The sequence below is a fragment of the Vipera berus genome, assembly GCF_964194415.1.
Source record: "Vipera berus genome assembly, chromosome: 2".
Taxonomy (NCBI): Eukaryota; Metazoa; Chordata; class Lepidosauria; order Squamata; family Viperidae; genus Vipera; species Vipera berus.
The window spans coordinates 191,869,515-191,936,693 of NC_138203.1; the positions used below are offsets into that span (position 1 = coordinate 191,869,515).

A 67,179-nucleotide genomic window follows, 5' to 3' on the forward strand; every position below is an offset into this window, starting at 1 on the left:
GCATGCAGTAGATATAGTGTAACTTGAATTCAAAAGAGCATGAAGTCTCACATCAGATTCTAGCAGAGAGACCGATAAAGTAAGTGATGAGCAATGCTATAATCAGTTGGATACAGAGCTGGCTAAACAATCATGAACAACCAATGAGGAACCACTAGAGGTCTTTTGTATGTTTAATCTGGAGAAAACAAAACCATGGAGAGACAAGATAGCACAGCTCAAGTACCTGAAAGAGTGTCCTGTAGAAAATGGGGCAGAACTGTTTAGGGCAGAGATCCCCAACCTTTTAGGCACCAGGGACCGGTTCTGTGGAGAGAAGTTTTTCCATGGACCGAAGAGTACATGGTTTTTTGTGCTGCCTGCATCTTATGAATGGGGCTTTGCTTGTTTGTGCGGACCAGTTGCTGGCATGTCGCGGACCGGTATTGGTCCATGGCCTGTGGGGTGGGGACCCCTGGTTTAGGGCATAGCTCATTTCTTACTTTATCACTCTCTTTGTTAGAATCTGATGTGAGACTTCATGCTTTGCTGAAGTCAAGTTAAAACTGCTCCACACGACAGGAGAAGAAACAATATTACATTTCTAATATTCATGAACCAGCTTTACCTGGTTTCTGAATTAGCCTACCTTCTGGGTTCATATAATGTATTCAACCATAAGTAAAACTATTAGTCCTGACTTTATATAACAAACTAGACATAAAAGCTATTCAAAATCTTAAAAGATGATGCAGTAAAAGTGCTACACTCAATTTGCCAGCAAATTTGGAAAACTCAACAGTGGCCACAGGATTGGAAAAGATCAGTTTACATTCCAATTCCAAAGAAAGGCAGTGCCAAAGAATGTTCAAACTATCACACCATTGCACTCATTTCTCATGCTAGTAAAGTTATGCTTAAAATCCTACAAGCTAGACTCCAGCAGTATGTGGATCGAGAACTACCAGAAGTACAGGCAGGAGTTTGAAGAGGCAGAGGAACTAGAGTTCAAATTGCCAATATATGCTGGATCATGGAGAAAGCTAGAGAGTTCCAGAAAAACATCTACTTCTGCTTCATTGACTATGCCAAAGCCTTTGATTGTGTGGATCATAACAAACTGTGGCTAGTTCTTAAAGAGATGGGAGTACCAGACCATCTTATTTGTCTCTTGAGAAACCTATATGTGGGCCAAGAAGCAACAGTGAGAACTAGACATGGAACCACTGATTGGTTCAAAATTGGGAAAGGAGTCCGGCAAGGCTGTATACTGTTGTCCTGCCTATTTAACTTATATGCAGAGCACACCATGAGAATGGCAGGGCTAGATGAATCAAAAGTTGGAATTAAGATTGCCGGAAGAAATATCAACAACCTAAGATATGCAGATGATACCACTCTAATGGCAGAAAGTGAAGAAGAACTAAAGAGCCTCTTGTTGCGGGTGAAGAAGGAGAGTGCAAAACTTGGGTTGAAACTTAACATTAAGAAAACCAAGATCATGGCATCTGGCCCTCTCAATTCCTGGCAAATAGATGGGGAAGAAATGGAGGTAGTGACAGATTTTATTTTCCTGGGCTCCAAGATCACCGCAGATGGGGACTATAGCCAAGAAATTAAAAAACGCTTGCTCCTGGGGAGGAAAGCCATGGCAAATCTAGACAGCAAACTAAAAAGCAGAGACATCACCCTGTCAACAAAAGTGCATATAGTCAAGGCTATGGTCTTCCCAGGTGCAATGTATGGCAGTGAAAGCTGGACCATAAGAAAGGCTGAGCGCCAAAGAATTGAGGCCTTTGAACTATGGTGCTGAAGAACACTCCTACGAGTCCCTTGGACTGCAAGGCGATCAAACCGGTTAGTCCTAGAGGAGATCAACCCTGACTGCTCTTTAGAAGGACAGATCCTGAAGCTAAAATTCAAATACTTTGGCCACCTAATGAGAAGGAAGGATTCACTGGAGAAGAGCCTAATGCTGGGAAAGGTTGAGGGCAATAGAAGAAGGGGACGACAGAGAATGAGGTGGCTGGATGGAGTCACCGAAGCAGTAGGCGTGAGCTTAAATGGACTCCAGAAGATGGTAGAAGACAGGAAGGCCTGGAGGAACGATATCCATAGGGTTGCAATGGGTCGGACACGACTTCGCAGCTAACAACAACAAGCCATAAAACGCATGCATACACATGCATACAACTGGACTCTAATTTTTTTCTTTGAAGACATTTCACTTCTCATCCAAGAAGCTTCTTCAGCTCTGACTGAATGGTGGGAAATGGAAGGATTTATACTCCTTGCAGATAGCCGGTCATTTGCACTCTTTTACACAGTCGTTGATGCCACCTGGAGTTTTATCTGTGTCATCAGGGTCACCTGAATAGTGCAAATGACTGTGGAGCCTTCTTGGAACTGCTGAAAGGTTTGTATTGTACACTGAAGATAAATGATGTTGTATCCCTTCCCCTCTGTTGAGAGAGGGCTGTTCAGTTTTGATGTAGATGGCCTCTTTGACCCCTCTTTAAAACCAACCACTCTCTAAAAGAATGCAAATGAGCAGCTGTCTGTCTCCACCATCCACTCAGTGCTGAAGAAGCTTCTTGGATGAGAAGCAAAATGTCTTCAAAGAAAAAACAAGAAAGTCGACTTGCCTCATGAAAAAGCACCTTTGGGACACCAGCCAGAATGCAATCAAAGGCTGTGTTTCTATGTTGTAGGTTTCTTAAATCTATGTTTCCTCATCAAACCACAATTACTTGGTTCATACAAAACACTAGGCCATAAACCATAATTTATCATTCACATGGCTAAACGTATAAGAATGAAAAGTGAACACAACAAACCAATGTTATACATTAGTTTGATGTGCAAATCCAGATTATAGAAGAAAGTTTGGAATGGCTAACATGTCATAATTCATGTCTCCAGTAACAAACATTAAGCCCAACCCACATTATAAAACTGTGTTCCATCTCAAGGGTAGGCAGACTTTCTTTTCTGTTGAAGTCCATATATCCTTAGTGTAATCTATAAGGTACTTACACAGCAAAATAGGCTTAATCCATCCATAGAGCTAAGAGCAGATGCAAACACATTATTTTGTTGTCTTCTTTATTTCTCCTTGCAAAATCTTTTTTTTCCTCTTCCTCATTCTCTTTTCAACACCCGTTTTCTAAGCAGCAGGCTGGGGAGCAGAAAGAAACTGATTTTCTCTAGAGAGAAAGAGATCTGACCTTATCTCTTAGAGAAAGTTTTTGAAGTTAGGCTTATGGTTGACTAAGGATGCAGGTTACCTATCCTTCTTCTGTCTGATCCACTACTATAGATTTTGTGAAATATAAAAGCCAGGGTACGCTATACAACTTTGTAAAGAAAGCTGTCTCAAGGACAAAATACAGGCCATTGATCTAAGTGGAATTGTGAAGGTAAGCTATTGACTGTCACACAAAACGCTTTCTTTGAAAAATAGTAGTGACACTTTGTTTCTTGTAGACATACTCACAGTACATCACTGGGCTGCTATTATTTTTCTCTTCATAGCAAGTTTCTTTGTGGAAAGAAAAGAAAGTGACAAAACAAATGACCAAGTGCACACAATAACAGCTGATAAATGCAAGTTGATTATGATTGAACCTTTTCTAAAAAAATTGTGAATAATGTAAAGTATCTGCACAATGGAAATACCATTCAAAAGCATCCCTGCTTTATCCCTATGGAAGACAGAAAACATTTGGTTTTGGTTTTGGTTTTTTACAGGGACCTATTTCTAAAGAGAATGCAGTGAATTGCCAATTTTTGTTGGTTGAGGCATTGAAATTTGACAAGGCAGGAAGCAGTGAGAATGGTTAAATCCTATTTCTAGATTGAACCTGCATTGTGAAACCATCTTATTTCCAAAGGCTCCTTAACTCTTGACTGTTATTTGCAGAGATTCTGGTAAAGCAGGGGTCATCAAACTTTCTGGGTGGGCGGCTTGGTGGGAAAGGGAGGGGCAGGCACCTTTATGCATGCATGTGCACACATGCAAATGTGGCTGTGTGCGTGTGTGCACTAACAGAAACAGTGAATGATCTCTGGCAGGCTCGGGACAGGGGTTGCTCCTCTGTCCTAGTCCTATTAGACCTCTCAGCGGCTTTTGATACCATCGACCATGGTAACTTACTGTGGCGTCTTCGGGGGTTGGGAGTGGGAAGCACCGCCTTACAGTGGTTCTCCTCCTACCTCCTGGGACGTTCGCAGTCGGTGTTGGCAGGAGGGCAGAGGTCGGCCTCGAGGCCTCTCGTTTGTGGAGTTCCTCAGGGGTCGGTCCTCTCGCCTCTCCTGTTCAACATCTATATGAAGCCGCTGGGTGAGATCATTCGTGGTTTTGGGGTTGGGTATCATCAATATGCTGATGATACCCAGCTTTTTATTTCTACCCCAAACCACCCCAGTGATGCCCTCGATGTGATGTCCCATTGCCTGGAGGCGGTCTGGGTCTGGATGGGGAGGAACAGGCTTCGGCTCAACCCTGACAAGACTGAGTGGCTGTGTGTGCCGGCGTCTCGGTAAATTCAGAATATTCCATCGTTAATTATGGGGGGTGAGATATTACCCCCCATAGATAGGGCTTGCAACTTGGGTGTCCTCCTAGATTCACAGCTCTCCTTGGAAGATCATATAGGAGCTGTGACTAGGGGGGCCTTCGACCAGGTTCACCTGGTGCGCCAGTTGCGGCCCTATCTAGACCAGGATGCCTTGCGCACAGTCACTCATGCACTCGTGACCTCCCGTTTGGACTACTGCAATGCTCTCTACATGGGGCTGCCCTTGAGGACTACTCGGAGGCTCCAGCTGGTGCAGAATGCAGCCGCGCGAGTGGTGGTGGGGGCTTCCCGATACTCCCATGTAACACCTCTACTCCGCGAGCTGCATTGGCTTCCAGTTGCCCTCCGGGTAAGATTCAAGGTGCTGGTTATCACCTATAAAGCCCTAAATGGCATGGGTCCGGGTTACTTATGGGAGCACCTGCTGCCGGCATCAACTTCCCTTCGTCCAGTGCGCTCCCATAGAGAGGGCCTCCTTAGGGTGCTGTCGGTCAAAGAGTGTCGACTGGCAGCCCCCAGGGGGAGGGCGTTCTCTGTGGGTGCGCCAGACCTTTGGAACCGTCTACCGGTTGAGCTCCGGATGGCTCCCGACCTTCGCTTCTTCCGACGGGACCTAAAAACACATTTATTTGAACAAGCTGGCCTGGTCTGATGGGTTTAGGGGTATTTTATAGTTTTGTATTAATTTTATTGAATAGGGCTGTAGTATTTAATATTTTTAATTTTTGTACATTGTATTTTATTGCATTGCCCTGTACACCGCCCTGAGTCCTTCGGGAGAAGGGCGGTATATAAATTAAATTAAATAAATAAATAAATTAAATAAACAGGGCTGTGAGCATGCACACTCTTGCAAATGGGGCTCTCCCAGTGCCAGTGCATGGTTCGTGGCTTGGCTAGCGCCAACGTGAGGTTCACAACTCAGCTAGCGCCAATGCAAGGACAGGGAGTGAGCACGCACACACGCACGCATGCACTGGCCAGCCACTCACGCAGCCTGATGTCCAAGAGGCCACAGCCTGGTAGTGGACCATGGCCCATAGTCTGTGTACCTCTGTGTTAAAGAACAAATAGGCATGCTATCATAACCCAGTTTTGGCAAACTTTGATTTTTTTCTGTATTATTAATGGATGGAGCTTATCACATATTCCATTTTCCTCTTACATTTCTCATATTGTTTTTTCTGGAAACTGAGAATTAAAGTGGTTCCTGCTAGATTTGAGATAAGTTTCATTTCAGGATATTAGATGATTATTTCCCTAACTTAATTTATAACGGTAAGTTAATAATACTTGTTTACTTTGGGTTATGGAATTACTGAAAATGTATTAGAGAACTCTTACAGAAAAACATTCACAACTTGGTCATATAATTTTGGAAAGCTATAGAATGTTGTGCCCAAACAAAAGGGTTGTAGGATGTTGTGCAACCCCTTTTTGTAGTTTATTGTTTAGCAGGATAGGTGAATACAACCAACTCTTTAAAAAAACAACCAGGCTTTTCCATGAAATGTGTGATCATAGCTAGTATAGCATTACTATATACCACACAAGCATTTTTAGATCAAAGATGCTCAACCTTTGCAAGTTAGGCCTGAGTTTCTATAACAGGGTTTGGACATACCTGATAGCTAGTGGTTTAATAATAATGAACATTATCTCAAGTGGATACAACCATGTTACAAGTATGGGTGGATCCAGGGATCTGGGGAATAGTTTTGGGGAATAGTTGGGAGTTCACGATGGTTTGTTTTTTTAATTTAAACTCCCCTTTAACAACCCTGTAGTCTCTATTTTTGAGGTAGAGTCAGGGCTTTTTAAGAACTTGTGCTATAATTTCTCTGAAATAATATGTAGGCAATGGGCATAACTATTTTTTATTTGAAATGACAGATTTGAAATGAGTTTTTTTTACAGATACCAAGGAGATGAAAGTAGAGAACAAATGAGAAATAGAACAATCTAATTTGTGAAATCTAGACAGGAAATAGAATTATTTTTCTTTTCCTGCAGAAGTAAGAGTTTAATTTGCCACAATCAACAAAAATGATCAACTTCTGTGTAAAACCCTTTTATCAGCATAAAAATGAGGATGTTTCTTGTTTTCTTTAATTTCAAACTGTCGGGTGGCTGAATCTTTTAAATTTTATTCTGTTTTTCAAACAATCCTTGTTCTGTTAAGTATTGAGATCAGAAAGAGTCTCGTATTGAGTTCTCTTTATTATATTTCCTTGTGCTCAGACACTGATTTGTTTGTCCCAAGTTTGAAGGGAATAAAAAGATTTGGCATAAGTAACTGCTGCCATCTACTGACTATAGAAACATTGGATATTTTTTTTCATCCATCTATGTAAATGTTCAATGTTTTTGTGCTAGCCAGGAAGAAGGAAGGCAAAAAGAAATAATAACTTACTAAGTAAATGTGATGTTAGCCCTTCCCTTCAGTAACAGGAAAAATCTAGTAAAATCAGTAAATTTAGTAATACTGGAATGATATGGTCAGGGGGTAGGACTAGAAGACTCCAAGGTCATATGGATATATGCAGTGCTTTTTTTGTAAAAGAAAAAGGTGCCGGAACTCACACATGTCATACAACCCGCCTTGCCTACCCTACAAGGTTCCATCCCAAAAAAGGTGCCGGAACTCCGTTCTGAGCGTTCTATGCAGTGTGTATTGGAGATGGTTACCCTTTGAGAGCTGTATGCAACAAAATTTCATTTTAATGTATGCTGATTAATGTACATTTACAGTGAAAATAAAGTTGTTATTCTATTCTATCTTGTATTTTAGATGATGGGTATCAAATGATGCTGTAGATCTTTAGCCCAGGTTGATTTGTGCCTTGAAATAACAAGATCTGAGACACAGGCTGCTATTGTATTGGAAATAAAATTGCCAGGAATTAAGGCAGCAACTCTGCTGCAGTTTTTCAATCTGAACATTTCAAGATAAAAAGCTTCTCCCCACTCCCCCATCATGTATTGTATATTTGTAATCATAATCTTTGCTGTTCTTTGTTCCAAAGGAAATGATGTGCTGAAGGCAAGGCTGCCCTGAACTTCCTGTCACTCAAAAAATAAGAAGCAAGGCAAATAATAATTGCTTTATTAGTTCGCTCTCCGCAACAGTTTGTAGAGAACTTTGACCTATTTTATAATTTATAAACCTTTTAAAATGGTCATAACAATAATTTAATTGAACTGTATCTCAGAATGGGTAGCTGGCAACACCCCTCCCCCAAATGTTCTTTGAAATGCCTTGTTAGTTCTTTGCAAAAATTGAGAAGTGAAATTGAAAGTGTTTTTCTCTTTTTGTTCATTCGCTGTGCAAAGGAGAAAACAACAACTTGCGAAGGATCTTTAGCATGTGCTCCTCCAAGTTTCCCAGAGCTGCCCCCCACTTCCAACTCGTGTATCTTGCCTATTGTGTAACAATGGGCCTTTTGAGTGTTTGCCAACAGATCTCAGAAAGGAGACTGCAATGACGGGTTATTAAGTGATTTTAATGAGGTTTGTTAGTGCTCTGTGCTTTATCAGAATTCCTGTTGAGGTTTTTGAAGGGAGGAGTTGTCTGTATCTAGATACAAAGTAGTAAAGCAATTTGTTTCCTGCATTTAATATATATTTACAGTCTGCTTATATTATTATTCTTTTAGTGCTGAGAAGAATTAGTTTTTTTTCCTCTAGTCTGTAAGCACGAGGATGCATTATACTGAGTACGATCCTCAGTAGTTTAGGCTATTTTTTCCAGTGTATGAGAGATAACTTTTTGCAATACATGAGAAATAACTTTAGAACTTGAAATCAATGAAGAACTCTTGAAAATCTCAACTAGCTGTATGGCTAGATAAACCTATTATTGGAAATAGATGCAAGGCACCACTTCAAGTAAGTAAAAGATTACATTTAAGAATATATCCTTTCAAGCATTATTGTACATTTGATATTATTTCCTTTATTCTTTATATTATTGCATTACTATGTTAGTATTATTCCCTTTTTCTTATTTTATGTTAAAGATAATGTTAAAGCTAGCTGCTGTGTCTTAGAGGATTCCAAGACTAATTGAGAGAGACAAAAACGTGATACGGGTATTTAAGTATTTTCTTTTTAAACAGAAGTTCTTTAGATATTAAAATCAGTAAAAGTGCATTATTTGTAGATCTCAAAAAACAAGGTGCTAGATTTAGTTTTAAGCAATATGTTTCTCAGATTATGAAAAATTTAAGACAGAAATGCTTACTGATTTTATTCAAACTTTTGTTTCATTTCCCACTTTGATTTTTACAGATATTAGATTGGACTAACATCTTAAAAGCATGCTGCTTAAGGCTTTTGTTCAGAGGCTCTATTTTGCCCTCTTTGCAATCTGTGCCATAACCTACCTATACTTGTAAACCCAGAGTATGTATACTTTTTTCATGCAAACGACACACTTCGGCTTTGAATAAACTAGGATAAAAATTAAATCTATTTCATTTATTTCATATTTAAATGATAGTTAATAGCAGAGCTGTATAACCTGGAGCCTGAAACTACAAAAGTTTTGCATATGGCTTACGCAGCAGAGGGTCACAAACGGAAGCCTGCTGCTTCTCTTCTTGGATCTTTACCCTTCCATGCTTTCTACCTTAATTCCGGAGTGTAAACATTCCCCATGTAAAAGAATTATGATGAGTATCACTTCTTAAAATCTTCTTAAGATTTCTGTTTCCCAGAACAAAGCATTTAAATAAATAGCTCCCATTTCCCCTACTCATAGTATAAAAATAACTCTGCAGCAACAGGGGCTAAAGAATTTGAATAAATACAAGAAAGTGTATGAAATGGAATAAGATAGCTATAGAGAACCAGTTTGTTGTAGTGGTTGAGGCACTAGGCTAAAAACTGGGAGTCTATGCATTGTAGTCCCACCTAAGATACAAGGGTGACATGGGCCAACCTTTTTCTCTCAGTCCTAGAAGCAGGCAATACAATAGCAATAATAGCAGTATTAGTTGTTGTAGTTGCCATTTCATAGTGCTTTATAGCACTCTCTGAGCAGTTTACAACATCAGCATATTGCCCCCCAACAATCTGGGTGCTCATTTTACTGACCTTGGAAGGATGGAAGGCTGAGTCAACCTTGAGCCAGTCAGGATCAAACGTCTGGCAGTGGGCAGAGTTAACCTGCAATGCTGCATTCTAACCACTGCATCACCATGGCTCATAGTAAACTCCTTCTCAAAAAACTTGCTAAGAAAATTGCAGGGACTAATCCAGGCACTCAACAGGAGCCAACACTGAATTGAAGGCATGCACGTACATGTGCATGGACACACACTGCTGAATTATGTTAAAGAAAGCCTAGATCTTCATAGCATACTCATTAATGGAGGAACATCAAGGTTCTGTTTCAACATCTTCCTAAATGATCTAGATGAGGGAATAGAAGGAGAGTTATCAAATTTGCAGATGGCACCAAGTTGGGGGGGAACTGATAACACTTTGGAGGGTAGACTCAAGATTCAGAAGGATTTTGACAGACTGCAGCATTGGGCCCTAGCTAAAAAAAAATGCAGTTCAGATGGGAAAATTAAGGTCCTGAACCTAAGCAGGAAAATCAAATGCATAGGTATAGAACAGGCAATATGTGGCTCAACAGTACTAACTGTGAGAGAGATCTAGGTACCTTAGTAGACCACCACTTAAGTATGAGCCAGTAGTGTGTTGCAACTGCCAAAAAAGCCAATGCAGTCCTAGGCTGCATCAGCAGAGGGATAGCATTAAGGTCACAAGAAGTAATAGTACCACTTTATGCTGCACTAGTGAAGCCATACTTGGAATACTGCATCCAATTCTGTTCACCACAATACAAAAAAAGAGGCTAAGACCCCAGAAAGAGTGCAGAGAAGAGCAACTAAGGTGATAAAGGGTCTGCAGAATAAAACATATGAAGAACAATTGAGGGAACAAGGTATTCTAGTCTAACAAAGAGAAGATTTAGGGGTGATATGATAGCTGTCTTCTGGTACACGAGTGGCTGCTTCAGAGAGGTTGGAGTCAACTTATTTTCCAAAGCTCCTGAAAATAGGACAAGAAGCCATGATTAGAAACTTGTTAAAGAGAGATCTGGAACTAAGGAAAAGCCTTTTGACAGAGATAACAATTAACTAATGGAACAGCTTGCCTTTCAGAGTTGTGGGTTCATCATCGCTGAAAGTTTTCAAGAAAGGATTGGACAGCCATTTGTCTGAGATGGTATATAAGGTCTCCTGCTACGGGCAGGAAGTTGAACAAGAAGACCTCCAAGGTCCCTTCCAGCTCTACGATTCTATGATTCTAAAATCATTAATCATTAAATTAAGGAATAGAAGCAGAAAATATGAGCAAAGGTTTAACTAGACTACTGAACAAAAGCAATACTTTCCTAAGCTTCTCCCTATATTTTTCCTGCCAACTTTACTCTCCTGAGTTGCAGTCTGGTCAAGAAATCCACTCTTCATTCATGCCAGTCTCAGACCTGACTAGGAAGGAAGAAACTTCCATCTGCACCTTCTAATATGAGCTTTCTAGGGCTCAAGGCAAATGTTTAACATGCTTTTTTTCCTGTAGTAAGAAAGACCACCTCACTCCCATAGTTCCTTACTTGTTACATTTCATTTTCTTGAATTCTTTTTTCCATTGCCCAAATGCAGGCTGCCCTACTCCAGTTTAGGATTGCCAACTCTTGTTGCAAGGCTTCTCTTTCAAAACTTCCTCCAGTTCTCCCAATGCTAACTGCAATCTTTGCGTTGGTACTTAGAACTGACATTGTAGTTCAGTTGTGGAATTTGTGCTTTGCATGCAGAGGTTTCCAGGTTCAACCTCTGAGATCTCCAGATAGGAATGGAAAAAAATTCTGCCTGAAGCGTCCCTGTTGATGGGATGATTTCAACCCGAGATAAATTTTATGTTCCATCAAGTAGCATTGGAGCTACAAAGAAAATAGTACCACAGCAATCTGGGTAATTATAAGTAGAGCAAAGAGCATATAATGCTTATATTTAGTAACAATTTAGCCTCATGGAACATAATGCTCCTGAGTTCCCACTTCTATCAAAGTCACCATGAATAGCTCTTGGTGTTTAATGTCTTTGAGAGATTCACCTGTTACAGAAGTGACATCCAGTCTCCAAAAGACTATCACCAGTTAACTGAGGCTTTGAGTTTCCCTGGCATAGTTATCTGGATGACAACCAAGTCTTAAGAAAACCCTGTAACATCCTGCTATGCAGGTTGATGCGTGCGCTCTACCTGCATCGGATGGGCATTGATTATCCTGCATTATTTATGGATTTCAAGGTACAGTACTTAGCACTATTGAAGATGCAAGAGAGGGGGATATTTCTAGCAAGGCTTAATAGCAAAACAAAGTAACCAAAGAGTGAAAATAGCAACTGCAAGGTGAAGAGCAAATGAAGGTGAATCCACTTGGTAGATGCCATTTGTGCAATGGGAAAGCAACCTTTTCAGAAGCAGTTCCCTGTCTTCCAGATGCTCTTTCCTTTACGGAGCTAGAAGGAGGATTTCTAATCTGGAGAAGTGCCATATTGACCTGTTGTGCCATCTATGGAATGAAGAGGACACAGGAGAAAGTAGCATGGAAAGAACTGGAATCCGTTCAATTGCTTGAAGGAAAGGAATGGGCATTCGGGCTCCCACTGATGGCAAGGCTGTATGGGGTTTGATTCCCTTTGTGCTTGCAAAGGTATCGCAGGCTACTATCCTTTGAAGAGGTGCAATTTTTGGCAAGTGTTTTTGGATTTCCAATGAAGAGAGACCTGCAACGTTGGAGCTACCTGTTCTGCAGTTGAATTCTGAGAATAAGAATCAGTCATTTGAGCTGCATGACCACATCTGCATGGTGATAATGAGTGATAACTAGACATGGTTCCGTTTTGGCATTGAATATGCCGAAACCGCAGGAAAATATAACTTTTTAGCCTCTTCTGAAAAAAATTAATTAAAACCAGACCATCATTTCACCTTTCAGGGAGAAACCAGGAAAATTCAAGGTAAGATTCCAAAACATCTTGAAAGCAGGTGCTATGATTATTTTGAAATCCTGCTACACAATAAGAGGAATAAGAATGAATAAGATGGGGTTGGTGCAAATATAGAATAAGTGGTGAGTTTTCCTTTTGAAGTTTTGTTCACTCAGGTGAACAGATTGGGAAGTATTTGGAACCATTGTGGTCACTGAAGCTTTCCTCACTACATCTGATAGCAAAGTCTCCCAATTCATAGAGCTAAGTGACATATCTCGTGTCCTTTTATTTTTGCAATATCTCGGTACAGCTTGGGGCTTTTGTCTTGTGTGACTTTGAATTATGCTTCAGGAATCTCTCTGTGAATATATGTGTAGGTGCAGGATGCTATTAATGTTATTTTGAGGATGACTGCACGATTACATTTCACTGCAACTGGTTATTTTAAGCAAAAACCTTTTCAAGTCAAACTCAGTTCTTGGTGATATAGATGGATATCTATATAGTTTTTTCAGCATGACTCAGAACAAAAGCCTTTTTTTTACTATCCCAATATAGTCTGTATTCTGGTATTTTCTGATCACTTCTTGTCCAAGTACTAATCAAGCTTAGCTTTTAGTCATCATAGAGATACAAGATCTTAACTCTTTCCCTGCTGCCAGCTTTAGTGCAAACTATATGGAAAATCCCAAGGAGATATTTATTTCTGAATTTCCTCCTAGCGGTGGGGAGGAATTAAACATGATCAGTCAATCCCAGTTGTTTTTTTCTTTCTATTGGGAAAACTCCATATGTATCCCTATTCCCTTATCCACAGGTGCTACGAAATATCCAGTTCATACTGGATTGGATTAATACTAAAAACATAGACTGTTCTAAGTTTCTACTAACTTTAAGATGCTTGATTTACATATTTAATCTGGGTATTTAAGGAAATGCCGAATAGACTTTGACTTAGTTGTGAAAATTTTTTGGACTCAACCAGTAGAATGTTTCTTGTTTGTGGTAACTGGAGAATGCTTCCATGTCTATGTGGGTAGAAGTTATGTCTGTTAGCACTTTGCAAGACCATGCAGTGCAATCGTCATAACCTTGTTATGTTTTAAAGTAATTTTAACTAAGTCTAATCTTTCTTACGTTCTATTAAGGGGGCTTCCAGATGAATGGCTGTTAAGACCATCTTCCAGAATGCACAATCACTGCAATAGCTCAGTCTTTTTTTTTTTTGCTTAACATTTCTTTTTTAATTGAAAAAAAAGTAAATTCAAGTAACAGGAACATGCAGGAATATTACAAATAGAAGATGATGTCACCTTGAACATCATCATATTCCATGAATGAGGCAGGGCAAAGATAAACTTTGCTTGGAAGCATTTTGTCCCCTTAATAGAGATGGAACAGTACTAATTCTGTTGGTTCTGCCATGAACTGAAAGATCCTGGTCAAAATGTCCTTCAAAGAGTCAAAGTGGTCTTTCCTAATGTTCCTCCCGCCCTTTATTTCTCCCCCTATTATTTTTTCTCTCTGCCAACACTCTTTCTCTTTGCTGACCCTCACCCCTTATCTGGCAGAATCATGACCACCTCTCTCTCTCTCTCTCTCTCTCTCTCTCTCTCTCTCTCTCTCTCTCTCTCTCTCTCTCTCTCTCTCTCTCTCTCTCTCTCTCTCTCTCTCCCCTTTACATCTCTAATGAGTCTCTGGAGAAAGAAGGGAAAAGAGGAGAGGGAGAAAAATGCTTGCTTATGCAGGTTTGTATTTACGGGCCCTTCAGTTGAACAGCACCAGTAGGTTAATCTTTGCTGTGTCTCTTTAACTCTGCTTCCCCAGGAGATTTGAAAAAATTTAGGCTTGCATGTATCTTTTTATATAATTTTATTAAATGAGGAAGAAAAGGGGGAAAAAGCACACTCAATCCTATTGTTGAAGACAAATTGGGAGGAAGAGGGTGGCAAATATAATTGTCTAATTTTGTATGCATGCTCCTGCAAGAAATGACAGGATTATGTGTGCTTGCACTTAACTGCAGCCTTGCAAGCGAACGTAATTCTGTACACACACACACACAAACCAGTATTGTAATAGTCAAGGAAGCAAAATGTGTGCGCTTCAAACAAGTTGGGATATGAGTTTCACACAATGTATTAAGGCTTTAAAGTCTCCCAGCAAGCTTTAACCAGTTCAGCAAGATGCCTTTTGCACAAAATACCACTCTTTCTTGTGTCCTGGCTTCCTAAGGAAATCCCTTTCCCCTTTAAACAATCAAGGAATAATTTTCCTATTTCCTCTCCCTCCCCTGCTCACTTTTCTGAGAAGCCAAAATACCAACTTACTGATAGTTATGGGACAGGCTGCGATGCCTTTGCTGCCGCATTCTTTACATTCCTCTTGTAAGTGTATCTGCCAAAGGTCAAAATGGTAGGTGAGCCATAGACAAACACCTAGGCTTGTCCCAGTTCTCCTGCCATTATTTTGCACAGACCCTCTGGAAAGCAGAAAACACTCTGGGTTGCCTGTATTGCTCAGCGCCTGAAGATTTCTAACGGTGGGACTATTTCACTTATAAAGTAAGTAATTTGTACATATCTGAAGGGCATTTGGATGTTTTCTAATTGTAATGATTAAATTCACAGTATTGACAAAACAGATTTTAGAGTAAAAGAAGAGGGAACCAAGTCAGGGAGAATGTTTGGGATGGTTTTGTCCAATCTAATTAATACTTGGGCTGAAGATCTGCAGGAAATTCCATACCTGGAAAGTTGTGGGGAGGTAGATTTTTTTTAAAAAAAAATCCTGCCTTTATCACGTTGGTAAGTTACTCAAGGAGAGGAACATACCTAATACTTCTTATTTTCTCCACAACAACTATGATGCTTGGCCCAAAGTCACCCAGAACTCACAGACTCCTGGTTTCCAGTCTGGTGCTTTAACCACTAGACCAAACTGGCTGAAAAATAAATATCGGTAAAGAAACAGTCTACCCCGTCACTATTTGAGCTTATTCTGCCTGGCAAGGGTATCGTGAGGGCCAAAAAGAAGACAGCAGAAAGGAGTAGCAGTAATTTACAGTAATTCCGCTGGGTTTTGTAAAGCAGTAGATACTATTTCAAAATGCCTAACAGGTTTCTTTGTCTAAGTGTCGCTTATATCATCAGTGTCACAACAATAGTAAGCGAGGATGCATACAATTTCAAATATGCCTGCGCATGCAAAGGACTACTGTTTTAGGTGCAACACTCCCTTTAACTCTTTGTGTGTGTCTCTCTCTCTCTGTCTCTGTCTCTCTCTCTCTCTCTCTTGCGCGCACACACACACACAGACACAGACGCATGCACAAAACAAAAACAGGTACCCCCCCACCCCCACCCCCACCCGCGTTCCTAAATCAACGCCAGGTCTGCAATTTCAGTTGATGTTTAACTAGCGGCGAAACTTCTCGCTTTCAAGGGCAGAGAGGAAGACGGGAAACGGTCGGCTTGCGCAGGTGGCCAGACCAGAAGAGCTAGTTTTAGCAAACCAGGCGGGCCCTCTCTCGATCCAGCCGCTGGCAATCGGACGCTAAACAAATCGATGGCCAGTTTCGCCGGCGGCCTCTGGCGAGCTCCCCCGGCATCCCACCTTAAGGAGCGGGACGCGCGGCTGGCAGGGGCGCAAGCCGGGCTGGCTGCACAGCTCCGGTTGGAGCGAGCCGCGCCTTCGGAGCCGTTTACGGTTTGGCTCCCGGGAAACTCTGACCTCAGCGGGCAAAGGCGGCGCTGCTGGGAAAGGGGAGCTCCCTCCCGGCTGACAGATGAGCCCCGGAGAAGACCTGCCTTTGGCTTTTGCGGGCGAGCGAGCGAGGTCGGCAGGAAGGGAGGAGCGGAGAAGGTGCGCCCGCCTCCTTTTCGCCGCTTCTGCTTTTGCGCGGGGAAGCTTGTCCGTATCTCTGAAGTTTTGAGTTCCCTAATTTCCGGAGTCCCTTTGACTCTTACGACTGAGGGAGCTGGGGCGGGGGGGTGGGGTGGGGTGGGTGGAGGGAAAGAGGAATCAGAAGGTCGGAGCCCGAAGTGAATGTCTCCCGATGAAAGGCCAGGTTAGTAAAGCTGGTTCTCCCGGCTGTTTTGCGAAAAGAGGGAGTGAGTCCCTTCCTGACTCTGGGATTGTTGGTCCAGGTCGCCTTCTGGGACCAGTCACCGCAGCGGCAGGCAGAGCCAAGCATTCCAGGCTTAGCCTTTCATACGTGCTGGCCCCTATGAACTAACCCCGATAGAGCTCGCAACCTGGTCATGAACACCTGACCTCCACTGCAAATAGCCAGAGTCTTGCCGTCCAGATAGGTAGTCCCCCCGTTCCGAGGTTCCGCGGTTGGGCTGGGCTGGCAGACGTTGGGATGGGAGTCCACGGGGGGGGGGGGAGAGGGGACGTCAGGTTCAGGAGATCTGCTGAGAGCACCCAGTAAGGTTTCCGCTAAATCCCAGGGCTTGAGAAAGAAAAAGTTATATAAATACTTCTCACTGGAAAGTTTTCATAAGATGTCTACCATGCTATAAAACAATGCCTTTGGGTAGATTGGAGATTAGCTACCCAAAGAGGTGTTATTTTGCAGCTTTGCAGTCATCTTATTTTCTACCTGAAATGATGGAGGAAGCAATGAAAAGAGATGTTGGGGGGCAGCATCTGGATACTTGCTAGGATTCTGTGAATGAGGCAGGACAATTGTCCGTTAAAAAAAACTTAGCTGGAAGAAGGTCTGTTAGTGGCACAGGCTGCTGGAGTGTTGCATTTCTTAAAAGGTTGAAATGTACATTCATTGGGAATGAATCCATGGAGCTTCCAAGCTCCATGGATTTTCCTTGGGAAGTGCTCCTCTGAACCTGTACAAATCCTCATAAAATGCTATTTCTTCTTGCCTGAATTCATTGCATAACCAATTATTAACACCAAAGACTCAGCTTCTTAAAACAGCCTCCTTGCAACTGAATCCCACCTCTTCCTCCAAAAAATAAAGTGCGCCTTTTTTTGCCTTCAACCATCTGCAGCAGGCAGGTAAAACTGAGAGGGATTATTAAATTATCTTTAAGGCCACCCACCCTGAGTTTTGTAGTTAGTCAGTCTCTCCAGTCCTTGTTTAGCACTTCAGATTATTCAACACATTGGCCTTAGTAGCTAAACAGAGAAATCAGAACCAGTCTGCAGCTGTTAATTACCAAAAGGCATGTCAACGGAGAGCCTTTGCAAAGCAGTATAGAAAAGGCATCTCAGTACGGCCCAATTCTGCATGTATGTTCAAAAGTTACTTCCAGGTAAGTTCATTGTAGCAGCTTTATTATTCTGGCATGCTCTCAGTATTTTATTTATTTATTTATTTATTTAATTAAATTTTTATACCGCCCTATTCCCAAAGGACTCAGGACGGTTTACAGGGCAGCATAAAATATAATATAAAAATAGTATAAATTAAAATAGATTAAATTACATAAGCCCAACAATTAAAACAATATTAAAAGCTAAAACCCCTTCAGTCCAGGCCTGATAGATCAAAAAACCAAGTTTTCAGATCCCGGCGAAATGAACGCAGATCGGGGGCGGTCCGAAGTTCCACCGGTAAATCATTCCAAAGGGCAGGCGCGCCCACAGAGAATGCCCTCCCCCTGGGGATCACCCGCCGGCACTCCTTAACCGCCGGCACCCTGAGAAGGCCCTCCCTGTGGGAGCGCACAGGACGATGGGAAGTTTATTTATTTATTTATTTATTTATTTATTTATTTATTTATTTAATTTATTTATTACATTTCTATACCGCCCTTTCCCGAAGGACTCAGGGCGGTTTACAGGGTAGATTAAAAAACCGATTACAAAAGTTAAAACAAATTTAAAAAGAAAAAATTGTATGTGCCCCTGTCAAATAAAACCCCCATTAAAATCAGATTTCCTCAGCCTGGGCCAGAGAGCTCGAAGAGCCAGGTCTTCAGGCCCCGGCAGAATGAACGGAGGTCGGGGGCAGTCCTCAGCTCCACTGGCAGCTGGTTCCAAAGGGCAGGCGCCCCCACTGAGAAGGCTCTATCTCTGGGTGTTACCCGCCGGCAATCTCTTACCGGAGGGACCCTGAGAAGACCCTCCCTGTGGGAGCGCACTGGACGAAGGGAACTTGATGCCGGCAGCAGGTGTTCCCTCAGATATCCCGGACCCAAGCCATTTAGGGCTTTATAGGTCATCACCAGCACCTTGAATCTCACCCGGAGGGCAACTGGAAGCCAATGCAGCTCACGGAGTAGAGGTGTTACATGGGAGTATCGGGAAACCCCCATCACAACTCACGCGGCCGCATTCTGCACCAGCTGAAGCCTCCGAGTGGTCTTCAAGGGCAGCCCCATGTAGAGAGCATTGCAGTAATCTAAACGGGAGGTCACGAGCACATGAGTGACTGTGCGTAGGGCATCTCGGTCCAGATAGGGTCGCAACTGGCACACCAGGCGAACCTGGGCAAAAGCCCCCCTGGTCACGGCTCCTATATGGTCTTCAAAACTGAGTCGTGAATCCAGGAGGACGCCCAAGTTGCGAGCCCTATCAACGGGGGGGGTAACACCTCACCCCCCATCGTTAAAGATGGAATATTCTGGTTGACCCGAGATGCCGATATGCACAGCCACTCAGTCTTGGCGGGATTGAGACGAAGCCTGTTTCTTGATGCCGGCAGCAGGTGTTCCCTTAGATAATCCGGACCCAAGCCATTTAGATTTTAGCCTTTTGTTTGCACCATTAGCGGAATTAAGATAAGTTTAATTAGGTATAATCTATGACAGGGGTGTCAAACTGCTGGCCTGCGGGCCAGATGCGTCATGCCGAAACCACGCCCACCCCAGCTTTGGCAATGGGGAAAAAGTGGTGATACGTCGCGACACATTACGTGAAGTTGCGAGTTAGCAGCATGAATCATGGGGCAGGGGGGAGGGTAAATTAGATCAGGCTGACAAAAGCAGAGTCCCAGTGTTGTTCACCCCCGTTCTTCATCCACTGTAGTGTCATGTGTAGTCCAGTTCTAAGGAAGGCAAGGTGTTCTTACAGATTCTGCTCTCTGTAGCTCTTCTAAAGACATTCCTCTGTTCTCTTTGATTCCATCTATTACCTTTTTCTATTTTCCTCCATTAACCTGCACATCTGGATAACTACCTTAGCTATGGTTAGTGCAGGACTTGACTTAATGTCTATGGCAAATACATTTAGAGCAAAGATCTCTTACTAGTGTGGTTGTTTTTCACCCGCCTTTGTCAAATAACTTAGTTGTGGTTTTCCCAATCTTGAGCAGGGAAACAAACAAGCAAATATTTTTATTTCAACTTTTGATAAGGAATGTGTTTTCAGTTCATTGTCCCAGTTATGAGGGTCTCTTTTTTTTGGGCAAGGCTACATTCCCCCCTCTGCCCCTGTGAGTAAGATCCTCAGCTCACAGTTCCAATGATGATCAGAATCCTATTTCTGGTGTTTAGCGAAGAGCAATAAGTTACTTTCTATAAACCCTCATTCATAAATTTGAACATAAGTTGCTCAATTTCAGACATTTACATAGCACCTAAAATAAACGTTGCTGACCTTTGGAAGTATGAGATTATTAGTCTAGCAATGCAATCCAGGGTGGCCTACATTTAAGTTGCTCTGTTTTTAGAAAACAGAACATGAAGAGCTTTCTTGGTGCAGAATAAAAGAGAGGAATATCTCTTTAATCACGAAAAGGCTAGATATTGTACTTTATCTTTTCATTGTTTTCAACTAAACCGCCAGAAGTTACCAGATTATTATGAATGAGAGCGGCAATGGATACGATTTGCATAAGCCGCAGTTCCCATTTCCCTAATTTGCAACCTACACCGCTCTGAAAGTTATGAGGTTTCCAAAGGGGAATCCGAATCAATTGTACGAAAAGCTTTTGAGTTTTTCACCTCCGCCCACCAAAGCTCAGAATGCTGAGAATGTGTTGCCTGGCATTTGAAACACAATCAGGAAAGACGTGTATGTGTGTGTTTGTGGTGCTGGGAGGAATAAGCCACTGAAATGGATGAGATATTTCTGAGCATTCCCTGCCTATTGGGAGACCGGCCCAGCCATACCTCCCACCTTGCCAGGGCCATCAAGAGATGCATTGTCTTCTGAGAGGCTGCTTTGACATAACTAACTGAGCCCTTTGAAAGAGCTGACACAGAGGTCTGCATTGGTCTTGTCCTGGGTCTGCTGGAGGGGAGACGACGGACTTGGGGGGTCAGATGGGCTGGTGGACACATGGGCTGCTGCTTTGGTTTCCCTTTACAGAGGAAATGTTCAGTGTGGTCAACAGGTGAGCTGCCTACAACCTCATTCTTAGCAAAGCATTATGACTTTCTGCCTCTGTTGGCTTTTAAGCCTTTTGTGACAGCTCTTCATGAGTAGCTGGCAATGCAGCTGAAAAAAATAATTCTAATCTGCTGTCTCTTCTCCATTGTTTCCTGCCCAGCTATCAGCAATTAATGGTTGAGGGGCCTGGAAAACCCGCCATAAACAGGAAACACTATATTTGTGTGATTCAGGGCTATGAAGCCAGAGGCTTATGGCTTCCCTTGTGGAAAATATGTGTCATTTCTCACTTCTACCTTTTCTGTTTGCATGGTTCAAAGGAGGTACTTGATAATTTTATAGTATGTATGTTTAATACCTATGTGACTAAGGACTCAGAAGCGGAAGAAATTGGATTCGTAGCATTGTATTAGTGAGGTGTCCCAAAACCAATGCATATGCAATTGCTTTTCTGTCTTTTGGCTGACTTTTTAGGTAACCTCTTCCTATGTCTTCCCTTTTCATTCATGCTCAATGTGCTTTTTATCTTGGTTTTCTACGTCTTCTCCCTAGTTTTGTAATATCCTTTTTAAATGAGACATTCCAGCCTCACACAGAATGCTGTATGGTGGGACTCACATTATAGATTTATAAAATTGCAACTGATTTTTCTATTTTTATAGCTGCAGCACAATAATGCTGCTGTTTTTCTGATGACAAATCCTTTTACATTATTTCTTTTCAAGTTCCTGCAGGACTAGCTAGAGTAAAATGTTACAACAATAGTGATGTATTGGAGTTCCTCTGTCAGCAGAGTAACTTTTAAAAATCAGAACAAAATTTGATGTGGGGAAGAAGGGAAGGAAGGAGGCAGGGTGGGAGAAAGGAAAGAAGGAAGGAAGGAGAATAGACCATTAGGGCGGCAGAGAAGAGCAAGCCCCCAATGCATACCAGTAGAAAAAGCAATTGAGTAATGATCCTGAATATTACTGCTTCCTCAATGCTAAGCCTCTTTCCTTCTCACTCCTAGTCATGTTACCCAGAGTAAAGCTATTCCAGAAGCCCTATTCTGCAAATTTTCCTACCTTGTTTCCCCCACCCTCCCTAAAGCTGGTCTTGATAGCCTGTGAAAATCTTGAGACATGATTTTTATTCTAGCTTTAATAGTAGCTGTAAGTATGAATCATCCATTAACAATTCATATGAAATTGTAATAAAACAATTGGCTTTGGTAACAGTTTCTGCATTGGGAGGAACATGGAAGATGAAAAAAGAGATATTGATTTGCGAGCTTAAATGAAATCCAAATAGAAGTACAATTATGTGACTCCTTTCTTTTATTTCACTCAAAGCAATGAGAAAGGATTGGGATTATGTAAGAGTTCCAGTTATGACGAGTTCACAAATGCACGATCATCATTAATTATGCTGCCTTTTCATTGTGTGGTCCAGTTTGCAGCAGTCTGATTGCAGCCTCTGAATTTCTGGGAAATGTAGCTGAATACTCTGACAGTGTTCCTTCCCATGCTTGCAGTGCTGTAGTTTTCTACTATCTGACCAATGCATTCAAAAGCCACAGCACTGTAGCTCCTGGACTTCAAAAAGTACATTTTATCAGGCTACATAGTAATTTGTACCTATCAAGACCCATCTCTTCAAACACTAAATGCAGAAATGGGAATTGGGGATTACATGGGAAGTCCCGTTGTCCACTCACACTTAGTTCTGACTTATTCCTGATCAAGTGTAAAGTAACCCAGTGTGTGAGAAATGAGACTCATCCATTAGGCTGATATCGGTGCAAAAAAGTAGCATGCTGTGTTTGCTCCCCAAACTTCTGTTACTGTGTATTGATGCCCAATGAGTAAATTGATACTCAGGGTGCTCCACAATCCTGTTCCTATGGAAATATCATAAGAAGCTGTTGTTTTAGAATAAGATGCCAAACATTAGCATAATTTATGCAAACAGTGGGACTGGTTTCACTTCACTTATTTTAAACACTTAGTTCCCCATTCCTAGACAGCTTGAACTAAAGTAAGTAACTATAGTTGAGGGAGATGTATTTCTGAACTTTCAGCTGAGCACAGTTGCAAGAGACAGATCAGAACCATTTTGACAAGGACCTGATTTCTTTGTTTACTTTGTTTCTGGCCTAATGAAATACACCAGTTAGCATTAACAATATTGGTTTAACCTTTAACTCATTTGCTCCATGTATTTTCCAGGTGCAGAGTCAAAATCTTCTTCTATCCAATCTGTACTCCTGGCCACTTGGTCAAGTCTGCAGCATTGTCAAGCTGAATCCCCAGAAAGATGGTTCCCAGAGAAGAAGATGGCATCAGGTGCATTTTTTTAAAAAATAGTCTTATTTTTAGCTTTGAAGCTAAGGGTATGGCTGTGTGGGTGACTATGATGGACTATCAAGTATAGCTTGGCCTATAGGATAAAGCTGAGCCTGTAGGCAGAGCTTGCACTCTAAAATGAACTTCAGGATTTATTTCAAAGATAATTGGGTATTGAAAGAAAAGACAACCTTTAGAAAAGATCAAAGCACTTATTGGCATACTGGTGGTCCTCAAACTTATAATCATAACTGAGCTTGCAATTACAGCTGTAAGTTGTGGCACTCACATCCCCATACCCAATTTTACAATGTTTTATGTGGCAGTTGTTAAGCAAACTCTTTGTTTGCTATCTGGCAAAAAACATTGTTAAGTTGTGGTCATGTGACCATGGGATGCTGCAAATAGCTGTAAATGAGGGCTGGTTGCTAAGCACCCAAAATGCAGTTATATGATTGGAGGAGGTAGTCGCTGTTGGAAGTTCAAATCTGGATATGTAGCTTTTTCAGAGTTCATTGTAATTTTGAACAGTTGCTAAGTGGCTGGTCATAAGTTGAGGACTACCTGTACATGTTAGCCCTGAATCTAACTAGTTTATCTGTTTTAATTATTTCTATGGAAAGGAGGCAAGAATCCCTAAGATCCTTAAATTTCTATCTTAGAGAAGAGGTAGAAGGGAGAAACGAATTGTTTCTCTCGGAAGCAACCAATTCATGATGCCATATAGAGCAGACATGTCAAACACAAGGCCTGGGGGCCGGATCCGGCCCACGAAGTGGTTTCATGTGGCCCGCGAAGCCATCCTGGAAACAGTGAGGGAACGGCCCCCACTGCCTTGGCCCTGGTCCAGAGACTCTCCTTCTGCCAGAGACCCTCAGATCTGTCCCACTCCTGCCCAGGCCCCCATAGGCACCCTTGATGAGAACGATGTAGAGCTGGCCACGCCCACCCAGGAGGCCATATGCACTCTAGCCACGCCCACCCAGGCCATACCCACCCGGCCCCCTGAGGGCAACTGCAATGCTGATGCGGCTCTCAATGAAATTGAGTCTGACACCCCTGATATAGAGGTTTCCAGGCCTTCAATTTCCAATCAGAGAGAAGGAGGTATAAAGGCAATGGCTTCTAAAGGTGCTTGAAGTGCTTTAAAGAGAGGTTCCTGAAAGAGCAGGTCCTTTTCCACTGTTACAGCAGGGATAAAGAGACAGCTGTCTGGTGGTGTATAATATGAATGGGGCAGGTATGTATGTAATGTAAGAGAAAAGGTTACACCAGTAGACTTTGAATGTTGAACTAGGTCTTTGTTACCATAAGCTCACAATGTACTCCAAGGCGTTTCTAGCTCTGATGGCAAAGAAAGATTTCTTATCCTTGATTTAAACAAAGTTCAATGGAAAGTTAGGGCCATTTCCTACTATGTAAAAATATATTCACGGTCCTTGGTGCAGAATAACTTCAGTTAGCAAAATGCCTGCATCCATCATAAGGATGAGGTTAGTGTGATAAACATTAGAGTTATTTGGATCTAACTCTGGGAAAAATGGTTACAGTATAAAATCTGGTTTGTCACTTTTTCTGAGAAAAAAATGTTATTTTGCTATAGCAAGTAAAGGTGAATGACATGGCCATGGCGACGGTCTCCCTGTCACAAGATCTGCCTTTGCACTATTTGAAGTGGTTGTTGGTGAATTAAAATTCAACCCTACATAGAGAAACTAGTAGAAAAAGCAAAATGCAGTATGAGACCTTATTCCTTTTAAAAAAATACAAGACACTTAATAAACTTCAAAGAAACCAGTGGGTTGTTTTTTTTTTACTTGGAACTCCAATATAGTTTATAATTTAGTGTAAATCAAATCACGTTTTATGTTTACAGATGGATTAGCAGAGCTGACAAAAGAAGAGGGGAAAATTTAAGTGAACCTACCGTTGTTTACAAACCTTATACTGTATCTTGGCAGCTTTGAGGCCCTTGTCACCTATTGATGCATTCCAGACTTTTAAACATTTTTAGAGTGCTGGAAGAGGTGGGAAGCTGCATTGTGATATTTTTTTTAAAAAAGGCCTTAGTCTTCATTAACACAATTTACTGCCTACATTTCCTTACTCTAGGAGCTTTATTTTATTTTTTATTTATTTTAATTCCATTTATATCCCGCCCTTCTCCGAAGACTCAGGGCGGCTTACAAGCTTAGCAGTAGCCTTCATTCTATGTATATGCCTGCTTATTAGGGCTTTCACACACACCCCAAGCGGCATTATTACAAAGTCAGCTTAATTGCCCCCAACAATCTGGGTCCTCATTTTACCTACCTCGGAAGGATGGAAGGCTGAGTCAACCTTGAGCCTGGTGGGACTCGAACTTGCGCTAATTGCAGGCAGCTGGTGTTACTTAAGGAGGCATTAGCCCACTGCTCCACCAAGACTCTTTATGGCAATGTTTGATATATGAATCTGGCTGGATTTTTCAGTTTATAGCTATTACAGTTTATCTCACCTTCCTCCCAAAATTAAGCATATAATTGTGTGTAAAGCAGCTGCTTTTTTTCAAGAACAGCACATCCTGACGGTCCTTTTCTCCAAGGTGGTTTCTGCAAACTCCTTTGAGAGGTTCCAAAAAGATTAGTGTTACTCTGGAGACATTTGTTATTCTATAGTGAAATAATTTCAAGGTTCTCTCATTCAATCGGGGATTATTTTATATATATATATATATATATATATATATATATATATATATATATATATATATATATATATATATATATATATATATATATATATATATATATATATATTTAAAAAACTAACATGTTCTGCCTTGTTTCATCAGTAACATTTTGAGTTCACCCCAAGTTTTGTTCGAGGCAGGTTAGAATAAACCATCATAAAAAATCAAAATAACTTCTGGTAATTCATATCTTTACTCTAAATCTTATTAAAAAGTTGATTAATGAATTTATTAAGGAACGAATGTCCTAGATATTTTATTCCAAGTGCTGGACACCATATAACTCCTGTAATTGAACTGGCAAGAGGCAAAGGATAAATGTATTTCGAGTTACATTTCTTCCATAAGTTTTTACCTACATTCTAGTTTGCTCTAACTCTAGGGATGAACTCAAAATGTATATTTAAAAGTGAACTTTCATCTGCACTAAGTAATATATAATATATAATTGCTATCAGATGCCATATTACCATAACTGTTTTGATTTATTTAATCTTTCATGAACAACATTACAATAGCCAGAGAAATGGGAAATTGACATCTCAAATAAAATGAGAGCCCATTTGATGTAGTGGTGAAGGTGCTGATTTAAAAAAACTAGGAGACTGTGGGTTCTAGTCCCTTTCTTAGGCATGGAAAAAACAGCTGACTTTGGGCCACTTTCTCAGCCCAGCTCTTTAAAGATTAACTAATTTTATTATCCATAAAGAATTCACTGGCTTTATCTACTTCATGAGATTAAAATATTCATGAATGAGGTATTTTTAGTTGGGAGGGAAGCAGGTGAAAAGTAGTCATGAAAATAGGTAGCATTGTTTTAAGCCCCTAAAGAGATAGAAACAACATTCCTTAGAACAGATCATGATAATAAATAAAACAGTAGTATTAGGCTACCGTTTTATTTATCATCATTATCAAGTCCTTAAAACAATCCTGCCCATTCTCACAATTCCATTCTCTCTTGCAACCTCATTTTCTATATTGATTCTGTTCATCTCATGAAATGTACTTGAGTATCAAAGAGGATTTTCAAAATAATAAGGGTAGAAAAATGTAAAATGTGGGAGTCGAGGAGAGCAAAGTTAAAAGTAGCCATCTGGGAGGTTGGAGTAAGAATTGGAATATTAATCTTTTAGCTTCTCTGCCTTGTTAGCAGTGCTTTTTTTGTAAAAGAAAAAGGTGCCGGAACTCACACATTTCATACAACCCACCCTGCCTACCCTACAAGGTTCCATCCAAAAAAGGTGCCGGAACTCCGTTCTGAGCGTTCTATGACAAAAAAGCCCTGCTTGTTAGAGATCATACCAATGCTACCTCAATACTAAAAGGCATAGTAGATTTATTTTGGGAATATGAGGTTCAGTGTTCAGTCCCAGCTTAGACTGGAAGTCTGGAAAAGATTTCTGAGTCACCAGGGAGCTGCTGTTACTCAGTCAACATCCTTGGACTTGATTGTCCATTCTTTGCCGGTGTTTAGCAGCTCCTTTTATATTCCCATGCCCCCCTTCATTACAGCCTTACTCTACTTCCTCTAAAAAAGTTGACAGTAGTCCTTCTGCCTGCATGGTGACTTATCAGGTAACCCCAAAGAACTGGATCCAGGAAGTCATCCTGCACAGATAGGAGAGGGCACTCTGGAAACTGAGTCCGTGTCACTGGCTGTAGGGGAAGGGTTCCCAAATGGTAAGTTTTTGTCTAATTGCTATTTTATGTTGGAAGGAAGGAAGGAAGGAAGGAAGGAAGGAAGGAAGGAAGGAAGGAAGGAAGGAAGGAAGGAAGGAAGGAAGGAAGGAAGGAAGGAAGGAAGAAAGACAGGCTTTCATTTCATTTTATTGTTATACGGCTATAGCTACAGTTATAATTTTTTTTTAAATAGACCTTTCCGTGATGCTAGAGTCCTTATCTATTCAAAGTAATGAAAGTAAGAAAAGTTTAAATATATCATTTTTCTCCCATTTAATTTCCTCTCTCTTTCTCTTTCTCTTGAAGCAATTTCTCTCTCATTTTCTGTCAAGAGTCGCTCTGCACAGGATCTCAATCTGCAGTTACAAGAGGCAGCAAGAAAGAAATTATGGGCCCTGGAAAATGACGATAAAGATGTTTGTGCTGTTTTCAAGGTGAAGTGGTTATTACTATTGTTTTCAAAGGAAACTGTATTTCTGTAACTTCTTACTAGTAATGAAGCAACAGTTCCTCAGAATCTTAAGTATGATCTTTTGCTGATGTACTGCCTAGAATACCTTTAATTGGAAATACTGAAGATTGAACTACATGCAGAGCATCTGTTGTTGCACAGCTGTATGGCATCTTCTCATACTGCTTTGCATGGCTGCAATAACCCCACCAGAGATTGGAATATTACCATCTCCATTTATTATTTATTGCTAAGTAACATTGTGAGTGCAGTAAAATGTGGAAATCAAACTATCAATAAGCCTCTGACCTATAAAATCAAATGCTATGTGTAAACACACACACACATAGCCTTTTCCTCCCTGACTCAAAATAATTTAAGCATAGCTAGGCTACAACTGCATTAGACCCAAATTATAGAAGTGTACTTCATGCCTGTGCAAATTTTAACCTAGATATTTGGGCACAATTTAAATGGTGCAAAATGTTTTAGAATGATTTTATTAACATTCATTAACATCTTAAATATGTATAGCACACTCATTCCTACAGTACCGATCTCTAGTTGTAGTAAAAAATCCTTGGAAGAGATCCAGGGTTTTGGATGCAGGACAAAACTGAAGGAAATATAAGCTGTTTGGGCAAAAACCAACCAAGCAATCGTATTCAATAGACTGACTTGCAAAATGCTTGTTTTGGGAATAGGGATGATGGAAAAATAGGAGAATGGGTTGTCATATTTTGAAGAAGATACAGCTGGCTGGATCTGATCAGGCTTCACTCTATATCTTATTTTAGACCCCATATTTAAGAATGAATCTTTAATTCCTGATTAGATTTCATTGTCCCAGGGTAACTCACACCTTGTCTAAAGTTCCAAGTTCCAAATGTCATGCCTATAATTTGCAAAAAGTATGATAAGGCACATGCTAACCTTTTACGATATTTAAATCTTCTCCTTTTCTGTCTTTTTGCAGGAGCTGTCAGCCAGGCTGATATGCATCCAGGCACAGGAGAATCGCTTTCTGCTCTCCTTTAGAACTGTGGAGGAAATCTGGAAGTTTTCCACTTATTTGGCACTTGGTAAATCACATTCCACTGATGAATGACTGGCTTTCCATCAGAAGGGCAGTTGTGGCAACATAAAATATATTGGCCATAATGTTAAGGCAAAACACAAACCCCTTCTAATTTCCTTTTCAAAGACTAGTTTAATATGCTACGAATGTCTCTGTAATACAGGCACCGGAAAAGCACATTCTCTGTTGTTAATGTGACTCTATAGCAGAGGTCCCCAACCTTTGGGGCACCAGGGACCACTTCTGTGGAGAGAGGGTTTTCAGCGGCCCAGAAGGGGCTTGGTTTCATGTACTGTCTGCATCCTGCGATGGGGCTTTGCTTGTTTGCATGGACCAGTTTCTGGCATGCCATGGCCTGGTGCCAATCCACGGATCAGGGGTTGGGGACCCCTGCTCTATAGAATGGCTGATAATTTGGGTTAAACATTGGTCTGAAATAATAAATAAATATGGCTTTGGCCTTTGGGGAAAGCACTTTACAGGTTTTTGTTCTTCCTTTGGTATGATGAAATAGGATATGTGGGTTGCTGCCTGGAACAACTTCTCTTCACTCCTGACTATTGGTTGAACTGTGCTCAGGTAGATGATACTGAGATCACTGTCACTGTTGATGAGGACTGCATGGCCACCATGTATCTGGGTCTTCTGCTCCAGGAAGGTAAGGATGCTGAGTCAAAAAAACAAAACAAAACAATGCTGTGATGCTGTTTCACTGTAAAGCAGGTCTCCAACATGACGAGGAAGAAGGATGTGGGAGAAAGATATGCAAGAAAATATTGGATTGGAGGCTGAGTCTATGCATGTTCAAATATCTCTAAAACGTATTCTGGTAACAGGTAGTATCTGCACATTTACTTCCAATCTCAGGGGACCCTTCCAGCAGCAGAGAACAGTCTGGTACTAATCCTGAGCCATGGCTAGACAAAGTGTGGAGGAGATAAATGCATATAAATAATTTCCTTCAGCTGAAACAAAGTGTTTCTGATCCTTCCCCATTGCAGATATCCTCTGTAATGTAATTTGCTTTCTTTCTTTCTTTCTTTCTTTCTTTCTTTCTTTCTTTCTTTCTTTCTTTCTTTCTTTCTTTCTTTCTTTCTTTCTTTCTTTCCATGTAAAAAAGCATTTTAAACTTGGGAAACATTGAACTGTCTCCATATTAGACTACGGGTGGGTGGGGGGGAGAGAATTTGAACCATTAAATAATTGTGTTTAAAGTTACGTTGAACTATATGAAATATTTTCACAAAGAAGAAAGCCTCTGAGATCTTTTTGAGGGGAATCCTATGATAGCAGATAGTTTCATGTTTGCAGCACCATGACAGGGAAAAAAATGTTCCTGGTATTTACATGGAAATTGAAATGACCCGGAACAGAATTTTTAGAGATCTAAAAATGTCCAAGCGTTCTTAGGAAAGTAGATACTGCCCCACTATTTGCAGAAGTCACGTCGTTTCTTTCTCTTCTCCTCTTTCTGTAAATAGGCAGCTTTTTTGCCAGAGCAACACTCACCATCCTTGAAGAAGAGGAAGAAGAGGAGGAGGAGGATTTAAAACTCCTCAAGAATGAATTAGTCCATGTGAAAGACATTGGACATGAAACCAAGTGGGAAGGGACATCACTGTTGACCGATCAGAGGGGACTGATACCTGTCACAACTATAGAGCCATTGCCCCATCCATTTTACCAGTAAGTAGATTGTCTGTTGCCCTGTCTACATCCAGCTGTCGAGACTCTAGAAAGAGTACAGAGAAGAGCAACAAAGATGATTGCGGGACTGGAGGCTAAAACATATAGGGAAGGGTTGCTGGAATTGGGTATGTGTAGTTTAATGAAGAGAAGGGTGAGGGGTGACATGATAGCAGTGTTCCAATATCTCAGGGGCTGCCACAAAGAAGAGGGAGTCAAGCTATTCTCCAAAGCACCTGAAAGCAGGACAAGAAGCAATGGATGGAAACTAATCAAGGAGAGGAGCCACCTAGAACTAAGGAGAAATTGCCTGACAGTTAGAACAATTAATCAGTGGAACAACCTGCCTCCAGAAGCTGTGAATGCTCCAACACTGGAGGTTTTTAAGAAGAGACTGGACAGCCATTTGCCTGAAATGGTATAGGGTTTCCTGCCTGAGCAGGGGGTTGGACTAGATGACCTCCAAGGTCCCTTCCAACTTATTATTATTATTATTACTGTAAGGACATGCTGACTTCACTTGTGCTACCTCAAGCAAAATATCATTTTCTAACTTTGAGATTCAAATCGGCTGCTGTTTGTCATGTGTACTTAAAATCTTATTTTCAACCTCTAATTCACTTATAACGTTTGCAGTAATGTTCTCATTAGAATGGTTTGAAAATTTGGTTTGTATACAAAGACGTATGTTTGTTTAATGGGGATTTTTTTTGGCTCTTCAGTTATATTCATAACTGTTCATGTCATGTTTGCCAAATGAAGATTTAGTGTGCTAGATTTAAGAGTGCTGACAAGCTTTTTAAAACAAAGCTTTTCTCTTTCTGCTTTTAAAAAAAACATGTCTGTCAAAATGTACACACAAACTATATTGGAAGGTCAGATCAATATTCTTTCTACAGAATGTTACCTTATGCCTAGACAACTTTCTCTAGATTTGCATTGGCTTCCCTCACTGTGAATCTCTCTCTGACCATTATTCCTGTCATCTGCTCTCTGCCATTTTTTAAGTGTAGGAGTTGGAGATGTAATTTTGTCTGAAACGCATTTGCCCTAGTACCAAGATCAACTGTCTCCATAAGTCAGTTATTTTGAAAACACTCATGAGTTATCCTGCTATTAGTATCTATATTTTATCTCCAGAATCTTGATTTGTGTTATATTTGTGTAATACTCTTTTGAGATAGGCATCTAAACTATTGCTGTTATTATTATTACCACCATATCGTTGGGTCATGGATTCCATGAATGAATTATAAAAGAGAAGGCATGCAAAGACTCTGATGCCATAGAGCAGATTTAGAAACTAATTGTCTCCTATCTGGACATCATCAACCATATATTTCACTCAGAGAAGCAGTTTGTTCATAGCTGTTTGCATTTGCAGGTGGTTTTTGAAGAACTATCCAATCAGTTGTGGCATATCCAAAGAAATCAATGGGCCCGACTCTTTGCATATTGGTGAGTGTCACTATAATCCTGCAGGAAAGAGGAATTGTCAATTTTTACCATTGTGATCGTCTCTGGAAAAGTGATTTTAGTGTCAGAGTTGGGAGGAAATGTATGTTTGTAAAGAAATGGTTGGTAGTGGACTCAAAGGAAGCCTAATTCTGTGCAGGTATGATCTCTATTTCTAATTTATCCAGTCCAATATGAGTATGGTGGTTACACATCTCTGATTACTGGTAGTTTGATTCATAAAAAGGCAGAAAAAAATACTGCCAAGCATGACAGTTGTTTTATTTTAACTAACAAATGGAACCATTGGAAATCATTTTCTTTTCTGTTTAGTTATCTTTAGAACATGTTAGTCTGGAGTCTAAAAATATTGAGAAAAATCCCCTCCAGTTTTCTAAGGATGTTTGTGTTGGTTTGGATTTTTAGAAAGACCATCCCTGTTGCTTCTATTATTTTATAGCTTGCTGAGAAAGTGGGGAAATTCATGAACACTTGGCCAGCATTTAAAGTGCTGTATTTTTTTTTCAGGGATTTTCCAGCAATCAGTGAAAAGGGGTTTATTTGTTCAGGATGTCACCTTGAACAGTCTTCCTTTTCTTTCCTGATTGGCAAAAAAACATCTGTGTGACCAATTTAGACTGAGTTGCTCTCAGCGTTAATTAATTTGCCTTCATTGGCATCTGGAAAAAGTCACTGAGGCGAAGATACCATCCCAAGAACATACTATATATGATGGAATTTGTATTTGCATGAAGCAGGAAAGAAACAAAGGCAGTGGATTAGGTGAAAAAATAGCAAAAAATCCATGACGTAGGGCAAATATTTTTGTCAATGGCTGTTCCCCTCCCACCCACAAAACCCCCTGTAACAAATTGACATGTCTTCAGAGTTTCTTATATGTCTGTAGAATAAATAACTGCCTGGTGTGTTTTAAAAAAGCAGACTAGGATTGTCTGTGACGTCTCAGCTATTGAAGAAAACAAAAATGTCATCGAACACAAAGAGTTTTTGTTATCATGCTTCATTTGCACATGCACCCTCCACTGCCTGTAGCCATGGTGCCGCTGTGAGAGAATGATACAATTGTTCAGCCTTCTCATTCTATTTTTCAGGCCAAGGGAGGTGCATAGCCACTGAAGATCACAGAGGAAAAAGCTGGGACGAATTGAGTTACTGCAAAGGGGATATCCTAGAGGTGATCGGCTTTCTCATTCCGGGTCTCCGTTGGTTTATAGGGAAATCCACAACTAGTGGGATAATTGGCTTTGTCCAGACCAAATCAGTGCAGCTTGAGAGTTATGAGTCAATGTAAGTATGGTGTGTGTGCGCGCGCTTATATAAAAATAAAAAACATAGGTGGAAACCAATGCAGAATTCACGGCCTTCAGATCATCTAGTTGAAATATGGCATGATCCAAGCTTTTATATTTAAGATGAAAAAAGTGTGCATAGAATCCCAGGTAAAAAAATAAATATTACTTGTTCAAACCATATGATAAGAATTAAAGAAAAACAGAGGTTTGTAACTTTTTAAATAGTTTTGGAATGTCTTTTTTCCCCCAGAACATGGGTATAGATTTATTTTGGTAGAACTAGTCATAGTGATCTGACAGAGGTAAATAGGCACAGGCCAGGCAAAGATAGGTCAAGGAGTAATTTGGATACTTGGATACAAGATGCAGCATGTGGAAATCATTTTATGGACACTGAGGAAAGTCTGGTGAGGGATGGTGGTTCCTGATAGGTAGGCAGAAAAAAAACAAAAGAACTTGGCAAATCTATCTCAGGGAACTCTCATTTGAGACAATTATAAGACAATGTTTTTAGATAAATGAGTGGGATTTTATTTAGTGGAGTTTATTTCCAGGATGTTGCCTGAGCCTATATGACAAGCCCCCTTTGAAAACATCTTTCTTGAACTGTTATGTAAAATTCTAAATAGAATTTAATTTGACCACAGTCAGACACAGAAGAAAACTGGCAAGCAAAAGAGCAGTGCAAGAAATGTATTGCAATGGTACAGAGCTCAACTATTAATTACTTCATTAATAGTTCAATATCTCAAAGCATTTTATTTAACAGTAAATACAGAAATAGTTTTCCATTGCCTTCTTTAAGACACTTTTTATTTCTTTATTTACTTTCCAGTCTAGATTACAACCATGTTATTTCTTGGTTGAGCCAGGGCTAGAAATTAGAAGACCCTGAGTTTTAGTCCTTCCTCGCCCTGCTAGGCAACCTTGAACCAAGTCACTCTCTCACAGTTTTTTTTTTTGCAAAAAAATCTTATAAAAAAACAGCAGGGATTAATTCAGTCAGTCACCAGGAGTCAACAATGACAGCAAGTCAAAATAAAACAAATAAAACAAAATATTCTTGGTTCTCCCTAATTCAAGTGCTAAAACTGCTATACTTGATTTTCCAAGATCAGTTCCAGCTGATCATGTGCCTATTAAATACTTATCCTTCCCCCTCTTCTATAAAAATCTCAAGTGTAGTTCTTTGTCCAGTCAACAGGCAGATGGGAGAGAGATGGGATGCTTTTATCTAAAGTAAGATAAGGACTCATAAACAATTCAGAATGCAAACCAATAATGATGCTGAACTAAAGGATGCTCTTCCTCAGTTATTCTGCATCAACATTAAAATAATTTACATAATGCCCATTTGGCTCAGTTTTACCTGAGTGGAGAGGATGTGCCTTTCATGTGATTGTTGTAAAATTCTTGGAACGTTACCCTTAGGGAGGACACACCAAGAGTCTCAAGCAGTGCTTTTTTTTGTCATAGAACTCACCAGAACAGAGTTCCAGCACCTTTTTTTTTTTGACAGATTTTCCACGTTTTAAAAGTAACTTGTGAAAATTTGATGTTTGGTCCACGTAGACTTGAATCACCCTGTCGAGCGTAGCAGGTCGGCAGCAAAATCATTAAAATGGTGCATGCGGGCTGCTTGTGTGTCGAGTCCGATGCATGTGTACTTCGGCTGCTCGGCTTGTGGCACTACTCAGCTTGTGATTGGTCGTGTGGTTGCGCACTGAGTGCTTACTGTGGGCAGCAACCGTTATGCTTCGTTACACAACTGATGTGTGTGGGTGGGTGTGCAGTGACTGACTACGTGCGAAAGATAGATAAAAGATTAACAAGATGCGAGTTCCGGCACCTTTTTTCTTACAAAAAAGCACTGGTCTTAAAGAGATGTCTATGAGTAGAATTCAACCACAGGAGCCTTCTTCGTTATAATATAGGTCCCTCGACTTATACTCTTTCATTTAATAAACTGGTTCTGCTTCCACTTTTGCCTTAGCTTATGCAGAGAACCAGGACATTGTGAGAGGTTATTCATCTGCAATGAATTCTTCTTCTCTTCTCTCCCTATGACTCGTAAGTTGCTTTTAAAACAGATTAAATTAAAGTGTAGGAAAAATAGACCTTAACCACTATCTAGATAGATTTGCAATAGTCCAGAGTCATGCTTCGTGCTAAGGCCAGGGTTTTTTTTTTTTTTTATTGAAAAGTTTTAAAAATACAGTTTTCCTTTAAAAAACCCCCTTCCCCCTCCCTCCTCCCCTCCCTACCTCCCCCCTTCCCCCCCCCTCCCCCCCTCCCTCCTCCCCCCCCACCTCCCCCTAACCCCCCTCCCCCCCCCGGACTTCCCAGAGCTAAATACAAGGTATATATATATAAAAAGGCAATCATAAACAACCATATACTAACAACTATAAATTCTAAAATCCATCACTCTCTAACTTATATAGGATCAAACAAAACTTAGCATTATTAAATATATATAGAAGACAAAATAAAAAAAGAAAAAAAAAACGAAAGAAGACTTATTCAAATGCTAGATAAAACTTCTTGACCCTATACTTATTCTGGATAAACTCAATCCATTTTCTCCATTCCATAATATAATGTTCTTGCGAGTAATCTTTCAAATAGGCCGAAATCTTCGCCATCTCTGCCAAGTCGGAAACCTTTAAAATCCACTCTTGTATAGTCGGCAGTTCCTCTTTCTTCCAATATTGACCTATCAAAAGTCTTGCTGCCGTAACTAAATTCAACATCAACTTAGAGTCCACAACTGTAGCGTCAACAATTATTCCCAACAAAAAAAATTGCGGACAAAACTTTATCCTCCGTTTAAAAATCTTCTGCATATTCCACCAGACTTTTATCCAAAAAGCCTTGACCTTTTTACATGTCCACCATATGTGAAAATATGTTGCCTCTTCATCACCACACCTCCAACATTTAGGCTGATAATTCGGATACATACTTGCAAGCTTTTTAGGATCTAGATGCCATCTATAAAACATTTTGTAAAAGTTCTCTCTTAAACTTTGAGCTTGAGTGAATTTTACATTCCTCACCCAGATCTTTTCCCACGTGTCCATTGTAATAACTTCCTGAATGTTTTGGGCCCATTTTATCATACAATCCTTAACAAGCTCTGTTTCTGAATCGATCTCTATCAATGCAAGATATATCCGTTTAATATGTGCTGGTCCTTGATTTCTAATTTGCTTTATCAAATTTTCATCAGTCGTTGCAAATCCATTTTTTTGATCTTCTTTCCACCTGGCCTGTAACTGAATATATTGAAACCAAGTCTGAACAACCTTCTCTTCTCGCAAGAAACTATATGATTTCAAGCACCAAATATTCCTTTCCAAACTTAAAATTTCCTTGTAAGTAGTCTCATCATGTTTGAAACCAGCATGTATATTTTCTATTGCGTGTTTTGGGATTGCCCACAATGGTATCTTGCTGCTTAACTTATGTCTATACTTCTTCCAAACTCTCAGCAATGCCTGTCTTAAAATATGCATCCTAAACACAGTATCTACCTTCTTATCATACAGCAAATATGCATGCCAGCCAAACAACAGATCATGGCCCTCAAGATTTAATAACCTCGATTGTGTCAAATTAATCCAATCACTTATTCCTACTAGTGCAGCAGCTTCATAATATAATTTAAAATTAGGCATTTTAAGGCCACCTCTCTCACGAGTATCCTGCATAATCTTAAGTTTAACTCGTGGCTTTTTCCCTGCCCACACAAATTTATTGATACCACGCTGCCATTCCTCCAAGTTAGAGTCTTTCTTAAGAATCGGTATCATTTGAAATAAGAATAAAAATTTGGGCAGGACATTCATTTTCACTGCTGCAATCCGTCCCAACAAAGACAATTGCAATTTTTCCCAACTCTCCAGTTCTTTTTGAATTTTCCCCCATAACTTTTCATAATTATTTTTATATAGCTTTGTATTAGAGGGCGACAAAATCACCCCCAAATATTTAACCCTTTTAACAATCTCAAATCCAGTTAATCCTTCTAGGAGAGCCTTCTGCGAAACTGTCATATTTCTAGCCAAAATTTTAGTTTTCTGTATATTTACTTTAAATCCAGAAACCTTCCCATATTGTGTTATTATCTCCATCAGGTCCACAACAGAGTTCTCTGGCTGGGTCACTGTAACAACCAGATCATCTGCAAATGCTCTCAATCTGTAATCCTGATCTCCAACTTGTATCCCCTTAATTTTTCCCGAATTCCGAATCTTAACCAATAGTATCTCTAATGTTAATATAAATAACAAGGGCGATAGCGGACAGCCTTGCCTTGTGCCCTTCTCAATATTACATACTGTTGTCAAACTATTGTTAACTATAATTCGGGCAGTTTGTTTTTGGTATAATGCCCTAATCGGTTGTAAAAAATTTTCCCCAAAATCCATTTTGTCTAAAACTTTCAACAAAAATTGCCAGTTCAATTGATCAAAAGCCTTTTCAGCATCTAAAAAGATTAGCGCAGCAGAGATCTGGTTGTGCCTTTCCAAAAACTCTAACACATCAACTATATGTCTCACATTGGTTTTCATTTGTCTTCCACTAATAAACCCCGTTTGGTCCCCATGAATCACCTGTTGCAGAACCCTCATCAGTCTATTAGCCAAAACCTTAGCAAATATCTTATAATCTGTATTTAAAAGCGATATCGGTCTGTAATTTTTAACTAAAGTAGCATCCTGGTCTTCCTTCGGAATCAAAGAGATAAAAGCTGTTCTCCAAGACGGGGGCACCTTTCCCCCCCTCTGGATTGTCTGGAACAGTTCCTTTAACGGTTTTATCATCTCTAATTGTAAGTTTTTATAATAGGCCGCAGTCAAGCCATCAGTGCCTGGTGCTTTATCCACCTTCAGTTCCTTAATAGCTGTAAAAATTTCTTCTTCTGTAATCAGTTGGTTAATCCCCTCTTTTTGTACTTGAGTCCCCCATAAAAATAAAGGATTTATAATCCAACTGGGTAAGCTTTGTATGAAGTAAACTAAAAAAGTCAGCTTGTTGTTGATTTGGAGCATATAATCCAACTAAAAGCGTCTTTTTACCTTCAAACAACAGCTCGATCATAACATATCTTCCATGCTTATCTGCTTCAATTAGGTCCGCTGTTAAGGCACTTTTAACATAAACAACCACTCCATTTTTCTTATTCTCTGCAGAAGCAACAAATTGCGTACCCAGCCTCGAGTTCAATAAATACTTTTGATCCAAAACTCTAATATGCGTTTCTTGCAGGCATATAACATCTATCTTAAATTGTTTTAAATATTGAAAAACTTTCTTCCTCTTCTGCGGTGAGTTTAGTCCATTAACATTCCAGGTTAAAAATTTAGTTGCCATGTATATCCTCGAGAAGCTCTTGGACCACAGCTTTGATAGGACTGGTTACTTTAGGCCGTGCTCCTCCCACAGCTTGGCTATGAATGCGATGTGAAGAATCTGAAGACTTTTGCTGATCTTGTTCTTTTATTTTCTTTGCTCGTTTTAAAGCAGCACGCGTCACTCTTTGCTCTCTAGGATCATCCAAAGAGATTGTAGCTTGATCTCCTCCAGCACCATTTTCCTCTGTTTCCTCCTCTTGTTGTTCTTCTTCTCCAGATCCTTTTCCAGCTTCCAGGAGCGTTAATGAGGTTGCTTTTAAAACATTATTGTAGAAATCACGTGCTTGTTTCACAGTAGTCAGCCTATACCTTTTACCTTCATACATCACCATCAGCCCCTCTGGAATCTCCCATCTGAACCTTATATCTCTTTGCTTGAGCTCTTGCACAAGAAATGTATAGTCCTTTCTTCCCCTTAAAATCCTTGGAGGAATTTCTTTTAAAACCAAGACTTCTTGTTCAGCAATCACAACCTTAGCATCATAGGCAGCTTGTATAACTTGATCTCTAATTTCTCTTTTTGCAAAATAAACCACCACATCTCTAGGCAACTTTCTCTGTCTGGCAATCCATGAATTCACCCGAAACACTTTATCCATAGCTGCTCTTATTTCAGATGCTGGCTGGTTCAATACCCCTTCGAGAGCCTCAGAGATCAGCTGCTTTAAATCTTCTTTAACATTCTCTTTTAAGCCTCTAATTCTGACAGCAAACTGCATCTGGTAATATTGGGCATGGCTTAACTCCCTTTCCAACTTGCCTCTTTCAATTTCATTCTCCCGTGCTTTTACTTCTAGTATAGCATTCCTTTGAGCCAAATCATCCACTTTTTCATCTAAATCTTCCACACATTCCGCCACTTTATGCACTGAAGTCAAAATGTCTACCTTCATCACGCTGTACTTCTGTTCCATCCTCTCTTCCATTCTTTCCTCAAATTTCTCCAATTTCTCCTCCATCTGTGCAAATTTATCAGCAATTGATTGATTAATTGATTCCAAAAGTACCTGGGCATGTTTATCCAAGGCATCTCGCAAATCCTTCGATGTCAGCACTTCAGGAGGGTGCAATGCCTGTAATGATGATTGTTGCACCGGCGAGGATCCTCCACTCCGAAGAGTTTTAGAGGGAGGTTTAGCCGCCATCTTTTAATCCTCAATTATGACGCACTTTCAATTAAAGTTTAAAAAGTCCAACAAGTTAGAGAGTACAGTAAAATAGTCCTCTTCACCTTTTCCTCTTGTACCGCTCTGCCTGCTCCTTTAAATCATAGTCCTTTCATCAGGCAGGGCTGGTTCGCAGACGCCTGGCTCTGCTCCAGGAAGTTCGGAGCAGAGACGACGGCCAGCTGGGAGCAACCCAGGCTTCGGGGGAGTTCGATCCTTCAGCCGCCCAAGCTCAAAGCTCAGGCGGCCTCGGAGAACTCTACCCCTACCTGGGGCCTCACCCCCTCCTCTTCTCCCGAGGAGGGGGCTTCAATTTCGCCCGAACAGCTGATCGGCGCTGTTTCGGGCAAAAAAACAAACAGCTGAGCCGCGGGCAGCCAGGGTTTTTTTTTTAAACACAATTTATTGGGTAGATATTATGATTTTATTTCCTATTACTTCCACTGGAGTCAGACGCCTAATGAAACTAACTAAATAAATAAATACTTATGTGTGCCAAAGACAAATGAGAGTACGCTTCTACCAAGTGCAATTTTTTTTATTTTTTTTTTGAGTTAATGTCTTGTCTGTAAAAACTTTGCAGTCATGTGAAATTGTGGTGGCCACAAGGTGTCGTTATTGTCTTCCACAAGATGGTAACTTTGCTAATGCCCTGAAAGGAGTCTTCTTCTGTGTTATATTTCTTTGCCAGTTTTTATGGATTGTTAATGCCTAAACTTACGTATCTTCCAATGAGATTTACTTCCAGATAAGTGGTCATTGAATTGCACGCTAAATGATTGAAACCAGAAACTTACATTTTACATAAAATATCTAAGTATAATCAGTGATGCCTGTTAACAGTATTTGAAGAACAGTATTTGCTATATATCTTATTCATTTAATAGCAAAGGAATTTTAACATTTATATGTAAAACTAAACGTGATAAAAAAATTTAAAAAAAATAAAGCTGGGAAGATAATTTTGGATTTGATAAATGCCATGGGAACTTTTTGTGCCTTTACATTTATTTTCATGTATCATCCAAAAGGAAAACAGTTCATAGGTCTGATAAATGGTTTATTTAGTTGTAATCTCTTTAGACTGTTTTCATACAGCAATAATACACAAAGGGAGAATGATGTGTGACATGTTAGGAGGCTACCACTCAGTACTTGGGTCACATCATCTGATGCAAATATCATCTATCAATCAGAATAGAGCTGGAAAGGACCTTGGAGGTCTTCTAGTCCAACCCCCTGCTCAAGCAAGACATATCCGAGTCCTTCGGGAGAAGGGCGGTATACAAATAAAATTAATAATAATATCATTTCAAATAAATCATTATCCAGTCTTTTCTTAAAAACCTCCAGTGATGAAGCACACCAACTTATGAAGGCAAGCTGCTCCACTAGTCAATTGTGTATAGTATATAGTACAATTAACAATATAACAAATATATAAATTGTGCCATGGTTGCCACCTCCAAACACTTGTGTATTTGTAGAATTGGCACCTTGGTATGAAAATTGGCGCCTATTATTATATCAGTAGTATCAGTCCTCAATTACTCAGTCCTCTTGGTTGAAGATACGGAGAATTCACCAACTAGTATTCCATAAATATCCTTTTATTGGTTTATTGTTTGTATTCTCCTGGTATATACATTAATATAATGTAAGAAATCAGTTCAGCTCCTGTTGTTATTGCAGAAATATGGGAAACCAAAAAACATATAAAACCCTAAAGTTTATAGGTTCTGCAGTTTTTAAAAATATGAGAAAATTTCTGAAAAAGTGACACAACAGCAAACACCTTTGAGAAATGCTACAGTAAAAAATAAATGTATTCAAATCAATCATCTATGTTAACAACATGTTCCCTAATCAATACTTTCACCTGTATAAATGTCATTCTGAACAGCTATGTTGAATAATAGATACAATACTTGTCTCTCTCCATGTATACTTCTAATATATTTTTCCTTTGGTTGCATTTGTTAAAACTTCATTGCAAGCATCACGACCAGAAAAGATTTTGAATGACTTTAGTCTCTCTCTGTGTGTGTTTAAATCCATTCTATACTTACTGTTAAGTGATACCTCCTTGCCATAGGAAGAAAAAATGGACCTTGAACTGCAGAACAAGACATAGCTGAGATGTTTTCAAGGGCCTTTTTAAAAACATAACTCAGGATGTCAATCAAATACCTTGCTTTGTATACATTTTCCACATTCACTGTATCCATTTATCCTTCTATTACATTTTTTTCAGCAATGACCCTATGGGGTTGGTTTTATTATCATTAAATGCTTAATGCAAGATCATTCCTTAGTTTTGGGAATGAGTGGGGGCTTCTGCTTGAATTCTTCTAGTCTAATACTAGATTGCAGGATCTGGATTTTTCTTTCTGCATTTTCCAGCAGGAAAAAGGTAAGTGGTGAGGATGGAGCTTAGGGCTTCAAGCTTGTGGGTTGGTTTCTGAATGTTTCATTACTAGGCTAGGTAATGTCTTCAGGGGAGTTTAGGGCAGGGGTCCCCAACCCCCGGTCCATGGACCAGCACCGGTCCGCAGAATGCCAGCAAGCAGGCCGCACAAACAAGCAATGCTCCATCCTCAGGATGCAGGCAGTATTCAAAACCTCACCCCCTCTGGTCCGTGGAAAAACCTTTCTCCATGGCACCAGTCCCTGGTGCCCAAAAGGTTGGGGACCTCTGGTTTAGGAGATGTCAGTATTGAAACATTCAGAAACCAACACACAAGCTCAGAGAACGAACCTCCATCCTCATCCCACACCTGAGCTACAGATATTCAATACCATCGTAAAGATAAGTGGGCTCTGGGAACATAAAAAATATTCAGCACTGGCTGGTCATTCTCTGCCTTTTCTTCCCCAATGCAGGAGAAAGAGCCCAGTGTTTTTTAGTGAAGAAGAAATTTCTGCTTTCCTCCAGGCTCCATGTAATGACAATGAGGGATATTACAGTAATCTTCTTAATGAATGGGCACAGACAGACATCACCTCTGTATATAGACTTGGTATGTTTCCATGTCTCTGGATATTGTCTCTTTCTAATGTCTTATTTCTTGTTCCCAGATTTCCTGCTGCTCCCTATCTTTATACTATTCATCTTCTGATAGAATATTATCTTTGCAAAATACTCAGGAGATAGTTTGATGTCATGTTGATGATCTCTATGAGCTTTAGTTCTTAGCAGACATAGTAGGATGAGATTAAGGCATGTACAATTTTTTAGACCTAATGCTATTGCACACTAAATAGACTAGATAGAGTGTAAAACATAACTTTTATATGCAATGGGAAAGCAAAACAATTGTGTGATTCATTTTATTGCAATATGCGCTTTATTGTGGTGGTCTGGAACTGAATTTGCAGTATCTCCAAAGTGTGCCTGTACTCTGCCACATCAAAGGGTAGTTGAACAATAGGAATGAACAGAATTTTCTATTATTTCTAATGACATTTTCAATGTAGAAAATGAATAAAAAGGTAAAGGTAAAGGTTCCCCCGCACATGCGTGCTAGTCGTTTCCGACTCTAGGGGCCGGTGCTCATCTCCGTTTCAAAGCCGAAGAGCTAGCGCTTGTCCGAGGACATCTCCGTGGTCATGTGGCTGGCATGACTAGACGCCAAAGGCGCACGGAACGCTGTTACCTTCCCACCGGAGTGGTCCCTATTTTTCTACTTGCATTTTTACGTGCTTTCGAACTGCTAGGTTGGCAGGAGCTGAGATGAGTAACAGGTGCTCACTCTGTTATGCGGCACTTGGGATTCGACCCGCCAAACTGCCGACCTGATCGACAGGCTCAGCGTCCTAACCCAATGAGCCACCCCGTCCCTTAAAAGAAAATGAATAAGATGACCTAATTCAGAATTTACAGTATACTCTTCCTTCATTGTAGTACAGTCATATACTTTAGCTTTATATCCCTTACACTCATCTTATTCTTTTCTTGTTTCTTCCTTCCCAAGCTAAGATTGGACTTCATTTTTTCTTGTGTATGTTTTGAATGAAGCAACTTAAGTTTTTTGTTATAATGCCAAGTTTGAAGTTTGACTTTTGATCTTGCATATTTCTTTCCTTTTTCTTGATTACACAGATGGCTTTGAACCTATTGCAATGTACCCACAAAGACCATCAGGTGAGTGTGGTTGAAAGGGAAATGGAATGTTTTTTTCCCCTGAAATGTATGACCATAAAAGGAATCATATCTTTGTGTTTTATTGATCATTTTCAGATGCTGCTGTATATGGACATAAGAATGGTTGGATGTTTGAAAATTGGGGGAAGCAATCTTATAACAGTTTATTTACTCATACTGATTCTGAGAAGTCAACTCCAGTGGTTGAATCTTCACCTTCCACCCTTGAGCATTTACTTCTGCCAGAGCCAGATGACCTTGATGACCCCAAGTTCTTTATTGATCTAAATGCTGGGCATATGGAAGACTGTGATGTGTTTGATCCTATGCTGACTTTCCTCAATCAAGATAGCTATGTGCCTCATTTCCAAAGTCTCTATGACCTTTCCTTTTCCTTCCTCACTTCTACATTCTATGGTTTCACCAACGAAGAGGAGTTAGTCATATATCTGGAGACATCCAGGAACTGGGCTAAGAGGGGCCACCTTGCTTGGGCTCACATTCGGATATGTTATCTTTTGGGCCGTCTCTGTGTCAGGAAGGCCAAGTTCTCCCAAGCGCGAGTCTACTTTGAGGAAGCCATGAATACTATGGACAAGGGGTTTGAAGATCTACCTCTGCTTACCTCATTGCATGCAAACCTTGCTGCCATTTATCTAAAGCAAAAGATGAAGCAAAAGTTCTTAGCTGTGATTGGGAAAGGGATGACACTTCTGGCCTGCATGTCTGGACACTGCTTCAGTTCTGAGACTGAACTAGAGGTTATGATGTATATCCTGAGAGAAGCCATTGCTGTAGGCAACACAACAATGGAGATTCGGTCCTGCTTCCTCATTGTCAGACTCTTCTTGCACCTGGGCAAATATGATGAGGTCCTTCCTTTTGCAGAACGTTTGCAGTTTCTGAACACACAGCTCACCAGCCAGGCTACCAGTGCATTTCCTTTAGATACAATGCCTTTTCTTGCCTATCTGTATGGGAAAAAGTATGTGCCCCATGTAGCTTTAGCAGCTGCTAGAATGCTGTCCCCCAGCAATATAAAAGGTGGCTTCACACCCATTTGGAGAGCTGGATTCATCCTTGCAAACACCTCTAAACTCTTGAAAGTCCAAGAGAAAAGCAACAACAGCATCTCAGCAGTGGCTTGCTTCTATCTGCACTGTGGGTTGTCCTTCTCCCACGAAGCTGGGACTGTATCAACTGAAAAAGCCTTGTGTGCACTTTTATCCAAACTGTACCTCAAATATGGCATGCTAGAAAAGGCTGTGCATTACTGCAACCAAGCCGTTGTCCTTGGTAAAGTGATGGGTGAAGAAGAAGCATTTGAAGCATCCCTTTCTTTGGGGTGGTTGTTTATTTTGAACAGCCTACCAGAAAAGACCTCAGAGATCATGGAATACCTCCTGTGTTCTCTGCGGCAGACAGACAGTGTCACACAAGATGGGGCCGTTCACAATCTATTAGCCATTGCTCTTACAAGAGAAGGGCAGGTGCAAAAGGCAGCAGAGAACTACTTATGGGCCTTGAAGAAAGCGCAGGAGAATGGAAATCAGCGTAACCAAGCCATTGCCTTAGCCAACTTTGGTTGCCTGGTCACATCTTTGGGGGCTTACTATTTAGGCGAATACTATTTTCTCCAGGCCATTCAGCTGTATTTTGAACTCCAGGACGGTGATGATACACAGATGGAACTGGTGCACATTTTGTTATGGGTAGCTCAGTCCAAGCTAGTGAGGTGTAAGGCAGAAGAAAGCATCATCTTTTATGAGCTGGCCTTGGCCATTGCCTTGAAGACTCAAAATGTGATAAGTGAGTACTTATTCTTAGGGGAAATTGTTCACGTCAAGACAAGTGTGTTATTTATTTGGCAATTTTTTTAAAAAAAATATCTCTATCCTACCTGATGCCATGTAGGTCAACTTCATGTCACTGAGTCCCTCTGCCATTTCTATAGTAAAGTGCATCCTGATATCAGAGCCTCCATTCTATACCACGAGCACCACGTTCTCCTAGCTCGGCATCTCCAGGACAGAGAAAAAGAAGGCCACCTTCTCCAGGTCCTCAGCCAGCTCTACCAAAGTTTACAAACACCCAGGTGAGTCAGCATTCGTGTTCCCTGTTAAATGTTAAAATAATGACTGGGACCAAAAGTGTTACAATATTTTGAACGGTATTTTGATTTCATTGGATTTTGTTATTAAAGCAATTTCTTTTTATCATTGGTGCTCTCTGAGCTTGCTTGTTTTCTTGCAGACATTACATTACCCTAACTAGGCAACATCATGTTACCTGATATTATGTCATGATGATGCTACCTAGTCAGGGTAATGAAACATCTGCAAAAAAACAAGCAATCACCAAGGACCCCTCATTTCAACCCCTGAGCTACAAATATTCTCCTTCCTTTTATCATCCTCAAGAGAAAAGCAATAATATTTAAAGCATGAAATTCTAGAACATTGTTGTCTTTGAGCCCAAATAGCATGAGTTCCACTGTTCACAATCCATTGAACACTAGATCATAAAGCAGAAAATTCAGAAAATTTTCAAAAAGATTCATTAGTTTTTAATGTATTCTCTGCCACTGATTTTAACGTCAGATGCTTTGAACATTTTGGAAAGAAGGGGAAAAAATCTTAATAACACTCATTTGTTATTATCAGTTTACTGTACATGTATCATGTAGGAGGAATGAAACCTTCTCCCGTGTTCAGTTGTCTTGGTCTCTGGGAAAATTAGCATGGATTAACATCTGTGACACTTTAAAGCAAAGCATGTTTTCTCTTGGTAAACCAGAAGTCACTTCCTTAGTTGTATGATATATTCAGCTGCCAGAAAATACAGATGAGAGAGAGAGAGAGATCTTGAATATAAGGAAAGAGGCAAAAAGAAAATAAATACACAGACTTCCTTGCTTTTAAAAAAGGGGGGGATAGAAACAATTCTGCACTCAGATGCAGATGTCAATGTATTTACTCTGAATTCAGCTCAGAGCTCATTTGTTAACAAGTGTAATCATGTTAATATGCGGTGTTACAAATGGCTGAAAGAAAAGCACAGGACCTACATACAAGAACCAGGATACAAAGAGTGTTTGCATGCACAGGAGAGAAATGTATATGTCACCAGATATTTCAAGCTAGGTTTTACATAGTGGTTCACTTGCTTCAGATTGCCACCTTTTCCTTTGTTTGTTTGTTTTTTCTTTTAATAAAGAATTTGTTTGAAACATTTAAACAATAGAATAAGTAACGACATAAAAAAATGTAGGAAAAATATAGGGAATAAATAAATATCAGCAAAGAAAGATTGATAATTATAAAATTTAAGGTTCATTAACACAATATTTCATTAATTTATTCATTAAATCCGTAGACCTAGATTCCATATATTATCTTAAGAAAAAAGTTAAAATCACTATAACATTCTAAAGATTAATATTGATAACATTGCTATTTGTCATTGTTCTAAAAATAAATGCACATAATTATATAAAAGAAAGAAAAGAGCAAAGGGAAAAAGAGAGAATAACAAATATAAAAAGGAAAAGAATTCAATTAAAACAATATTAAGGTCTAATCTCCTCCCATTGTTTCTGACTGTCAATCACTGTACTTTATCAGCCTCCAAGGTAGACCAGTTTTGGAAACCTGACTTATATATTTATTTATTTATTTATTTATTTATTTGTTTGTTTTTATAAACCGCCCTTCTCCCGAGGGACTCGGGGCGGTGTACAGAGTAAGGTGGGTATACAGATTGAACAATAGTGAAAAACAATGGTAAAAACAAACTGGGACCCCAATTAGAGCTATCAGGCCAGGCCGGACTGCTGGAACAGGTAAGTCTTTAAGTCGCGCCGGAAGGTGCGGAGGTCGGGGCCATCCGGATTTCGGTTGGCAAGCAGTTCCAGAGTGCTGGCGCACCCACTGAGAACGCCCTCCCCCTGGGGGCCACCAGCCGACATTCCTTGAGCGGTGGCACCCTGAGGAGGCCCTCTCTGTGGGAGCGCACAGGACGAAAATTTATAGTAACAGAATCTTGCAAGTATAAATGTACTTTCCTCCTCCTTTAGTTATCTTCCTGAGCAGGGGGCCCCAACCCCCAGTCCATGGACCAGCACTGGGCCACGGTATGCCAGAAACCAGTCCGTGCAAACAAGCAAAGCCCCATCTGTGGGATGCAGGCAGTACATGAAACCACACCCCCTCCGGTCCGCAGAAAAACCTCTCTCCACAGAACCGGTCCCTGGTGCTCAAAATGTTGGGGACCTCTGTTCCTGAGAACTAGGGAGAGTTTTATCTGAAATGCTTACTCAGATTACAGATCTGTCCAGACCCAGATTTCTTTTTATCTGACCACTGTCTTCATAGCAGTTCTTCCTTTTCTTTCTCAAGGTTATTCCTTTTCCCAATTACCTACTTATAAATATCAAAGTTGTTTCCAATTACCTGTTTCAAAGATATATTTTCCCCAAAGCAGTAGGCTTCTTCCCAACGAGGCAGTGTTCACATAACTCTAAAAGGGGAGAGGGACCCTTAGAAATCTTACTTTTTCAGGAAGTCAGAGGCATTGCTAGCACAGCCATTGTTGACTTTGGATGCAAACAGCACATTGGTTTCAGAGATGGAGGTACCCCATGGATCTAAAGATGTGTCTACCCGCAGAGTTGAAAAATGAAAAAAAAATGAACCTTTATTGTCAAAGTACAACCATGTATACATTGAGATTAGCTGAGCCTCCCTTCGTGCTCCCACCCCCCAACTCACAGTGACAACAAACCTCCATCTTATTACACCATGTGAACTAATTGCACCACACACCGGCCTCGCAAGTCAATTCTGCATAAAGTTTATAAAAATTATTTCCCGTTCAAAAGCCTAACAGCCCACGGATAAAAGCCATTTTTCAGCCTGTTGGTGCGGCTGGCTATACTCCTATATCTCCTACCCGATGGTAGGAGAGTAAAGAGATACCGTCCAGGGTGTGAGTCATCCTTGTATCTTAACCAGGGTGTTTCTTAACCTTGTATCTTTAAGATGTGTGTACTTCAGCTCCCAGAATTCTCCAGCTGGCTGAGGAATTCTAAGAGTTGAAGTCCACACTTGGTAAAGTTGCCAAGGCTGAGAAATAATGGCCTGCCCTCTTGATCTCTGAAGATTGTGGCTGGTTCACTTGCAGTGCTGCCTGGCAGTTGCTCTGTAATCTAAAGCTTAAATCTTTGAGGAAAGGTTAGCAGAAGGAATAGCACTGCCTATATCTCTCGGCCAAGGCAACAGCGAGAATTCTCTAGCTTTAAAGACTCACAGGTCACATAAAGAAGCACAAAGAGGTCAGTGGCATACGATCATGCCCCTTGAATGAATGCATGCACTATTCTGAATACATGCCACACAAGAGTTGGTATGAAAGGAAGATAATAAAAATGATGCTGCTTGAAATTTTTTGAGGAAGAGGGAAATGAACACGGCAAACTAAAGAGTGTGGATTGTTTTCTGCTTGCTTCTCACCTTTCTTCAAGATGTTATGCTTGAAGGAAGCTGTTTGCCATGTTATATATGCTGGGGTTTCCTGTGCTATCCAAAATCTTGGAAACTATCTCTTCGTAACATGATTTTTAAGCTGTATAATTAAAATAAAAGCAAGTAACCTTTTTCCTTATTATTTTTTAAATCTCTTGAATGCGTTTCTTGCAGCTTTAGGGTTAATGTTAATTTTTGGTGGTGTAGTAGGGTTCATAATGGAATGGATTTTACATATAACAACAACTTAGATTTAGCTATAATCACCTTTCAGTTATTTCTTATTATGTGCTCTTGCTACAGATCCTGTCCTCTTCCTTCATGTGTGTTTTCCATAGATTATATGACTTCTTTTTTAGGGGGGTTACCATTCAACAATTAACATTAATAGTTGGTAGTTGTATTAACAATAGAAATAAGAATGTTTTAGGAATATGCAAGTAGGCATGCCCTCTAGTAACAGGTTGTGCTATACCAATTCCTGTTTAAGGAACTATCACACTCCAGAAATTATATGAGTATCATATCACATGACATCATGTCAAATGATATCATATTATATGATGCTATATCACATTAGGATAAATTATTAACAGCTTGTGATGTAGTGATTGTTCTTTTGTCATAAGAACCTCAGAGCCAGCTAATGTTCTGTTGAAATTATTCTCCCTCCCTCCCTCCCTCCCTCCCTCCCTCCCTCCCTCCCTCCCTCCCTCCCTCCCTCCTTTCTTTCTTTCTTTCTTTCTTTCATTCTTTCTTTCTTTCCTTCTTTCTTTCTTTCTTTCTTTCTTTCTTTCTTTCTTTCTTTCTTTCTTTCTTTCTTTCTTTCTTTCTTTCTTTCTTTCTTTCTTTCTTCTCTCTCTCTCTCTCTCTCTCTCTCTCTCTCTCTCTCTCTCTCTCTCTCTCTCTCTCTCTCTCTCTCTCTCTCTCTCTCTCTCTCTCTCTCTCTCTCTCTCTCTCTCTCTCTCTCAAATTTAGTCCCTGGTAGTCCACATTTAATTGGGCTATTTGGAAGCTGGGTAAAATTCTTCTATTTCAAGTGACAGAAAAAATGATACCATAATGTATCAGTGAACAGATATCCCATACCTTGCAAGATGAGAGCAACATATCCCAGGTTTGTGTATTCATAGATTTACATTTCACATGTGTCATGTGTAGTGATCAGAACATGCATCAGCTAGAAACTCCTTTGATAGTGAATCTCCAACATGGCAGATAGGGGAAACTTATATCACATAGTATGACACCATTTTATCATGAAACATTAGTGGCAGTCCAGTTGTCTTCCATTAAGAGCGATATCTTTAGAACAAGGACTTATTTAAGGACGAATTTAAAGTTTCATCTGCTTAAAATAATTTCTTCATTGGATTTAGGACCAAAGGAAAGAATTCAGCCTGTGTGAAGGTCAGAATTCAGTTTCTTGTAAGTGATGTTTTATAGAGTGGCTCAAAATGAGGTGGTTTGTTTTAACTATTCATGAGTTTCACTAATAATGAAATACATGTAAATCCAACAGATCTTTGAAACAGGCATTGGATTCAACCAAGCAGAGCCTAAGAATATTTATTGACCTGGAGGAAACTGTTAAAACAGCCCAGGCCTGGTTACAGGCTGGTAAGCTCTATTATCAAATGCAAGAGAATGAACTTGTGGAAATGTATTTACAGGTACATAAAAAAGTTATTTTCTAAGTTGGTATCTTTCTGTTCTTTTTTACTAGTTGCAGCTTTTTACCCAACCACTTTGTAAAAGATTATTGCAAAAGTGTGATTTCTATCATTGGATAACATAGATCATTCTTTATAAAATGTGAGTTTTCATCTGTGTCTGGCACATGAGGATGCTGAGTCAGTGTCTAACAATATAAGGCATCACCAACCATGGCAGTAAATATCCTTCTAGCTATTATATATAGACTGGATCTTGGCTGAATCACAGATCTTCTGTATTGCACATATGCATGTTTTGTGCTCAAAGCTTTAAACGAAAGATGCAGTTACATATCGCACACTTATCTTAATATTAGGTCATATTAAATATTAATATTTAATATTGGGTTATATAATATTTAATACTGAAAACCTATGACTTTCATTTGTGGGTGCAGAATTTAGATTCATAAGCAACATTTGGATTTGTAATGTGGTGATTTCAGAGATTTGGTACTGAAAGGTAAGAGGGGGTTTGAGTAGAAGAGCATTAGAATGATGAACATCAAATTACAAAAAAGGAGAACTGAATGCTGTAAGAGGGTACATATCACCAAGCAATGGAAATCTCTGTATGGAGATACTTTAAAAAATTTTGTACCTACTTTCCACTTTTTCCTTCAGAGATGTGAAGTCTCTGCAATGGAAATAAATAGAAAATGTCACAAAGGGTTCTGTATTTTGTTATGTATCTTAAAATGGATGCAGCTCAACTGAAGTGTCCTGAGTTGTTTTGAGCAAACATTCACCCTTTTTCCGTGATCCTATTGCCTCAGCTGTTAACCTCACCGGTTCCCCTTTTCAGGCATCCATAGAGACAGCGCTGAAACCCAAAGAGCTACACCTGGCCATGGGATTATACGAAGAGGCAGGAGATGTCTTCTTCAATGGAATCAAGGACAGGCATAAGGCAGTGGAATATTACAGGGTACCAACTACAAGATATATTTGTATCAACACCTCTAGAGGTTGCCAGTACTGGGTGCTTCTAACATTGATGGAAAGAAAGTGTGCAGAAGTAGAAAGTGGAAAATGAGATGAACGTCAGACCAAAATCATTTGGGGGGGGCATGGGGGGAACCACCAACCTACTCCAGTGATTCCTTCTGTGCCTCTACATGCTAATATTGCTGGCTGAAAATAAGCATCCTGGAATCTGGGGGTATAGTTAGGCATGGCAGTGAAGGTCAGAGGACCACTGACTGTGTTGTGGCTGTTAATTGTAGAAGTAAGATTGTGGTGAGGAATTTTCTTGTTGTTGCTCTTTGCATATCATCCTTTTATTTTATTCATGCCCTCCTGATACAACATATGATTTGACTGCAAAAGGTCACTAGTTCAACCCTGATACCTTCAGGGTATATAGCAATGGGAAAGCATTGTTTTAGAAATCTAGATTGTTGTTGCTGCTGCTGCTGATTGCTAGGGTAAAAATGCAGTCCAGTGCAACTGTGGCATTTGACAACTTGATGGTGGTCCTTACAAGATCCCTTCCATCTGTACTGAAGGATACACTCTTAAGAACTTTACTTAAATATCTTTGAGCACAAAGTAAGCAGGAGTTCTCTTTCTTTTTCTTGTGTGCTTTTTTAGTAACAAAGCCTTACCATCTCTTTTTAAGTGTTTGAAGTGTTAATGAAGTGGTGCTTTTTAAAAAGAAAGAAAAGAGAAAATGTGTAGCCCTTTCATCTTTAAAAATAAGAAATGAACTTTTTTTTTAGAAAAAATATTGTCCACTTTCTAAAAGTCTATAATGGTCTGATTAATCCAATGGGGAGCCTTTTCTTTCATATTAAACAATGTGTGCAAACTGTGTTAAATTTATAGTGACAGACGGCTTTAATTTTGCTGGATTAATAGACTTAAACCTGTTTCTAGGCAAAGGCCAAATGGGCAGCCATCCAGATGGACAAAACAAGGAAACAAAAAGCAAAATGATCTCAGGTTCATCTAAAGTTCATGTTGTGTTTCACGTTACCTATAAATCTGAAAACTGTGAGATAACGTTCATTTCAGTTATAAGAAAATGATGGTATGGCAAATGATTATCACAGAGACTGTATGTATGGTCAGGTCTTCTTTGCTTTGTGTGACCTCTCGGAGGGACTCTTGGTTGGGCTGCAGGGGCAGGATGGAGAGTAGAAAGTTATGAAACCACCGTGACAAATCGTTTGGTGTTTTTTTTGCCAGGGAGGAGCTATACCTTTGGCCAGGAAACTGAGAGACACAACAACGGAGTTGAGAGTGTTCAACAAACTAGCTGAACTCCAAATTGGGCTCCACAATTATGAAAATGCTTTGGAATTTGCTACCTTGGCAGTCAGACTCAGCGTGGATGTAGGTAGGAAGGAATCAAGGTTTATAATGCAAGAATACCTAAGTCATATTCTGAAAATTGTCAATAATTTGTGAGTACAGAAAATAACCACCATACATCTCTTAGAAGGTGGTGTCACCCAAGTCAATTTAAAATATTCAGGTTGGCCTCAGTAAATGTTTTTAAAAGTACAAAGGTAAGTGGGCATTTATTGTACTTCATTCAAAATCAAAGAAATAGCTCTTTGCGGATTTTATGAATTCACAACCACTGGGAAAGAATTGCCAAATAAATTTATCCTTCCTCAGATAAAGGATGCTGATGTCCCAGTCAGAGATGTGTTGTACAAGACATTGCTTGATTTTTGGACACAATATTTTGTTGACAGTGATATTGCAACCAATAGCCTAGAAATTCTTAACTGAAAGCAAATGGAATGTGTTTCTATCAAATGGATTATTTCACGTATCCTTATCATTTTCACAGTCTTCATTTTGTTGTGTAACTGCTCACCTTGGAGCAACAAGGCACAGGCTTTTGAAGACGGCATGTCTAATTTCATCGCAGTGAAATTTAATAGTCTACATTATCGTGTTTCAAGCAAGGAATCTGCCCTTCAATTTTTTTTCCATTTCCGCTGAGAGCGATTGTGTCTATGGAAACATTGTATACATATTTTTCAAGATTGCAGCAATGGAGTGTTTAATGCCTATCACATGAAATTGGCATGTCTTCCCTATCATATTGAATTGCCATTGATTTTATGACATTAGGAAAATGCATAAATAAAACAATTGTTTGCATTTATTATTATGGTTGTTACTGCAAAACTTTTTCAGCATGTGGGTTGGCATTGCACATTAACTTCTGGGGGAGCAAAAAAGTGGTGGCAGTGGAACATGGTGCAGTCTTCCCAAATCCTAGGAACTGGGCAGGAAGCAGTTGAAATGGTGCTGCTCGGGGATTGAAGTACATGGTCTTTCGGGGGGTCTAGGAGGAAGGGGGGATTTGCGAATGCTGCAGCCTTTACAATTGCCAAATAGTCATTTATGCCATTTTGACACTGTTCTTGTTCCAGGAGACCATTTGCAAGAATTGGTTGCCTTTCATCGGCTGGCAACTGTGTATTACCTTCTGCAAATGTATGAGATGGCTGAAGACTGCTACTTGAGGACGCTCTCTTTGCATTCACCAGAATTGCAAGGGGCTCAAGAAGCCATATATTACTCTAAGGTTTACTACCGACTGGGAGATCTCACTTTCCACAAATTAAAGGTGAAATATAGCATCTGTGATGTCTGACCTGTTGCATTTTGGTAAAGATGTTCTGGTTTGATTTACTTTGCACTTAACAATGAAAATATTCAGAATCTTGTGCAAATATTGAATGGGTGTTTTTTTTGTTTGTTTGCTTTTGCTGCAGTGCCAGCAACTATTCCATTTTCTGGACCTCCATGTCACTTTGTTCAGTTAATACTTTTTCAGTTTACAAAAGGGATATATTATTTGTTTCAGGCTAATGTCCAGACTTTGGCCTTTGAATGACAAATCAATCAAAGGGATATGCTTCAAAGCTAGGATAAAAGCTAAATTTTACTTTATTCCATTTCAGCTAAGTTGAACTGCTTTGATCCTTTCTCACACATTCAATAATTCCTCATCTTCTTTCAAATTAAAATAGCCATTTCGTACAGCAGCCAGAGCCAGAATGTAAATATCTCCAAGGAATTACTAAATTATTATTTTATTATTTATTAAATTTTTATACCGCCCTTCTCCCGAAGGACTCAGGGCGGTGTACAGGGCAATAAATATCAAAATGTAAATACAAAAGTTAAAAAGAGTTAAAAAGAATTAAATAATTATGCCCAATATAATACAATAATAAAAGTGTGTTAAAACTAAATCCAACCCCAAACCCATCAGAGCAGGCCAGATTGTTCAAATAGATAGGTTTTTAAATCGTGCCGGAAGGAGCGAAAGTCGGGGGCCATCCGGAGCTCAACCGGCAAGCGGTTCCATAGGTCTGGCGCGCCCACAGAGAACGCCCTCCCCCTGGGGGCCACCAATCGACATTCTCTGATCGGAGGCACCCTGAGGAGGCCCACTCTGTGGGAGCGCACTGGACGGAGGGAACTTGATGCCGGCAGCAGGTCAATGAAAACCTAGAACTCTCTGAACCCTTTTCCTGCCATGTTTACTTCTGAGGTTTTTCAGTCCAGATCTGATATGCTTTAATTTGGAAGGGCTCCGGAAGCTTCACACACAGCTTGGAAGAACTACATGTGGCTTGGTTTGCAGGCTGTCAGCTGTGATTTATGATATGCCATCCTGTTGTCCTCTACTTTTGATTCTCTCCTTATGTTGTTCTGCAATTGCTACTCCCTTTCTAAATACCCTTGCTTTGGATATGATTTTCAGTAGCCCCAGCATATCCCTTCAGTAGCTCCTCATATGTCCCTTCATACACATTGTATTATTTCATACGCATTAATTGTTCTTAGTCTGTATGAAATTAATTAATTGCTATTTCAAGCAATCAAGTCTGCGTTCATTTGCTCTTTGTAAGTGGTGAACTGGGATTGCTGCTTGCCACATTTTAATTTAATTTTAATTTAATTTAATAATATTTGTATACCGCCCTTCTCCCTGAGGACTCAGGGCGGTTCACAGGGCAGAATAAAATACTAAATACAAACATTAAAAAGAGATTAAATGATTGCCCGAGTTAAAACAATTGGAATAAAATTCTAAACACCAAGTTAAAATTAAGACACCAAAAATAAAAAACCCCACCAATCCCCATCAGGCTAGGCCTCATTTTGCCTCATTATAATCCAAACTGGGGGAAAAAATTGCTCGAAGTACAGGGTTATGCCAGTTTCAAGATTTCTATGTTGTAAAGATGTTTTTGGAGAGGGGAAATGGGGTGGGGAGTCATAACACAGAGTTGTAAAAACCATTTAAGGTTCCAATCTGTAGTGAGTGTTGAAAGGTTTTTCTTTCTTTCTTAGGCCATTTTCCTTTCGGTCCCTACCATGTTTTCAGCCTTGACTGGAAGAACTTTCCAGTGCTTTAGTTTTTACCTCTTTCCTTTTATTCTCAGGATGAGCAAGATGCAGCCAGTTACTTCTTTTTGGCCTTGGCTGCTGCCACTGAGTTTGATGACTGCAGTTGGCAAGGCAAGATCCAAGCCAGGTTGGCTCAAATATTTACTGATTCCCAAACAAATAAGAATCCAAGAGGGTGGACAACCTATCGGGCCCGATGGTTAAGCGAAGGAAGACATGATGTATGATCCATCTGTTAATAGAGTTCACAGCTCATGATGAAAGGACATCATTGTCCGTCTGCCAAGAAAAGAAGAGAATTGTCATCTGGTGCTCCTAGTCCCTTGTGTTTCTGAATGAATAGAAATCTTCTGGGCTGTTGTCAATGGATACACACACTGGCCATCAGCTAATGTGTGATTGTCAGTGAAAAAGCAAGCTCATTTTTTAAAAAAATTTATTTTATCAGCTACATGTAAAGAAGACTTCATTCACATACATGGGCCTTATTTAAGAGATTAGAGGGTGTAAAAAAAATCAGTTAAAGCAAGACTGAAAGCCAGTTGGTTGTAATGGTTAAGGCATTAGGTTAGAAACTGGGCGACTGAGTTCTAATCCTGCCTTAAGCACAAAGCAAGTTGGGTGACCTTGGGCCAGCCACTTTCACCCTTTAGCCAACCACTTCTGAAAAACCTCACCAAGAAAACAGCAGACTTCTCCAGGCAGTCTCTGAGAATCAATATGATTGAACAGAAGGAGAAAAAGCAAGATAATGAATGCACATCATAAAAGCTGAAAAAATAAGATTGTCTGTGATAAGAAGTAAATGGGGCTGATCCTCGGAGAGAATATTCAACATGCACCCATTCATCCTCAGCGCCAAAAGGCAAAGATCTTTACAAGATAGCGATCAACAGAAAGCCTCTTGACAGCCGGAGCAAAAGAGAAAGAGTGTGAGAAATTGCTCTTGCAACAAATGTGATTCTTTGTTCCTGTGTATTTTATCAGTTATCTCTGCTTAGACCACGAAAGGGACAGAATCCCCCCCAACCAAGGCTCCGCTCAAAAAGCTAAGCAAAACCAGATCTATGTTTCAGTGGAAAACATCATGAAATCCCAGGGTTCAAGCTGGCTATGAAGTGTATAAAAAAAAGCATCACAACAAATTTCTTCTCTATTATTGCCAAGAAAATAATGCAAGAGCATGCATAAAGTCACCAAGTGCCAGGTATAACTCAAATACTTATCAGTATTTATATTTATTTTGGTTTCTCATTAATATCTGCCTCACACTTCAAATAAACTAAATTAAGATCTCAAAAGTATCCTTTGGAAAGGATGGAATCCAGAATACCATATCCTAAGTATGGTTAAAGAGCTCTTCAGAGGTATCTCCTTCCTTCTTAATGGATTGCGTTGCCAGCTCTTCACTGATCCTGAAAAAGAAAGGAAATGGCTCCCATATATCTTGAGAAGGAAGGAAAGAAGGACATGATTGGAAGCCTCTTGGGAAAGCAAAGAAACCTCCATACTCAGCCAGACGTATTGGGCTTCCATACTGCTGGAAGGTGACTACAAAACTTTCAGATTCTTTCAGTCAGATAGCCTCAGGAAGAGCATGCTTACCACACTACCATAGCTGTATCTGACATGTAGCTCATTGGATTTCTTTGAATCGCTTGCTCTCTGCCCAGCCTACCTCACAGGATTATGAAGGTTTGTTAACAAACTACACATGAGATGACCTCTATGCATGATAAATTGACTTGATCTCTTTAACAGAAAGTCAGGAAATAAAGACATACACTTCTTTTTGCCTGTAAACTATTGACTGTCCTCATAACCAAGAATCCAAAATTTGTTTTCAGGCTGTTTTTTCTCTCTTCAGAATAGAAATGTGTTTTTTTAGAACAAAAAAGGAAGTTAAAATTCTTAGGAGGCTTAATGCTGTGCTAGCTTTGAGATGTTACAGATTTACAGACCATCTTGTAGCCCCACCAAGTATATTCAGGTTCAAATGAGAAGTCAAAGGATTTCTGCATGTGGAAATATTTTAATATGACCGGGGCTAAACATGGGAAGCTGAACTGAGATAGCCCCAATTTTGATGCTGTGTAGTTGGACTGTGCTTTCTTTAAAGTCAGGGTACAAATCTTTTAGGGGCCAAGGAGAATCTGTCTTCTGAACAGCATGCCACAGAAGTATGATCCATAAAAGGAGTGTGACCAGGATTACGTCGGATTTAATTAAATTTAAAAGTAAACAAACTAATTGCAGAACCAATAGTCGGATAACTCCCAAATTCCTGATTTTTTTTCCTTAAAAATTATAAGCAGGTGGGAAATTTGGAGCAATTCTGGGCTCAAAGCCTTTGGGGAGCCGCAGATTGTTTCGATCAAATCATTTTGCTTCATGAAACACTCATGATTTTCCTCTTGAAGTGAAATGTAGCACAGACACAAATTCACCTTATTTTGTTCCCTCCCCCAAGAATATTCTAGAGATGCTTATCCATCCATTTCCATTATGGGATGAATAGGATGTCTGAACCATTTAGAGCAGACCTGATTCCCCATGCAATAAATAATGGTTATGCCAGATTGTGTTTTGAATATTAAGGAAGAAACACAAACCAGTTGCAAGCTCTCTCTCTCTCTCTCCCTCCCTCCCTCCCCTCCCCCTCCGAACCCTGGGGGATTTCCCCTGTCCTGCTTTGTATCTGAATGTTGAGTTTTGCACAAAGGTATGAATCAAAGTGGTGAAGGACACATCACAACGAAACTGGAGAAGTATTCATAAAACTAACATTGTTTGTGAAAATCGTCTCAGTTATACCAGCAGCCATTCTGAAGCAGGATAATAATTATAATTTTTTTTCAATTCTCTACAAAGCATTGCTACAGCCATTCGCGATGACCTCAGAACAAATGTTGCAGCACTTAAATAACTAAATATGACAGGGTCATGGCTCAAAGTTAGACTACATATTAGTTATGCAGATGACTTCGGGCACATTATTACCTTGCATGAAAAATGCCTCCAATAGCAAATCTGAGGTTTTGTCTGAAAGGCCCACCTAGCATCTTCCAGATATGAGCTAATGATCTGATTCTGTACCTATGTTAATATATGATCGTGGGTGTTATCACTGGTTAAACAGATTTGCTTTTTACTTGTGCCATAGCTCGTCACACCATTAGAGGGCAATAAATGCAGTATTTTCAATTCCTTTAAACCTTTCAGTCCTTATTAAGAACAAGAATCTGTTAAGAAATTGATGAAGACTTCTAAGCAGTCTGAACTTTTAAGACTTAACTATGGCTGGATATGTTGAGAAACATGACATTTTTTCTGTACATTTCTCTACATCCTATATAAATGAAATTTCCTAATGTTAACCACAGAAAGCGAGATTTTTTATCCTACACACATTTGCAAGTCTACTGCAATAACAAAAACTTGCTTCTCAAAAAACCACAAAAGAATTATCCTTTATTGTTTAAGGGAAAATTTAAATGATGTCATGGTATAGTATGACTTAAGCCGGAATATATTATTTGAACAACACATGTCCTTTGAAAAAATACTGAAGCAGTTCAAAAGACTTCATGATAGCATGCACAATCTCTTTCTCATATCCATATGTACATACATCTTTCTTCTTGTACAGAAACAGATTTACCCTTTGACTAAATTTCTACCTGCTTTGACTTGACTGGACAATGGCTGGAATAATAGGTGGAAATAAAAGGAGAAAAATATTTTACTTTTCTGCTCTCTGCGCTGGTTGCTGCCTACCTTAGAAAGATGAGTTAAGACACTGCCTGCAGTTTTTCACAGTAATGCCAAGCAGGTCTGCCAAACTCCCAAAGCCCAAATCTTTATTTGGACATTCAAGTTTATGGTTATTTATTTTACTTCCTTGGAGTTCTGAGAAAGTTAATGTAAACAATCCATGAGAAAACCTACGGGGCACTTGAACATGCACCAGGAGCATTGTTTGGCTTCTTTTCTGGGTTTTAATTGCTCAAGATCTACTCTTGAAACCCTTTCTCACAGTAATAGAAAATACTTGTAGCTCGATTTTCTTGTCCTATTTTCCTTAGCTCATAAATGTCTTGTGTGCCAGTGTGGTCAGCTAGTCATGTGATTGGGTGTTTGTTAGGAGCTATATTTCAATTCCGAGCAGCTGATTGGTTCTCTTGATTGGCACTTCAAATGGTCTGGTTTCTTACATAACTGATATGTTGGATCTAGATCAATATGCTTAATTGCTCCTTTGGTGGAATGCCAGGCCTCAGTAAATTCACCTGTGAGGCGGGTGTTGGCAGGCCCAATATTTTTTGTTCCTTCCCAATCGAATTGGTGTGTTGATCATCAATGTGGTTTGAGATCAGGGATTTTTTTTTATCTTTGACCAATCACATGACCAACTGACCAGACTGGCTCACAAGACATTTATGAGCTAAGGAGAATAGGACAAGAAAATCCTGCTGCTGGTATTACCTAGTTTGGTAACAAAACGTTCAGAAATTAAATTGAAACAAGCTTGGAGGACAAATCACAGCCAAAACCTTTCTCACAGTTCTTGATCATTTCAATTTGGCAGTGACAGAAGTACTTTCCTAGGGATCTGCATTTCCAATTGCCAATATCTGGAATGAAGGCAACACTGGTCCAAATGAGCCTTTTTCTGGAAAGCTGGTAGAAAGCACTACTTGGACTTAAAGTAGAGAAATCCAGTTTCAAGATACTACTTAACCAATCTCACTGGGTCTCTTTGGTTCAATCACGCTGTCTCAGTGAACCTTGGGTATGCCATGTTGAGGTTATATATATATATATATATATATATATATATATATATATATATATATATATATATATATATATATATATATATATATATATATATATATATATATATATATATATATAAAATGAACTTTTTATTAGTTTCAACATGGTGGCCCATTTGGGTGGCTTTAGAAATTTTACTGAGAGAGTTTGCCTGAAGTTGGAGATATTTTTTTTTACTAAGATTCACTGCTTTCCTGACTAACCCTTTTGTACTTGAGAGACACAAAGACTGGTGATTATTTATTTATTTTATTTATTTTATTGGATTTGTATACTGCCCTATTCCCATAGGACTCAGGGCGGTTTACAGGGCAGTTAAAACCATGAATACAAAAAATTAAAAACAAATAAAACAATTAAATTAAATTCAAGCCCCAAGAGTAAATCTAAAACCCAGTTAAATTAACAACACCACAGTCTGGACCAAACAGATTGAAGAGCCAAGTTTTCAGGTCCCGGCGAAATGAGCGAAGGTCGGGGGCAGTCCTAAGTTCTGTGGGTAGTTGGTTCCATAGGGCAGGTGCACCCACAGAGAACGCCCTTCCCCTGGGAATAACCCGCCGGCATTCATTAACCGGCGGTACCCTGAGAAGGCCCTCCCTATGGGGGTGCACAGGACGATTAGAAAGAGCAATCATTTGAGTGTTGGTTAACTAGTATACTTGGTGCTAAGATATGGCAAGTTCAATCACCAACATGTTTGCTTGAAAATCCAAACCACTGAACTCTAAGGGGATACCTTTCTAGCAAGCATGCTTTAGCAAATTAAAATGGTAGATTTTGCTCTGCTTAAGTACACCTTTGACAGCAGGAAACTCTCCCATCTCCTGTAAAGTAGGTGAACAGGCATACCAGCTGAGAATATGACTCAAGAACTAACTTCTACGTCCCCTTTAATTCACTGCATAGCCTGGGGAAAATTAAATAAGTGTATTACTCTCCCATTTCAAAATGTCCCACATGGCACAATTTCTTTTCCTTCCTTGACAGATCTTAGTTGTCTTCATAGTGGGAAGTGAAACCTTGGTGCCCAGAGATAATTTTGATATTTAAGAGCCATCCCAGCAATTTGACAATGCTGATAGAGAAGCTGTTAATTCAGAAGACATCCATATTGGTCTTACATGATAGGTGAAAATGATTTTTTTTTTATCTTTGATTGGGAGCTGTCCAAAGTTGGTTGAAAGATGTGTGACAATAGGCATTTTTAAAATAAATAAAATAAAAATAAGACTTTCTATCTGTCAATTGTGCACTAACCCCATCATTTCCCCCCTGATAATTACATTTTTAGAAGCACTGTTTTCCATGGAATAGGAGTTTATCCCCTTCCTAGTACAGTATTTGGTATTATGATTTATTTTATGAATGACTGATGGTGAAAAATGAGCTGCTGAAGTTTCTGGTAAACACCAAGATGCTGGGTCTATAAAAGTGAAGACTGGAAAACAGTTGAAGGCTGGAAAATCTGGTTGATCTCAAGAGCTGAAGGAAGGTAAATGGAATGAACATAACACTGTCATCTAAAGAATAAAAGTTTTGCCATCTGCAGTAGATTTATCCTTTAGAAATGCTATAGTGTCAGCCTGTATTCCCCTTATAATTCCGGTTGCTTAGGTGCATAAAAAAACCCTATAAATTAAAAATGCAGAATGATAATTAACCCATTAAGAATAGGACTACGGTTAAAAGTTATGGAGGGAAATAGTTGCTGTGATCGTGATCATTTACTAAAATGCATAGGGTAAAAGTTGCTGTGGAAATGAATGCAATTGTATATGATGCTGAAGAGGCCCAACACTTGGATAAAACAATGGGCAAGTTTTAATTTCAAAAATTCAATGCTGTGGAAATTATATGTGGCCACTCACAAAACATCCATGCCCCAAAGGCATACTCTTGTGACATAACTCCCGCCATCCTTTCAAGATCGTTCTCTATGGCTTCATCTTACCTTGTCTTCACCCTACCTCAAGCCCCCAGCAGAAAGACAGACTTGTAAAGACTCCTAGGCATTTTTTTTGAGGATTTGCTTCAACATTCTTGGAAACAAATATAACACTTTGTAAATGATGTTGCCTGATCTCATAAAGCTAAGCAGGGTCAGACCTAATTAAAACTTGAACGGAAGAATATCAAGCCATTTTATGACTGAAGTTAAAAAACACCCCTCAAAAAAATCAGCATTATGCTAAACTAGAAAGTAATAGGTAAATGTAAACCAATGTCTAATGTTTCCACGGGAGCTATATATTTGGTGATATTGCTCTGCAAAGCAACTTCAGAGGACTATGAGAAAGGGGATCCAAAAAATTTAAGATGATGGGTATTTTTTACAAACATCTCTGACTGCTTAGTCAGATCTTATTTTTATTCAGGTAATTAAAAAGGGGTGTGTGAAAAGGACCAGAAAGACAGGTGAAACATTTGGTGTCACTTGGGCAATTTGCCAGATGACATATTATTTCACAGCAGTTTTTGCTTTGGGGAAATACTGTTACTATCACAGCATTCCAAAAATTCATTCCCTACCTTATTTTTATTATAAAGTATTCCTTCCCATAAACATCTCATATTTCTAAAATGACAGTCCTAGAAGTTATTCTATTCACATAAACATTAGATGCTACAGATAATTAGATATCAGATCTAATAAAATCAGCAGCTGCATCTTAAATTCTGCCCAAGGTGCTGGAATAGAAACAAATAACAAATAGGAGCTTCAGAAGATGGTCAAAAACTCAGGCAAACGGATGGTGCAATGAAAACTCTGCCTGTTTTTAGGTGCATTTGCACATTTGAAGCAGATATAGAATAGACAAAGCTTTCAGGCACCCTCAAGGCTGCCATTTTTTCTTTTTCTGGACAGAGTCCTACATAGTGACATAGAAAAAGTCCACAATTGTACCTAGCATGGGCTGAACTGTGGCTCTTGCAATATAAAGAGAATGAATTAGAATACTGGAACATTTTTTCCTCAATTCCTCAACAGTAATTTAGTCTGATCAGTTGGAAAAAAGACCAATGAATTTATAATTGATAAAGCATAAATCAGCCATGTTTTAAAGAAAGACCCAGATTTTTTATTATTAAATTTATGTGTTTCCTGGTAAGACAACTGTGGGCTGCTTACAAATGGAAACAAGATAAATAGGAAAACAATTAAAAATTTAAAAACTATGCAAAACATAGAGCCAAGGAGACAAGTAGCATGGGGATGATGTCTTCTTATCTCCTCAGCCATCTCCAGTGGTAACCCCTCCCCCTGGGCCCCAAGCTAATCCTCAAAACCAGATTTTAATAATCTTCTAGAAGGCTAAAAGAGTGGCAGAAGGTCTCACGTCTCTGGAGTGTTCCATAGAGATGTGGCCACATTCTTCTCCTTGACCCTGCCTGCTAGAATTCTTAGCACAGGGGTCCCCAACCACAGGGCTGCAGCCCACTAGTGGGCCATGAGCTGTTTGCAACTGGGCTGCAGAAAAAAGTGGGCGAATTGCCTGAGTGGTGAGTGCATATGCACGTCACTCACACAAATAGAGCTGTGCGCTTGCCAACCACTCACAGGGAACCATCCCCTCCTCACTGCCAGTCCGCAAAACCAAAAAGGTTGTGGAACTCTATCTTAGCAGACAGGGTCCATAAGAGGTCCCTTCCACTAGAGCAGGGGTGTCAAACTCACAACGTCACATGATGTGTCGTGACATGTCATGACTTTTTTCCCATTGCCGGCAATGGGGTGGGCGCGGTTTTGGCATCATACATCCAGCCGACCCCCCTATACTAAAGTGAGTGGGATGGGTTAATTCAATTGGGGTGAGTCAGCTCTTTGGGTATCCTGGACCCATGCCATTTTTACATATGTTTGTCGTATGTTTGTTTATTTCTACAGGATACAATTTGAACCACTCTGAGGACTACATAGAGAGTGGACAACAGGGGGATCTGGCATGCTATGATCCATGGAGAATTGGACATAACTTAGTGATTGAACAACAACACAAGGACTACATGTGGCTCAAAGTCTTGGTTGTCCATCCCAATCAATGAATCATTTTATTTATTCCTCACATAGGTGCCCATTTCACTAAACATGACTCTCAGCAGTGCATAATAAAAGAAGCCAAAGAACAAACATTAAAACACTGTAAAAAATTTAAAAACCAATTATTTAAAAAAGAGACCATCTTCAGTGTTGAAGATAATACAATCATTTCAACAAATGATCATTTTCTGGGATCCCCAATGCTGCTGGCATAGCCATGTTTTGAGGGCCTGGGGATCTGGATAATAGCTATACATAGCACTCCATATCTTATATAGAGAAGTCCTATTTGTAAGTATTTTTACAAGGAATCTTTCCCTACCTAATTTCTTAGATATCTACATACAGGAAAGCTTGGCAATTATTGTGAAATACAGTGAAGAGCTGCAATTCTATTAGATGGTTGTAAAATCATATGTAAATAAATAATATAGCTAACTCAGGGAGACTCTAAACAGACTGGAAAGACTAAGGAGAAAAAAAAGTACAAGGAAAAAAGACAGATTGTTCAAAGATTCTGGAATTAGGAAAAAAAATGGCTGAAAGACTCATTAGAAGAACAATGGATTTACTAATCTGGCCAGAAGTAAAAGGGGTTAGAAGCATCTATGAGACGTGTCTGATTTTTATTGAGTCTGATACCACTTAAAGACCTAGAAAGCAAGAAGGAATAAATCCATGTCATTCACATGGCAGATCTTTCCAGTTAACACTTGACCGACTGGCATTTTCAAATATTTAAAAGGTGGCCACAAAGAGAAAAAAAATCCCTCCCAAGGACTACATTAGAGGTACGGGGCAAAATTCAGAAAGATCCTCAAGGAGTACTGCTTTGCAACTCAAAAGCATGCCTGATTTTTGCAAAACCCCATTTATCCAGATGTTATCCAGAAGTCATCCTCTGCAGCATTCTGGATGATCTTCTGTGTTTTCTTCCATGTTTCAAAGCAGCTTCTGAAGTCCACAAATGACTGCAGAAGAAAGAGCATGCCGGAAAGCTTCAGTAACACAAGCGACACTCTTCTCCTGCATCTGTATTTCACCCACAGTTAACATCTGGGAGAATTTGTTTTTCAGCAACAGATTTGGGTCATCTCAAAAGAGTCTGGCATATTCTTCAAAAGATCTCTAGTGATGCATGGGCTGCTTGAAGGAGAAGACTTTCCTGACACAAGTAAGGGTTTGGTCTAGACCAGGGGTAGGCAACCTCGGCTCTTTTATGACTCATGGACTTCAACTCCCAGAATTCCTGAGCCAGCCGGCTCAGGAGTTCTGGGAGTTGAAGTCCATGAGTCATAAAAGAGCCGAGGTTGCCTACCCCTGGTCTAGACAGAGGACCATTTAGTTTTTCCC

At 39.8% G+C, this 67,179-nt stretch overlaps 1 protein-coding gene across 7 annotated transcripts; it reads left to right on the plus strand.

Annotated features, from left to right (window-relative positions):
• Nucleotides 1-8,114: 8,114 nt before the first annotated feature.
• Nucleotides 8,115-60,608, plus strand: SH3TC2 (SH3 domain and tetratricopeptide repeats 2; the record flags this gene model as incomplete). 7 transcript variants are annotated; one of them, XM_081321456.1, is made up of 18 exons in its annotated part: nt 8,115-8,447; nt 23,077-23,193; nt 27,503-27,607; nt 27,914-28,041; nt 29,035-29,140; nt 29,651-29,794; nt 30,618-30,822; nt 32,207-32,280; nt 33,390-33,585; nt 43,060-43,196; nt 44,279-44,320; nt 44,417-46,129; nt 46,235-46,415; nt 51,365-51,515; nt 52,363-52,485; nt 53,748-53,898; nt 54,953-55,149; nt 56,981-60,608. In XM_081321456.1, 18 exons carry the CDS (start codon nt 8,429-8,431, stop codon nt 57,170-57,172), a joined length of 3,981 nt encoding a protein of 1,326 aa, XP_081177582.1. In that variant the 3' UTR covers nt 57,173-60,608. The 7 variants fall into 7 exon arrangements, 5 of the variants coding, with proteins under 5 accessions (XP_081177582.1, XP_081177585.1, XP_081177584.1 ...); XM_081321459.1 differs by lacking the exon at nt 8,115-8,447 and adding an exon at nt 15,092-15,132; XM_081321458.1 differs by lacking the exon at nt 8,115-8,447 and adding an exon at nt 15,964-16,405.
• Between the last annotated feature and the right edge of the window lie 6,571 nt (nt 60,609-67,179).